At 37.9% G+C, this 58,423-nt stretch overlaps 2 protein-coding genes across 2 annotated transcripts; one reads left to right on the top strand and one right to left on the bottom strand.

Annotated features, from left to right (window-relative positions):
- The first annotated feature begins 1,788 nt into the window (after positions 1–1,788).
- On the top strand, positions 1,789–32,799 carry LOC140142577 (organic cation transporter protein-like). The gene is made up of 11 exons (XM_072164570.1): positions 1,789–3,631; positions 4,388–4,603; positions 6,138–6,241; positions 7,105–7,259; positions 8,821–8,989; positions 9,541–9,688; positions 10,617–10,714; positions 12,256–12,464; positions 13,158–13,266; positions 28,337–28,545; positions 31,653–32,799. The coding sequence occupies exons 1-11, from the start codon at positions 3,434–3,436 to the stop codon at positions 32,357–32,359; spliced, it is 2,322 nt and encodes a 773-aa protein (XP_072020671.1). The 5' UTR covers positions 1,789–3,433; the 3' UTR covers positions 32,360–32,799.
- Positions 32,800–40,979: 8,180 nt separating this feature from the next.
- On the bottom strand, positions 40,980–55,645 carry LOC140141891 (uncharacterized). Its single transcript, XM_072163761.1, has 4 exons — positions 55,441–55,645; positions 46,091–46,412; positions 45,444–45,521; positions 40,980–42,383 (listed from the first exon to the last, which is right to left on the bottom strand). Exons 1-4 carry the CDS (start codon positions 55,531–55,533, stop codon positions 41,713–41,715), a joined length of 1,164 nt encoding a protein of 387 aa, XP_072019862.1. The 5' UTR covers positions 55,534–55,645; the 3' UTR covers positions 40,980–41,712.
- Between the last annotated feature and the right edge of the window lie 2,778 nt (positions 55,646–58,423).

Genomic DNA, 58,423 nt, shown 5'->3' with positions numbered 1-58,423 from the left:
GTGTAGGGGGCGAATTTCCACACACCCCCCTCACAGTCGAGGTATCTACAATCTTTGCTTCCCCTACACATGCCAGATTTTTGGGAACCCAAATTTGTAACCTTAAAATTGATGCAAGGAGGAAAGTTTGCATTTAATTTTCAAAAAGTGGCCCCCAAAATATTTGCAAAAAATGAACTTGAATTGCTGCAGTGCACCTCACCTCCGTCTTCGCTACCAAACAATGCTTGACCACCCCCTCTTAAAAGCTGGCCGAAAAGTTGCACTGCGCGATGCCCGATATTCAAACTTTAAAATAGGGGTTTTTTTTACGGTTCGGGTTTGCAGTTGAATGGGGGGGGGGGGTACTCGCGTAATTCCACCGTACCCCTCCCCGTGTCTGAATTTGAAGTAAATTTGCCTCTTATACAATGAAATCCCGGAATGAAATCTTGCATCGATGTTAAATATGTGGATATTTTAATGCTTTGTGGGAGAGCTCAGTTGAATTCCTTCTGTGATGCAGAACCAAAAATATAGTGTGTTCAGACGAGTCTGAAAACACTCGAGTGGTAGTACGTGGAAACGGGCGTTTTTTCTCCATCACGTTCTGATTAATTTTGAAAGACGTTTTTCCTGATTTCTGATCCATAATTTTTTAACAGGTTTGAGGAATTGATTAAAAAGACGGCATCCACATGATCTATAAACCCGCGACTATTAAAACCTTCATAATTTATACAGGTTGAATCCCGGGGGTTGAATTTTAAAAAAGTGCAAAAGAGAAAAGAATCCATTTTTATTTAAGAACCGAGTTGAACCTTTTACGTTTTATAACATTTTATTATGATATATCCACCAGTGACCTTGTGTGAAAACACCAAGGAATTAGCATTTACCGTGTTGTTTTTATGTCACATTTTATAGCAATACCCAATTTTAATGTTTGTCCAAGAGACATCTAAAATTTGAATGTTAGCCCACTCTGTGTAAGGTAGATTTGGAAAAACTGCAATTTTCTTAAGGGTTGGGGTATGAACGTTTGGGCAGTATTTATTGTGGGACATTAGAGCACATCAGACATATCGAATTGCATTCTGAATACGAAGAATGTCATTCTGATATCAAATAATTTTGATTTTTTGAAATTCGCAATTTAATACACATTTTATGGCAAATCATTAAAATTGATATTTTTGATATTTAACAGTACTTGAAGTAAACTTTATAAATCTGATGATTTATACTTAAAGTGTATGTAGGTGGGATGAAAAGCCGACGATCAATTGAAAATTTTGACCTTTCGTATTGAAGATATGGATTTTTTCCCCAAAACACAAAAAAAAAATAGGTCTTTTTGGGAAAAAATCCATATCTTCAATATGAAAGGTCAAAATTTTCAATTGACCGTCGGCTTTTCCTCCTGCTACATACACTTTAAGAATATGTCATTAGATTTATATAATTTACTTCGAGGACTGTTATATATCAAAAATTTGAAAAATATCAAATTTTTATAATTTGTCATAAAATTTGTATTATATTGTGATTTTCAAAAATGAAAATTATTTGATATCAGAAAGACATGCTTCGTATTCAGAATGCAATTCGATAGGTCTGAGGTGCTCTCATGTCCCACAAAAAATACTGTCGAAACGCAATAAACGCTCATTTTAGATCCCTTAACCTCATTGGCATTGAAATAAAATGGAGCACCGAAAGTGTTATTGCCCTTGGTCATGTTTAACTTTTAAGGAGAAGAAACAGTTGTTGTTATTTTCATTTTACCTTTACTTTAAAGATGTTTATTCTCTATCAAAAGCATACAAATTTGTAGGCGGGTTTTTCAAATGTCAAAATGACATGCGCGCAAATTTACTGTGGCGTGAATCACAGAATATCCATAAAGTTTTGGAGTTGGAGTCGAGTGAGGTATGAAGGACTTAAATTAATGTTAGAAAGTTTGTTTGAACAGAAAAAAAGAAGAAATTAAAATAACGCAAAAATCAACCTAATTTAAGTTAAAGTCAGTTTCAGACCTGGTGCCATTACCATGCATTGTATGCGCTCATTCAAAATACATGGTACCTCGTGGACAAAATAACGAAATTGGGTATCGCAGCAAAAGGACTCATAAAAATTAAGCAGTAGTCGTGATTCACTTCATGTTTTCACAGAATGTGACTATTGAGTGTGGCATTTATAGAAACTTTCAATAATGGGAACGTTCGACTCGGTTCTTGCATAAATATCGATTCTTTGGTCTATTGCACTTTTTTGACTTGCCCTGTATGTATGTTCTGAATCTCGGAGTTTGGAACTTCATATGGACACATCTTTAGATTGAAAATACCAAATAAAAACTTTGAACCGTCAGTGACGTGATGTTATTTGGTATACAAACCAAAGGTCATCATCAATTCAAAGTTGAAATGATTGTATTATCATTGTGTCAAGTTTGTCGAGATGTAATAATGAATGGTTGAACGTAATAGTCAACCCAACTGTTGACTTTATTTTCTGATAATAGATATCTAAATATTTGAATTACAACTGGTTTGTAGTGCAGTGTACGTACGCATGGAAGTACGAGAAAGATGGGCCGGCCATGAGACTGAATAATGTTTTTCTACATTTTGAGCATTTTTGTGTAGATAAAATTATAATCGTGGAGTGTATAATCCGCTTGTTGACTTGTTATACAACAGTAATAATATAAACTTTTATCAAGATTTTGTTATACCAGAGAATTGTCTTCGCTCTACTGATTTTGAATGTATATCAAAAGGACGGAAGGAAGGACTGTTATTTAATGTGAGAAAAGGTCATTTTGTAGTTATTTTGACCCCTGTGCATGCAGTGAAGATATGTCCTATTCCATATTAATACCACGATACTACAAATAGGAGAAGGAAGATTAAAGCATCAGCAGTTTTCGTTGAACATGTTTAAGACATGACATTGAACATTACTTTTGGACATGCCAATACCATCTTCGCTGAGTCACTGAGAATCTAAAATTCAACCGATACAATCAATTCTTCATGCAATTTCTCGTGCTTTTTGTGACGACAACTAGATCATCTTTCACAGCTAAAACCATTTTATGTCAGACAGCAACCGATAAACCCCGTTCTCTCTTCAGACGTAGGAATCCAGGTCGGCCTCGACAAGGAAGTGGGAACTCTGGATCCGAGGAGTGGAAGATGCAGGGAGCTTCAGGGAAGATTGATCCACCAACCCCATCTATTTGATGAATGAGATTTCTTGCAAGAATATGGTTTTAGGTGAAATATTAATCTTGCCAATGGTTGCCATTACATTGATCATGACATGAGCAAGCAAATAAATCTGGACTCAGATAGCTAATGATCAACGTCAAAGAGTAAGATTTAGCCATAAGACAAATAATATCTTTTAGACTGTGAGACTATCCAATTTATGGTCAGTAAAAATGTTGTTCGATGAAGTTTTATCACTTCTTGGTGATTTTGACAGATATCAAAGAAGGACATATTTCTTAGTATGTCTTCTGGTTGTACCTGCTGCCTGGCATGTCTTGGCTCAGGTATTCACAGCAGCTGAGGTTGATCATTGGTGTATTGTACCTCAACTAGATGAAGATGACTGCAGCCGATGGAATTTGACACAGGTAGGTATGCAAAAACCGTGTTTAGCTGGCCCATAACCGCCCCCATCGCCAAAGGCCCGCCAAGTCCCCTTTTTGTTCCAAAAAGGCCCATAATAATAAAATGAGGATTTTTGTCCAAATTTTGAAAGAAAGTCCACTTTTTCAAAATCAGCCCCCAAAAAAAAAAAAAAAAAAAAGAAATCCTGGTTACGGGCTTGGTGTTTGGCAATTTAGATTTGAAAAGCACTTTTCTAGTTCTAAATACATTCTTGCTATTTTTATAAACCTGTTAAGGGGTTGTGCAATATGTGTGTGTACCCCGGGGTGGTGAATTCTCAACTTGACATTTTTACCCTTCCCCCAGGGTTCATTGCACAGCCCCTAACATGTTTACAAACTTTGATAAAAAGAATGTGTTTTTGCTTAACACAGTTTTGGATATGTTAAATCAATTTCTCTTGCATGCAGAAAATATAATTTGTTAACATGCATAGGCCCTATGTCCAATTAGATTATGCTATAAATATAGTCAGAAATTGGTTTTCTTTCAATAAAAATTCATTCTTTTGAAAGAAAATCAATTTCTTTAATTAGAAGTTGAACTTTTAAATTGTGACTCCCCAAAATTGCTAGCATGCCAAAGTTCAAAGTTGCCGCATTTTGTGCCTATTGCATGCTTTCTAATAATGATGGTTATTATTGATGAATTACTACGCGATTTAATTATGCAAATTAACTAAATTTCTGTAATTATGTTTTGATTTCATCGTGTCAAAGCGTGAATGCCAGCAAGCCAAAAAAGATGCAAGTATTCCAAAGGTATCAATCTCATCTTCGGGTAAGATTACATACGCCAGTTGTAATCGATATGACATGACCGGTATAGATTTCTACCCTGGGATCGAAACTGCTAATATTACCAACTCTACCACAGGATGTCACGATGGCTGGGTGTATGATACCTCTCAATATAAATCAACCATTGTTACCGAGGTAAGTGCTGGGTAAGAGTCTTAAAAATGTTTAAGGGTACACTCTAAATTTCAAGGATTTAAAATAAATCCTAAGGGATTGTGATTAGGGACCAATCAAGTATTAGATTTAAAATTAAATCTTACAGATTTAAAATTTAATCTTTAAGATTTAATATTTAAGATTTAAAATTCAAATCTATAAGATTAATTTTTAATCTAAAATTGACTGGTCCCTAATTAAAATCTTTGAAGATTTATTTTTAAACCGTAAGAAAACAGAAAAGGCATGAATTAGAAAGGGATTCTTTCTTTTATACCCATAATGATTACTAATTATGTAGACTTCTCCGTAGTCCACTTGCCCATCATTGTGCATACTCTGGCTATTATATACATTTAAGCTTAAAACTCTGATTTAATTAATTTGTGCACAATTGATAGATTTTCACATCTGATCTTTTTAGTCACCGTGCTCCCTCTGTTAGCTTCCCAAGTGATTTTTAACTCGGGCTTTCGCGATTAATAAACGGGTAGATTCTAAAATCAGAATTATAGTATTGAAGTGCCATTATAATTATGCCATTAAGATATGTTCAACGGCATTCAATAATATAAGCCTATACGTATACTTTACTTTTACTGTCACTAATATATTAAATTATATAATAATTATATTTTGATGTAATGTAATAATAAATATCAGTATAATTTTGAGTTCAACTGAATGCGTTCATCATGATTAATAGCATGTTTTTATTTATCAAAACTCGACAAAGGCATATTCTTCTAATTATGTAACACCCAACGTTTGTTTGAATACAAACTGTTGAAAGATGGTGGTAAAATGAATTGAATTCTTGTACCGTAATTATTCGCATTTAAGCATGTTAAGCGTAGCGCTCGGTTGCATGAATTGATATGAATCATTTTTCCGATCCAGCACGCATTTCCGAACAAGTATTTAAGCCGTATTCAGCTACTTTCAAGCGTTAGCTTTGCGACTGATTTGAGTCTTTGAAACCGATATTAACATACTAAAATTAGTCTGCCAGAACAATTATATCAATCTATATACTTCTCAGAAATATTGTGTTTATATACTCAATATGAACCCTCATTTTTTGGTAAGGGGGTTGATCCATACAATCACCCCCACCAATATTGACGGCTGTATGTGTCTGGTCAAATGAACCTCATTATTTGACCATTTTACTAGCCTTGAAAAGTGCCCAATTTTGCGCTCTTCGCACAAATTGTTTCACTTTTGCACCATATTTTCCCATTTTAGTTTCAATATAGCAAATTTTCGCGGGTATTTGTACCATAAACTTATTCTGTCGCCAAAAGGTGCTGGATTCACTACACACCATAAAATTTGTATAAGGCCCTTTTTGTTTTATTCCTCGTATTCAGAATGCAATTCAATATGTCTGATGTGCTCTCATGTCCCTCAAAAATACTGTGCAAACGTTGCTATCCGATTCCTTTTAAAAGTAATTCCAGATAATTTATTTGTACCACTTTGATTTGAAACTTAATTTCTATATTGATAGTTCAATCTTGTGTGCGGTAAGCAGAACACCGATGACTACGTACAGTCCGTATTCTTTGCCGGGTTTCTTGTTGGGAGCTTTTTCTTTGGCTCATTAGCGGACTGGTGAGTACCAAAAGTATATGGTTTAGGAACCGGTCATAAATTTTAGACCATAATAGTGGTCGTCATCTGTAACCAGAACCCTAATCTTAATCTCCTAACCCTAATCCTAGAACATAACAACAACCCTTATCGTAACCCTAAAACTGAAGTCTAATCCCAATTACCGGTACTTAAGTCCGCGCCCATTCAGTTATCCCATCGAAAGTGTAAAAAACAAAACACAATGTGTATAAATTGCTTAAAAGTGGAAGAGTCATTAAAATTGTATTTTGACTGTGACAAATTTATGCAAAACGAGGACTAAAACAGCAGTAGTGCAAAATTTGAAGCCTCGTTCAAATACACCGAGGACTTAGCAGTGGCGTGCGCAAAGGGGGAGGGGGCAAGGGGGGCACGCCCCCACATTTGTTGGTCATTCAATCCATTCAGGGGACCGACCCCCCCCCACACACACACACACACACACTTTCAATGTGTTGCGCACGCCACTGGGACTTAGTGCAGCAAAGGGCTATCTGCCTTTTTGGCGATATTGAGGCTTTGGTACCAAAATAACCCTGAGGACATTGGGGATATTCTGGACACAAAGGGCTATCTGTTTGTATTTAAATTAATGGATTTCAAATCAGGACCTGTTAACAAAATGAGCAAAAGTAGCAATTTGTTTAGTGCAAACCTTCCATAGAGTTAGTGTATACAACGCAGGGGGTCTCTAGTGTTTAGAGCAACAACAAAGAACAAAGGGCTATCTGCATCTGGAGCTATCTGGGCTATCTGCAGACCCTGAAAAATATCTGGGCAGAATCCCTCGGATCTGTCCTGGCTAGGCCACTGATCTCATGTATGTATTTTTACATCAACAGGATAGGACGTCAGAAGACACTGTTTATATGTCTATTACTGCAGAGTATTACGGGTCTTATTGTGGCATTCAGTCCAGCATTCTGGTTCTTCACTATGTTCAGGTTCTTTTTAGGTGGTGCTACCATTGGTGTATATTTCATAAGTTTTGTTTTAGGTAAGCAAGGTCTTGTTCTAATTTTTTTTAATTCAAATATTTCAACGAAAAAACAACAGCGAATGATAAGAAGAAGCTGCATCACCATCCTATAAAAACTTACAGCTCTGCAACATTATTATAAAGGCCCCGTGAGAATTAACGAGAAATTGCCCAAAATCGGCAATTGCTGGAAATTACAGTGAATTGCAGAAAATTGTGACCGATCACTAAGAATCGTGTTAAATTTTGATAAATCACAGCAAATTGAGGTAAATTTGACAAAATTGTTTCAAATTTTGATCAGTCGGCTAAAATCGTCAAAAAATCTGCTAAGAAAGCTTAAAATCTACAAAATTGCTGGAAATCACAGTAATTGACTAAATTATGCTAAATTGTGACTGATCACGTGTTTACGCAGAGGTAGACTACCCCGTAGTCCACTTGCCCATTGTGCATACTCTGGATATTGTATTTAAGCTTAAAACTCTGATTTAATTAATGTGTGCACAATTGATAGATTTTCACATCTGATCTTTTCAGTCACCCTACTCCCTCTCTTTGTTAGCTTCTCAAGTAGAATTTTCGGGGTTCGCTATCAATAAACTGGTAGATTCCAAAATTAGAATTGTTCAGTATTAAAGTGAGCCATTATAATTATGCAAGATAATGTTGCATTCAATTACTTTTATTGTCACTAATCATCTGATATTTTTAACTCTTTATGACCATTTTACTATTGAATACTTAAATTTTAATAAACATCAGTATAATTTTGAGTTCAACGAAATGGGTTCATCATGACTAATAATAACATATTTTTATTAAAATTCGACTATGGCATAGTCTAACGCAGAGGCCGTATGTCTCAATTTTGGCCCAGTGAAAATTATTTTTGGCGCACACAAATTTGCAATGATGTATAATTATCAATTTGGAGAATTACTGAGCCAAAATTGGGCCAATTTGGGAAGAAAATGTTTCATTTGGCGCACCAAATTTCCAGAGAGAATAAACACTGTATAAGACTACGAATCGTGCTAAATTTGGCTAAATCACAGCAAACTGAGGTAAATTTTATAAAATTGTTTCAAATTATGATCAATCTGGTAAAATCGCCGAAAGTTTTATTCCTGGAATTTACGCAGTATTTTCAGACAAATTTGAGCTTTTATAAAAGCATGATTTTGCGCTATTTGCCTTTTTACCTCATGGATTGGAATTGTAAAGGTTTTTATCGCCCAAATTGGGTCAATATACTGCAAATAATACAATGTCGGGTAAAATGTACCCAAATGTTGAATAAAATGTTTTACCCAAACGGTGTTTACGCAGAGTTCTAACAGGTTTTGCAACAAAGCTCATTGATCGACTTGTAAAGAGCAACTTATTTCAATAACGCCTCATTCGAGGAAAATAATGGGGCGGTAAAACAATAGCGCGACGTGATAGATGTGTATTAAAGTGGCAAGCGGCTCGGTCATTCTTATCCACGAATGTTCTAATCCTATTCCTAGGCCATTATCCCATACAGAAAGTTAGAAAATGATCACATTGTCATCACTAAAATTTCTTTTCTCAGCTACTGAATTTGTTCGTCCTTCAAAGCGCATCATCATCGGTGCTTTAATAGCAACTGCCTTTGCTGTTGGTTACATGGTCTTAGCGATATTTGCAGTAATGATTCGACAGTGGTGGGTCTTGCAGCTCGTCATTTCACTACCTATAATACTTCTGCTGCCGCTAGTTTTGTGAGTATTAAATATTCCAATGACAGCGAAATGTAACTTTTCACAAAAATGTCCTTTTAGTCCTGACAACAAAAGACTAACAAAATGACAAGGGGATTTTCCGATTAAAAAAAACTTTTTCATCATGAAATGTACGGTATAACTCATATTATTTGGCTAATTTAAATTTAAAATATATGTAAATAGCGCCCTCAATTTGCACACAAAATTACTGTACAGTTTATAGAATAAAAATCACCACAAAAAGCAGAAATTTGATATAGAAACGAAAATCTATGTTACAAATTTCTACAAAATATATGTGTAGGGCTATACAGTTTATTAGTGTGGCAGCTGTTGGTATTATTCAGGTCTAGAATTAAACATAACAGTGTTTTGTTAGAAAAATTAATAAATGATCACATCAAACAACCGGTCCTTTTCCACATTCGCCCCTGATCTTATTAGGTATGTTTATCATGTTTATGGAGACCGTCCCAAGAAACCCTATGATTAATGTCTAGTGACCATGGTGAATTCTATAACTATATTTTATGAACCTTTATCAACAGTATTTTACCAGAATCTGCTCGTTGGCTGATGGCACGTGGCAAATACAGGCAAGCTGAAAAAATCATCAGAAAAGTTGCCAAAGTCAACGGGACAAAGCTACCAGAAAACCTGTTTCTGGAAGAAATGACCGCCTTTGAGGAACTCGAGGTATGAATAAATTATTCACTGTAGCTTTATAATGACCGGGGAGGGGTAGTGTAGGGTTACCCTAGCCGTAACCATAATTATATACCTCATATAAAGATTCCTGTCATCTGATTGGTTGAAAGTGCAGTCATTGAATTAACTATGCCCGCAAAATGAACTATGGACCGGTCCATGGAAATGAACTATGGACCGGTCACGTGCGTCACGATCAAACTGCGCGTTTTTCCCAGCGTAAATGATATTACGCACGCGTTAATGTTTTCACGCGCTACTACGCAGAAAGCGCAGATTGTAATCTGTGTGCCGTTCGCATTGAAACTATTAATTTCTCTTCCCAAAATCGATGCTTTTAACCAAACAGATGACAAGAATCTTAAGATTTGGTATATAAAACAAATATTGACTGCTTTTTATTCGGGGCATGGTTAAAATTATAGGCCCGCAGTGATCTCAAAACCATGACTATGACCCTCCGCTACGCCTCGGGCATAGTCATGGTTTTGAGATCACCGCGGGCCTATAATTTTAACCATGCCCCTCATAGCAGTCAATACTATAACCCGTTTTGACATATTTCAGATGAGTTGATGGGCTATATAATGTATCCCCCTTTAAAACACAATTTAGCATAGTCATTGGCAAGATCAAAAGGCATTTGGTCGAGTTTTTTTACCCCTATGATGGAGACCAAAATTTGACATTTGAGCTTTATGCCTATAACTCGAGAACTGTACATCGGATTTTGAAATTTGAGGTCTGCATTAGCGGCCATTTTGGAAATATGCAAATTAACATTTCCCCTGTGTCCTTTTTTGCCCTTTTTTTAGAGTCACTTAGAGTCACTGCCAAGCAAAAACATTTTTGCGGGCATTTTTGTCCAGCTCATAGGTAAATTAACTCGTCTATTGTGTTATTTGTCTATACGTAGAGTGCAAATCATGAAGCAGCTCATCGCAGGACTTCTTTCCTCGATCTCTTTCGGACACCTAATATGAGAATCAAGACAATTAACGTCATGTTTAATTGGTTTGTATAACATTGGTTTATTTCATCATCCTTTCTGTGAAGTAAATGGCTACTTGTTAAAATACCGGGCCAGTATGTGCTTTTGTTTTCATAATACCGTAAAAACTCGATAGTTAGCATATGTGCTTAATATCGAGCGCTTTTGAAAACATGAAATTGTACCAAAGTCCGACGCTTAACCAACTGAGCTGATGGGGTTTAGACCCACATTTACATGTTTACTTGTTTATAATGTGTATCGATGATTTGCTCAAAACCCTTGACACTTTTGGTTGGGGCTCCTCATGTTTGCTTGTTTTAAAAACGTTCGATAGTAAGCACATATGCTAACAGACACTATCTTAAAGACACTAAATCTAAATTGCAAAATAAAGTAGTCGATAGATAAAGACCTTTGTTCTGCGTACTTACATAGATACCTTATTCGGCACTATGCGTTATTATTCCATCCACTAGGCTATACTCATTTGAATGACAAATATCGAGTTTCAAAATGTACAAATTGAACGATTTCTGCTACCTTTTGTTACGGGTTCAATAAAGCCTAAAGGATGAACGCTCACACCGCTGTGATCAATATATGCGTACTTCGAGGGAAAAGTGAATGCAAATTTTTTTCACTTTTGAAAAACCCTCTTTTTATTCAAATTGCTATAAGTTAGGAAAATAAAGTCCTATCGCATCGAATGAGGTATCAAAATACGCAGAACAAATTGTCTACCTATCGGCTACTTTATTTTGTTATTTACGTTTAGTGTCTTTAAGTTTTATTTCGTGTTCGGATACATTTTGGGCGCAGTATTGGTAATACGTGCGTTAGTAGTGATCAGGATGTAACGATGTCGACTTTCCACAATTTGCAACACCATGAAGGATATATCCACTTTGCTTGTGTAAGTAAAGGGTGGGGATTGGGTGGGGTATGTATGGAGTGGGTGGGATGGGTGTGATGGGGGGGTGCGGAATTGGGAATGTCTGTATGTGGGGGTGATCCTTGACATTGACATGTAGGCAAATGTCGACTTTCCACAATCTGCAGTAGTAAGAAAGCAACAAGAAAATATTCTACAACACTTCGTTGAGTTGAGGTGTATTTGTTTTATGGGTTTGATTAAAACCATATTATAACGTTTCCATAAAAAATAATATAAAATGTTAGTTTTCACTGTCAGATATGTCCTCTTTTAAGTTGGGCCCAAACAGACGAGGCAATACAAAGAAAATCGCTTTTTAATATCACCGCATATGTCGCCAATGGGAGCCACTCATTCGAACATGAGTCGTGTCGGCTCTTTTGATATGTCTCGATTGCCCGCACGCCATGTACGTACTGTGTTATGCACATCGTGTACGCGTTCGACTAATATCGACCATCGTAATTATAAAACGACGGTTCCTGCGTAAGCAAATGTTATAATAAAGCTCAGAATTTAGATTATGTATAATATTATAGTGTAAGGTAGGGTGTAAGGATCATAATTTGATGTTATTATAAAGACTCATGCGTATTAGTCTATTAAATGTCCATGATTGTTTTAAAGGTTTGTCAATAGTATGGTTTACCACGGGCTATCTTTAAGCACCTCTACCTTGGGTACCAATGATTATGCAGCATTCTTTATATCAGGAGCGGTGGAAATACCGTCATATATTCTCATGATATTCGTCGCCGAACGGTGGGGGAGACGTCCTGTCTTGACGACCTCGATGGTGATTGGTGGATTTGCGTGCTTCATTAGCATATTCTTACGTATGTAATTTTGATTTTGTGAAATTTTGATCAATGGTATGCAATGTTGCCATTTAGCCAACTGTTGACATACATATGGGGGCATCATAGACGAATCGAATGAGCAAGGTGATGGTTAGAATTTAGTCGGCCATTACTGGCTGTGACTGCCCAATTAAAATTCAATCTTATATTGTATTGCATTGAAAACTTCCATCATTTTGTTGTCTACGTGTAACATGGGCGATGGATTGCAGTTTAAAATCCCCGCCAAGCCTGCATTATTTCACATTTTAGGTGGACCCCGTCATGATGTCTGCCATTAAGGTGTAGGAAATGTAAATGCTTGAAATTGGATTCGCCCTAGCCTATAAATCGACAAAACGAATAAATAACCAACAAAAATCGGAGCAGAGTGACGTACTGACCGAGGGCAAGCCCCTTAGCTCAGTCATAATACCGGGACATATATAATTGGTCAAATTTTGCGATGTGCTTCTTTCTTTTGGCATGTTTTGGCCTAAAATTAAGCTTGTTGTGGCACTTTTCAGAATTAAAATAGCAACGTTTCGTGCGACCCTCGCGCATTTGTTCTGGTAAAGTAATTCTGGGGGCGAATTGGAAATTTCGGAAAGAGCAAGAGCGGAACAAACAGGGTTTGTAAGATTATACCGACCATGACCAAGCTATATATATTTTGTTTTCTTGTAACAGCGTCTGGTGCAGCAAGATTGACTTTCGCCATGATAGGTAAATTTTTTGTGGCGCTATCATTCGCACTGATCTACGTTTTTTCCGTCGAGTTATTTCCTACGCCAGTGAGGTAATTATAGAGTACGAATTCATTTTGTTTTCATTTTGACTTGCTACTGGAGTCAATAAACAAAAGATGTTTTTCTACATAGCTTATGGAGGGCATTCTTTTGGAAATTCTTTTGAAAAAAATCAAAGAGGACAGGCAGACTGAGGGAGACGAAGTGAGACAGGGAAAGGCACGATACCCGGGAGGGGGGGGGGGGGCACATCAGAATTTTCTGGTGGCTATGTTCCCCTGGAATTCTGAGGTGGTGGGTCTTTTGGAGCTGACGGCGTACCGGTAAAAGGGGGTCTCTTGGAGCTGCGAACAAGTCAAATGGGGTCTTTTGGACCTGCGAACAGTCAAAATCAAGGGTCTTTCTTGGCTTTTGGTTGAAAATCGCCTTAAAAAACCCAGAAATATGAGGAATGAGAAATTTTTGGCTCTTTTAGAGCTGAAATTATCAAATTCAATGGTCTTTCGGAGCTCTATTTTGGTCCAATATAGGGGGTCTTTCGGAGCTGCGAAATCCAAAAAGGTGGTCTTTCCGGGGGAACATACCCGTATAGTAATTTGTGTTGAGTGCACCCCCCGGGTACGATATAGAGAGATGAAGAGAGAAAGTAAGAGACAATAAATTGATAACGGAGAATCGGGACTCTATACCATAAACAAATTGAGTGGTAGAAAGAGGAGAGCCTGGAGGAAGGAGGAGAGGGAGAGAGAGAGGACGGATACATAAAGATAGCGAGTCACACACGAGAGGAGAGGCAGATGATATAGGCTATAATAGAGTCAGTGTACGAGAAAGAGTGACAGAGATTGAAGTGACTTGGGCCCCGTTCTTGAGTTATAGGCATCAAGACCAAATAACAAATTTTAGTCTCGAGTCCATGATTGTTCACAGGTGTAAAAAAGTCAACAATGCTCCGATTTTGATCAAAGTGGTCTCAAATTTAATTGTTCCTCTTGGAAAATCATTTGAACCAAATAATAGTTTGCTATATGCCTATCAGGTGTTTCGTTACTTGGGTAACAGGGCAAAAATTCAAAAGCCCATTGAATCATGTTAACCATTCTTTCTACAATCTATGCCCTGACCTATTTTGTGAAGTTATTCAGTTAACAAAACATCTGATATAGCAATCTATTCTTTGTTTTAAATGTTGAGACAACTTTGATCAAAATCGGTGCGGTGCATTTTTTTTTATACCCCTGTGGACAATGGTGCAGATCAAAATGAGACATTAATGACCTTGATTCCTTTGAACACTAATATTGAGAGGAATACAGTAAAATGTTTATTTAATAATCCATATTCGCCAAATTTTTAAGTTTAGAGTCACTAGCAAAGCAAAACATTATGTCCCAATTTTGTCTAGCTCAAACGCGAAATTGACTCGTCTATGGGTAAAGTGGAGGAAACGGGATTACGTAATACCATTTGCCAAAGACACAAAACCTTGGCTGCGATGCAACTCGCACCCGTGACCCTATGATTACGAATTTAATTGGTTTTCACTGTGACTTGTTACTGGAGTCAATAAATAAAAGATGTTTTTCTACATAATTTAAGCTTATGGAGGGCATTCTTTTGGAAATTCTTTTGAAAAAAAATCAAAGAGGACAGGCAGACTGAGGGAGACGAAGTGAGACAGGGAAAGGCACGATACCCGGGAGGGGGCACATCAGAATTTTTTGGGCGGGTATCTTCCCCTGGAATTCTGAGGTGGTGGGTCTTTGGGAGCTGACGGCGTACCGGTAAAAGGGGGTCTTTTGGAGTTGCGAACCGGGCTGCGAACAAGTAAAATGGGGTCTTTTGGAGCTGCGAACAGTCAACATCAAGGGTCTTTCTTGGCTTTTGGTTGAAAATCGCCTAAATGGAATGAGAAATGAGAAATTTTTAAGCTGAAATTATCAAATTCAAGGGTCTATTTTGGTCAAATATAGGGAGTCTTTCGGAACTGCGAAATCCAAAAAAAGGGGGTCTTTCCGGGGGAACATACCCGTATAGTAATTTGTGTTGAGTGCCCCCCGGGGGTACGATATAGAGAGATGAAGAGAGAAAGTAAGAGACAATAAATCCGGAAATCGGGACTCTATACCATAAACAAATTGAGTGGTAGAAAGAGGAGAGCCTGGAGGAAGGAGGAGAGGGAGAGAGAAGCTGAGAGACGGATATATAAAGATAGCGAGTCACAGACGAGGGGAGAGGCAGATGAAGATATGGGCTATATTAGAGTCAGTGTAAGAGAAAGGAGTGACAGAGATTTACATCTTTATAGAGAAGAGAGAACGAAGGCGAGTAAGAGTCCATGATTGTTCACAGGTGTAAAACAAAGTCAACAATCCTCCGATTTTGATCAAAGTGGTCTCAAATTATTCCTCTTGGAAAATCATTTGAACCAAATAACAGTTTGCTATATGCCTATCTCAGGTGTTTCTTTTCTTGGGTAACAGGGCAAAAATTCAAAAGCCCATTGAATCATGTTAACCATTCTTTCTACAGTCTATACCATGACCTCTTTTGTGAAGTTATTCAGGTAACAAAACATCTGATATAGCAATCTATTCTTTGTTTTAAATGTTGTTCCAAGCGGAACAATTTGAGACCACTTTGATCAAAATCGGTGCATTTTTTATTTTTTTATTTTTAATACCCCTGTGAACAATGGTGCAGATCAAAATTAGACATTAATGACCTTGATTCCTATAACTCAAGAACTGTACATCGTAGATAATTCAAACTATACTTTTTTGAACCCTAATAATGAGGGGAATACAGTAATATGTTTCTAAATCCATATTCGCCAAAATTTGAAGTTTAGAGTCACTAACAAAGCAAAAACATTATGTTCCAATTTTGTCTAGCTCAAACACGAAATTGACTTCTCTATGGGCGAAGTGGAGTAAACAGGATTACGGTATTGCCCCAAAACAAGAAACCTTGGCTGCGATGCGACTCGAACCCGTGACCCTATGATTACGAGTCCAACCACTAAACCACTCGTCATGGAATAATTGATAGGAAGAGGCACTCCCTAATTAGCATGAGGCCGCATTCTTATTTAAATTAGCCATTGTGTTATAAATTCATATTCATGTTTACCAGTAGCACTTTACACCACCAGGTAGGGTAAGCCATGAATAATTTAGTGTTGTAAAGTCAAATAAGCTTCATTCTTTCCAGTCTTGAACAAAATAGTAGGCGGAGGCGGGAATCGACCTCGGTACCTCTCGGTTGAAAGGCACAGCGTACGACCACTACGCCAAGTAACTATCTGCTGTGAGACGTGTGATTTTAATCCTTGATATTGCTCAATGGAATAAATCGTGAAATTAAATCAATAATAAAAGAAGCAGAGTTTTATTTTGGGCTCAAATTGGAGACAGCTCTACTAGAGAAAAGGAAAATATTTGTCTTTGCTCTAAAGAAAATATTTAAGTTAGAAAATAATCAAATAAATTTAAATAAATATTTTGAAACAGAATGTTATGCCTCTATTGGAAAAAAATATATTACAATAACTTGTGTGTACTATAATTTATTATTTATTTATTATTAATTACTTACTTACTTACTTACTTACTTACTTACTTACTTACTTACTTACTTACTTACTTACTTACTTACTTACTTACTTACTTACTTACTTACTTAATTAATTAATTAATTAATTAATTAATTAATTAATTTATTATTTAATCACTAACATTTATACTCACTTCATCACTCACTCACTTAAAATTAATCTCATTCTGATGACAAAACAACCCAATTAATTATATCATGAACAATATTATTTAAATTATTAAAATTGTGTAAATTTGACCAAATATTTTTATAATTGTCCCAGAAAGATTAATTTGATTGTAGGTGCATGCAGTAGAAAATAGTCTAAAGACAATAATATGCAAAGTTTAAGGCCTTTTATGGTGGGTATACTTTTGGAGCTACATTTTATTTCAGGTCGAAATATGGTGAAAAAATGAAATGTGTAAAAAACGCGTTTGAAAATTAAAAAAACGTTGTTTTTAAATTTTTTTATCCGATTTGCATAACTTTTGAAAGTTTGTTTAATGTATTATCAAAAGTGCATTATGTTAATGTGTCTAATAATGAAAAACACATTGATATAATGATGATTTTTTGATTTCTCTTGACACCTGTCCCCGGGCACCTGTCTCACTTTAATTTCAAAATGGCAATTTATTGCTCGCATTTATTTCAGAAAAATTAATTCATCCACCAATGCCAAGAAATCTGCCGTCACCACTGTCTATTTTACCTTAATACACACCTATGACGTCGCGCTATTGTTTTACCGCTCCATTATTTTCCACGAATGGAGCGATGATCACAATAACACGCCATTCGTAAATGCCTTTCTCTTTTCTCTGAAAAGCAAATACTTTTCAGGGAAAAAGTACTGGCATTTACGAATGTAGTGTTAATATCAATTGCACTTTTGAAAAGCAAGTATTTGCGAAAAGTGCGGTATTGTTATCACATCACTTCATTCATGCAAAACAATGATACGAAAAACAAGAAGAAAATGATTTTCATTAATACAATAAATTGAGGAAGCGGATAGCAACATTTGCACAGTATTGTCATGGGACCTGAGAGCACATCAGACATATCGAATTGCATGCTGAATACGAGGATTGTCCCTATATCTAATAATAATAATAATTTTGATTTTGTGAAATTCGCGATATAATACAAATTATTAAAATTTCATATTTTTTATATTTTTCCAAATGTAACAGTCCTCGAAGTAAACTTTATAAATCTAATGATATGTAATTAAACTATAGGCCTATGTAGCTGGGATGAAAAGACGACTCAATTGAAAATTTGACCTTTCATATAGAACTTAAACATTTGTTTCCAAAAAGACCTACATTTTTAGTGTTTTGAGGAAAAAATCTTTAATAATGAAGGTCACAATTTTCATATGATTGACGGCTGTTCAACCCAACTTCCTACTATTTACTGCATATCGTTAGATTTATACAATTTACTTTGAGGACTGTTAAATTTCAAAAATATCAATTTTTAATAATTTGCCTTAAAATGTGTATTGTAATCCGAATTTAATAAAAATCTAAATTATTTGATATCAGAAGGATGTGTCTGATTTGCTCTTAGGTGCCACAAACAAAATACGTAAAAACGTCGCTATCCGAGCCCTTACAATGCAATCTGTGAAAAGCAAGTCAAGATCAAAACGGGCAGGTTAAATTGTTGGCTAAGTACGTTGTACTTATTATGCAAGATGTGTTTTACCCTTACTTAGGCTTTACTTCGTAGGCCTTTACTTTTATTTATTTGGACCTTTCTTTCTACGCTTACTGTTTTTTATAACATTTTTTTTCTTCTTTATATTTTTATACGTTTTTAGTGGCTTAGGCCCTACATATAATTTGTCATATTTTGGGCAACATTGCTACATATACATAATACACATTCTGTATCAATGTATTTAGGCCTATGAATCTGTTTATTTTCAAATCGTTCTCTTCGGGCATGTTTAATAATGATAAAAGCCACAGTAGGTCTATTTTCTGTATAATTTTTATTTGTCATTAGTATATCTGATGTTTCATCTGATGGTATTTTGGCATGCTTGAATATTTACTTACATCGATCAGTAGGCCTATCCGATACCGTAAAACGGGTAACTTTGGGCACTTTTCAGAGTTTTTAAACCACTGCTTCCAAACAAAACCAAATATATTTCTAATTATCTCTTTTTTATGACGTTAGGGTTCCCTTCTACACCTTGAAGTTGAAAAAGATTTTTGAATAATTTTGAAAGGGTGCCCTAGGGGTTGAAAATAGCCTGACCAAAGTTACCCCGCATTTGGGGCAACTTTGGTCAGAGTATTACATTCCATGAAGAAAAGAAAATGAAAAAAATAGATCTTCGCTGTATATGGGCAAGGTTTTGTTTTTTGTGACATTTATCCCCATGCAAAATTAAGCAAGCACGCATCCTTGCTCACAAATATCGATTTTATTTTGTCTGAAAAAATGTAAAAAATGCTCATTTTTGGTCAAAATGCCAATATTTTCGCAACTTTCAAAGAAATTGGACATGAGCGACTTCTTCCAAATATATTTCTTAACAAATTGAGACCAAATATGACTAAAAACAATATTGCTGTACGGAAATATGACCATTTAAAAATATATTTGAACGACCAAAGTTACCCCGCTTACCGAAGTTACCCCATTTTACGGTAATTAAATATTACAATGTTAGGGACGCTCCATTTGATTTCGGAAGGGGACTGGAAGTTGAGGTGGCTTTTATTTCGCGTCGAAGGCGGCGAAGTTTGTTTTGTTTTTTGCCGACAAAGTTCAAGGACAATAATAGGCCTAGGTAAAATGTGTTGTAGTACATTTAAAATTTTCGTACCTTTTCGTACCTGATTTTGGTCCTTCTGCTGCGAATCAACGATATATATCCTCGGAATGATTCCATCACAAAATTATCCAAGATAAACAATATTGTCCATAATTGCATGGTTGTTCCAAAATCGTAAACTCGATTCACAGAGAAGAGTATCATTGCCATAGCGATAGGTGTAGTTTTCTTGAGGTTGACAACTGTAATGACCATTTCATATGAGCCTATACATGCTATATGACCTTTTTGCCAATTTTCCTTATTATGCAAAATAGAGACCTAAACGCAACATGACGCAACTACTTCAACAGTTAATACATTAGAAGTGGGCATAAAGAACTATTGATGGTCTAATCACTTTAATGATTTTACGAATCTACGTTTATTCAATTTGTGTAACAAACATTTTAAATCTTTATAATTCAAGAAGGTGGTTACGGATGATTTGAACTAAACACCTGGATCGTGATATGATGGGTATTTCTATAGAAATTTTACATAAAGCTGAGTCGGACTATTTTTGCACTCGCACCTAAAATTTAGTACGATCATTATATTAGTGTATTGTCCGGCATCAATGAGTAATTGATCAATTTGTAAAGAGCAACCTATTTCAATAACACTCCATTCGTGAAAAATAATGGAGCGGTAAAACAATAGCGCGACGTCATAGGTGTGTATTAAGTCGGTTAATGGCCGCGGATTAGAATGTGAGTGGGTAAGAATGGCTTCGCCGCTCCGCGGCTCAGCCATTCTTACCCACTCACGTTCTAATCTTGGCCATTATCCTATACTTATACACACCTATGACATCGTCGCTATTGTTTACCTGCTCCATTATTTTCCACGAATGGAGCGATGATCACATAACACGCCATTCGTAAATGCCTTTCTCTTTTCTCTGAAAAGCAAATACTTTTCAGGGAAAAAGTACTGGCATTTACGAATGTAGTGTTAATATCAATTGCACTTTTGAAAAGCAAGTATTTGCGAAAAGTGCGGTATTGTTATCACATCACTTCATTCATGCAAAACAATGATACGAAAAACAAGAAGAAAATGATTTTCATTAATACAATAAATTGAGGAAGCGGATAGCAACATTTGCACAGTATTGTCATGGGACCTGAGAGCACATCAGACATATCGAATTGCATGCTGAATACGAGGATTGTCCCTATATCTAATAATAATAATAATTTTGATTTTGTGAAATTCGCGATATAATACAAATTATTAAAATTTCATATTTTTTATATTTTTCCAAATGTAACAGTCCTCGAAGTAAACTTTATAAATCTAATGATATGTAATTAAACTATAGGCCTATGTAGCTGGGATGAAAAGACGACTCAATTGAAAATTTGACCTTTCATATAGAACTTAAACATTTGTTTCCAAAAAGACCTACATTTTTTAGTGTTTTGAGGAAAAAATCTTTAATAATGAAGGTCACAATTTTCATATGATTGACGGCTGTTCAACCCAACTTCCTACTATTTACTGCATATCGTTAGATTTATACAATTTACTTTGAGGACTGTTAAATTTCAAAAATATCAATTTTTAATAATTTGCCTTAAAATGTGTATTGTAATCCGAATTTAATAAAAATCTAAATTATTTGATATCAGAAGGATGTGTCTGATTTGCTCTTAGGTGCCACAAACAAAATACGTAAAAACGTCGCTATCCGAGCCCTTACAATGCAATCTGTGAAAAGCAAGTCAAGATCAAAACGGGCAGGTTAAATTGTTGGCTAAGTACGTTGTACTTATTATGCAAGATGTGTTTTACCCTCACTTAGGCTTTACTTCGTAGGCCTTTACTTTTATTTATTTGGACCTTTCTTTCTACGCTTACTGTTTTTTATAACATTTTTTTCCTTTTTTTATATTTTTATACGTTTTTAGTGGCTTAGGCCCTACATATAATTTGTCATATTTTGGGCAACATTGCTACATATACATAATACACATTCTGTATCAATGTATTTAGGCCTATGAATCTGTTTATTTTCAAATCGTTCTCTTCGGGCATGTTTAATAATGATAAAAGCCACAGTAGGTCTATTTTCTGTATAATTTTTATTTGTCATTAGTATATCTGATGTTTCATCTGATGGTATTTTGGCATGCTTGAATATTTACTTACATCGATCAGTAGGCCTATCCGATACCGTAAAACGGGTAACTTTGGGCACTTTTCAGAGTTTTTAAACCACTGCTTCCAAACAAAACCAAATATATTTCTAATTATCTCTTTTTTATGACGTTAGGGTTCCCTTCTACACCTTGAAGTTGAAAAAGATTTTTTATTTTTTTTTTAAAGGGTGCCCTAGGGGTTGAAAATAGCCTGACCAAAGTTACCCCGCATTTGGGGCAACTTTGGTCAGAGTATTACATTCCATGAAGAAAAGAAAATGAAAAAATTGATCTTCGCTGTATATGGGCAAGGTTTTGTTTTTGTGACATTTATCCCCATGCAAAATTAAGCAAGCACGCATCCTTGCTCACAAATATCGATTTTTATTTTGTCTGAAAAAATGTAAAAAATGCTCATTTTGGTCAAAATGCCAATATTTTCGCAACTTTCAAAGAAATTGGACATGAGCGACTTCTTCCAAATATATTTCTTAACAAATTGAGACCAAATATGACTAAAAACAATATTGCTGTACGGAAATATGACCATTTAAAAAATATATTTGAACGACCAAAGTTACCCCGCTTACCGAAGTTACCCCCCATTTTACGGTAATTAAATATTACAATGTTAGGGACGCTCCATTTGATTTCGGAAGGGGACTGGAAGTTGAGGTGGCTTTTATTTCGCGTCGAAGGCGGCGAAGTTTGTTTTGTTTTTTGTCGACAAAGTTCAAGGACAATAATAGGCCTAGGTAAAATGTGTTGTAGTACATTTAAAATTTTCGTACCTTTTCGTACCTGATTTTGGTCCTTCTGCTGCGAATCAACGATATATATCCTCGGAATGATTCCATCACAAAATTATCCAAGATAAACAATATTGTCCATAATTGCATGGTTGTTCCAAAATCGTAAACTCGATTCACAGAGAAGAGTATCATTGCCATAGCGATAGGTGTAGTTTTCTTGAGGTTGACAACTGTAATGACCATTTCATATGAGCCTATACATGCTATATGACCTTTTTGCCAATTTTCCTTATTATGCAAAATAGAGACCTAAACGCAACATGACGCAACTACTTCAACAGTTAATACATTAGAAGTGGGCATAAAGAACTATTGATGGTCTAATCACTTTAATGATTTTACGAATCTACGTTTATTCAATTTGTGTAACAAACATTTTAAATCTTTATAATTCAAGAAGGTGGTTACGGATGATTTGAACTAAACACCTGGATCGTGATATGATGGGTATTTCTATAGAAATTTTACATAAAGCTGAGTCGGACTATTTTTGCACTCGCACCTAAAATTTAGTACGATCATTATATTAGTGTATTGTCCGGCATCAATGAGTAATTGATCAATTTGTAAAGAGCAACCTATTTCAATAACACTCCATTCGTGAAAATAATGGAGCGGTAAAACAATAGCGCGACGTCATAGGTGTGTATTAAGTCGGTTAATGGCCGCGGATTAGAATGTGAGTGGGTAAGAATGGCTTCGCCGCTCCGCGGCTCAGCCATTCTTACCCACTCACGTTCTAATCCTTGGCCATTAACCGACTTAATACACACCTATGACGTCGCGCTATTGTTTTACCGCTCCATTATTTTCCACGAATGGATCGATGATCACAATAACACGCCATTCGTAAATGCCTTTCTCTTTTCTCTGAAAAGCAAATACTTTTCAGGGAAAAGTACTGGCATTTACGAATGTAGTGTTAATATCAATTGCACTTTTGAAAAGCAAGTATTTGCGAAAAGTGCGGTATTGTTATCACATCACTTCATTCATGCAAAACAATGATACGAAAAACAAGAAGAAAATGATTTTCATTAATACAATAAATTGAGGAAGCGGATAGCAACATTTGCACAGTATTGTCATGGGACCTGAGAGCACATCAGACATATCGAATTGCATGCTGAATACGAGGATTGTCCTATATCTAATAATAATAATAATTTTGATTTTGTGAAATTCGCGATATAATACAAATTATTAAAATTTCATATTTTTTATATTTTTCCAAATGTAACAGTCCTCGAAGTAAACTTTATAAATCTAATGATATGTAATTAAACTATAGGCCTATGTAGCTGGGATGAAAAGACGACTCAATTGAAAATTTGACCTTTCATATAGAACTTAAACATTTGTTTCCAAAAAGACCTACATTTTTTAGTGTTTTGAGGAAAAAATCTTTAATAATGAAGGTCACAATTTTCATATGATTGACGGCTGTTCAACCCAACTTCCTACTATTTACTGCATATCGTTAGATTTATACAATTTACTTTGAGGACTGTTAAATTTCAAAAATATCAATTTTTAATAATTTGCCTTAAAATGTGTATTGTAATCCGAATTTAATAAAAATCTAAATTATTTGATATCAGAAGGATGTGTCTGATTTGCTCTTAGGTGCCACAAACAAAATACGTAAAAACGTCGCTATCCGAGCCCTTACAATGCAATCTGTGAAAAGCAAGTCAAGATCAAAACGGGCAGGTTAAATTGTTGGCTAAGTACGTTGTACTTATTATGCAAGATGTGTTTTACCTCACTTAGGCTTTACTTCGTAGGCCTTTACTTTTATTTATTTGGACCTTTCTTTCTACGCTTACTGTTTTTATAACATTTTTTTCCTTCTTTATATTTTTATACGTTTTTAGTGGCTTAGGCCCTACATATAATTTGTCATATTTTGGGCAACATTGCTACATATACATAATACACATTCTGTATCAATGTATTTAGGCCTATGAATCTGTTTATTTTCAAATCGTTCTCTTCGGGCATGTTTAATAATGATAAAAGCCACAGTAGGTCTATTTTCTGTATAATTTTATTTGTCATTAGTATATCTGATGTTTCATCTGATGGTATTTTGGCATGCTTGAATATTTACTTACATCGATCAGTAGGCCTATCCGATACCGTAAAACGGGTAACTTTGGGCACTTTTCAGAGTTTTTAAACCACTGCTTCCAAACAAAACCAAATATATTTCTAATTATCTCTTTTTATGACGTTAGGGTTCCCTTCTACACCTTGAAGTTGAAAAAGATTTTGAATAATTTTGAAAGGGTGCCCTAGGGGTTGAAAATAGCCTGACCAAAGTTACCCCGCATTTGGGGCAACTTTGGTCAGAGTATTACATTCCATGAAGAAAAGAAAATGAAAAAATTGATCTTCGCTGTATATGGGCAAGGTTTTGTTTTTGTGACATTTATCCCCATGCAAAATTAAGCAAGCACGCATCCTTGCTCACAAATATCGATTTTATTTTGTCTGAAAAAATGTAAAAAATGCTCATTTTGGTCAAAATGCCAATATTTTCGCAACTTTCAAAGAAATTGGACATGAGCGACTTCTTCCAAATATATTTCTTAACAAATTGAGACCAAATATGACTAAAAACAATATTGCTGTACGGAAATATGACCATTTAAAAAATATATTTGAACGACCAAAGTTACCCCGCTTACCGAAGTTACCCCCATTTTACGGTAATTAAATATTACAATGTTAGGGACGCTCCATTTGATTTCGAAAGGGGGACTGGAAGTTGAGGTGGCTTTTATTTCGCGTCGAAGGCGGCGAAGTTTGTTTTGTTTTTTGCCGACAAAGTTCAAGGACAATAATAGGCCTAGGTAAAATGTGTTGTAGTACATTTAAAATTTTCGTACCTTTTCGTACCTGATTTTGGTCCTTCTGCTGCGAATCAACGATATATATCCTCGGAATGATTCCATCACAAAATTATCCAAGATAAACAATATTGTCCATAATTGCATGGTTGTTCCAAAATCGTAAACTCGATTCACAGAGAAGAGTATCATTGCCATAGCGATAGGTGTAGTTTTCTTGAGGTTGACAACTGTAATGACCATTTCATATGAGCCTATACATGCTATATGACCTTTTTGCCAATTTTCCTTATTATGCAAAATAGAGACCTAAACGCAACATGACGCAACTACTTCAACAGTTAATACATTAGAAGTGGGCATAAAGAACTATTGATGGTCTAATCACTTTAATGATTTTACGAATCTACGTTTATTCAATTTGTGTAACAAACATTTTAAATCTTTATAATTCAAGAAGGTGGTTACGGATGATTTGAACTAAACACCTGGATCGTGATATGATGGGTATTTCTATAGAAATTTTACATAAAGCTGAGTCGGACTATTTTTGCACTCGCACCTAAAATTTAGTACGATCATTATATTAGTGTATTGTCCGGCATCAATGAGTAATTGATCAATTTGTAAAGAGCAACCTATTTCAATAACACTCCATTCGTGAAAATAATGGAGCGGTAAAACAATAGCGCGACGTCATAGGTGTGTATTAAGTCGGTTAATGGCCGCGGATTAGAATGTGAGTGGGTAAGAATGGCTTCGCCGCTCCGCGGCTCAGCCATTCTTACCCACTCACGTTCTAATCCTTGGCCATTATCCTATACTTAATACACACCTATGACGTCGCGCTATTGTTTTACCGCTCCATTATTAAATTCGTAAAAAGATCAATTCATCAATTAATCAACCCATACATCAACATATCAATCAGTCAATCTGTCAGTCATTTAGTCTCACGTCATCACAAGTCATAAAATTAAAATTGATCGACAACTTGATTGGTCGATCAGTTCATTGTTTCATTGTTTGATAAGTCTATTGATCGAAATTGACTATTATATAATTATTAATATTGTTATTGTTTGATTGATTGATAACTTGAAGAATTGATGTATCAATTAATTCGTTGAGCCGTTGCAAGTGAGTACGTGAAATGTTTAAGAGCTGAGTTACTTCAATAGGCCTAAATTAAATAAATAAATAAACAAGCAAATAAATAAATAAATAAATGAATGAATAAATAAATAAAATAAATAAATAAATAAATAAATAAATAAATAAATAAATAAATTAATTAATTAATTAATTAATTAATTAATTAATTAATTTATTTATTAATTTATTTATTTATTTATTTATTTATTTATTTATTTATTTATTTATTTATTTATTTATTTATTAATTTATTAATTTATTAAGTAATTAATTCATACATTCATTCATTCATTAATTAACTAATTAATTATTAGATGAATAAATAAAAGTTGTGCAAGAAAAATAAATGCAATAGATGTCCCATTTCGTTTACGGCTATCTATCTGTATATTTGTTTTGTTTTCATAAAATTGCTGTAGGCCTATTTCTCTTTTGAAATCATTAGGGGCTGTGCAATAGTTATGATCCCTGGGGGAGGGTAAAATTGGGGGGGGGCAAGAAATTTTTTGGCGAGCCGCAAGGGGGGGCAAGCAATGTTTGGCCAGCCGAGAGGGGGGAAAGCGATTTTTGGCACACATCCATGGGTGCGTTTTAAATAAAACGCTCTAAAAGGCTTCGAAAAACAGTACGGAAACGCTTTAATATGCAAATTTTCCTGCTCGCCGCGCTCGCAACATAATAAGCATACCCGCAAATCATTGGCATGTGCAAGAGGGGGGGGGGCTAAGAATTTTTGGCGGACCGAGAGGGGGGTGCAAGCGATTTTTGGCAGGCTGAGAGGGGGGAACGATATTTGGCGGGCCATTCGGAAATTTTACCCCCGGTAACGTACTGTTATCCTAAGCCTTTTTAGAGCATTTTATTTAATAGGCGTAGGCCTACCATGAATAGGGCCTATGTGCAAAAAAAAACCCTTCCCCCCCGGCTCAGAATTACTTACACAGCCCTTGATAATCTCCGGGGATAATCTCCAAAATCATTCAATCATTCTTTTGATAGACCTAAACTCTTCTAGTAGGCCATAGATTTTAAATACTATGAGTAGGCCTATACGTATTCAGCAAGTGACATGTAGGCCCCTACAAGTGCTATAAACGCCGTGCATCAGTGTGTCACTTCATTAATATTACTAACCGGCTCACACGCTGTAGTGTATAAATCAAAATTCAAAACACTCGGGTGATTACATAATCAGTGGCCTCAGCTCAATTGAGGGCGTTTCAATTTATTACGTGATTTGGGAAATGCACAAGATCAAATAGAACGGCGAGTAATGATTATTTACTTGTTTTTAAAAACAAACTGCTTAGGGCGGTAATACAACGTGTACGTCCGATAACAATAGATTGAATGATATTTATCATCACACGAGGAAACAAAAACAAACGAGGTCAGTGGAGGTCAGTGGTCTCAGCTCTCAGAGGGGGCGCACTTTCAAGCTTGGTACTCGCATTGAACAGACAAAGTTCGCAAACTGAATGGCGGCTTTATTTGTCAACCGTAATTAACATAATCAAGGGGTCGAACATGCTAATATCCATAACCGATCGATAACTGGACTCATTTTCTACCAAGCAAACCAGCGGGATTTGTCATAGGTTTGCGTGTGTAATAGAATAACCGTGAATTTAGTGTCACCCCCGTGCACTCGTGTTCCCACCATTCCGTCATCAATCTTACTATCACAAGTTATATGTGGTCTATCCTTGCAGGAGTGTAGGAATGGGCGTGTCTAATGTTGCCTGTTTCGTAGGTGCTATGTTGACACCCATTCTACTTACACTTAGCAGTGTTTGGGAGCCGTTGCCATATTTCGTCTTTGGTCTACTTGAAATCGTCGCCGGTATTGCAGCTTTATTGTTGCCTGAAACGCTGGGCAAGAATTTGCCGGATACGTTAGATGAAGGAGAGAAATTCGGAAGTAAGTTCCTGGTACTATCGCAGCAGATAAACTAAGCCAAAAAAAACTTATAATTTTTCACAAGATCATATCTTAGAATTCTGTCCATCAAAACGAACCAAAATTACACACAGGATTACCTCAATACTCTACTCTAAGCACATGTCAGTAACCAAGCAGTTGTCCAACTGACAAAATGCACTGACATGGAACAGCTTCCTGGACCAAATTCACAGTCCAATTATTGGCACCCAGTTCAAGTAATCTGTGAGAATGTGAATAAGGTCCATGCACAGATGATAATTCCCAAAGAGTTCTTGTGCTGGGTGCCAATTATTGGGCTGTGAATGTGGTCCAGGAAGCTGTTCCATATCAGTGCATTTTGCTGTTGTTTCAGTTAGACAACTGCTTGGTTACTGACATGTGTTTAGAGTAGATTATTGAGGCAATCCTGTGTGTAATTTTGGTTAATTTTAATGGACAGGATTTTAAGATATGACCTTGTGACAAATTATAAGTTTCTTTTTTGGCTCAATGTATATTATAAACACAGTACAGTAGAAACTCTTTACTTTAAATCTAAACCTGCTCATGTTCTGATCAGTTGACTTGACGTGCTTGTGTGCAGCATCTTGTTAGCTCTAATTTGATATCGCATTTGCTACCAAAACCTCTAAGGGTGGTGCAATAATTATGTGTACCTGGGGGTGGGGGGGGTGAATTATAGGGGGGGGCAAAGATTTTTTGAGCAGGCCAGAAGGGGGGGCAAGCATTTTTTGGCAGGTCAAAAGGGGGGGTCAAGCGATTTTTGGCAAGCAAGCAATTTTGGCACAGATATTTTGGGTACCGTTTCTATATTACGCCCTAAAAAGGCGTAGGAAAACGTTAGGAACACATTCAAATATGCAACATTTCCTACTCGCTACGCTCGCATTATATGATAAGACAATTTCAGGTTTTAAATTCGGGTTCCCCAAAATCTTGCATGTGTAAGGGGGGGGCAAAGATTTTTGGCACGTCAAAGGGGGGCAAAGGTTTTTGCCACGTCGAAAGGGGGGCAAAGATTTTTGGCATGGCCAAAGGGGGGCAAGCGTTTTTGGCAGACCATTTTGAGAATTCACCCCAGGGTACACATAATTATTGCACCACCCTAAATTGGCAAAGATTGATAACAAAAATTTCCGGTAATGCCCGCGACGATCCCCTGTCGACTATCCCAAGTGCCCAATTTATTCAATTTGTTATTTGAAACGCACGGATTGTTACAATTATTTCTGTATTATGTGCAGATGATGCGATCGATTTTACCTAGCTAACGTTCCGGGTTATGTCATGGTCACACTCTGCAATACGCGGATTCAGGGGTTCTCTATAATTAAAGACAGAGATAAAAACAATTTATCGCGTCTGATGTCTCTGTCAATTACGATCCTTGATTGGTTTACAGGTTAATCAGCGCGTAAAAGGAAGACCGATCTATCTGGTGCTGATCGGAGAAAAGGAATAGCAGCAAATGGCGAAAAATTACGTACTTTTACAAGGCAAAAAGCAACTTTTCTAGGCATTGTGGACATGGTGCCTTCACCAAAGAAAGTTTCCTACTATAAATACCTAACTTTTGAGATGGTTTGCATGTCGAAAGGTGCAAAATTAACAATAAGGCGCCCGGTTATAAATCCGCGTTCAGCAAGTCATCATCACGACAATTGTAAACAAACCGTGCTCGAATTTGATTGACAGATGACGTCAGACGCGATAAATTGTTTTTATCTCTGTCTTTAATTATAGCGGAAGTCAATTTGTGCCGAAATTCCTCCCCACAATGCAATAAGCGTATTGCATAACAATAGATACAGTTCGGAGGTTAATCCATCTCCTTTGTTATGCAATACGCCTATTGCATTGTGGGAAGGAATTTCGGCACAAATTGACTTCCGGTAGAGAAACCCTAAATCCACGTATTTACTTCTACAGCTCTGCGTGCTCCTTTTTTAATTTGCAACTTTTACAAATGTACCACATTTCATAAACTGGTATCAATGTTTGTCAATTTAGAGCTTTTGGTAGTAAATGTGGTATCAAATTAGAGCCAACAAGATGATACACACGATTGTGTCAATCAAATCGCCGAAACATAAGCAGGTTTAGATTCATGATGGATGGGTTACATTAGTGAGGACTTTCTTTTTGTGTCGTGTTTATAAGCACATCACAAAAAGTAACTATCCACCATTTGGAGAACAACATAATGTGAAGATAGATTTGACATTATACCGTTTGCTAGATATATTTTAAGCTATGGTGTACTAAGGGATAGTTGTTTTTTTGTGTGATGTATTTACAACTCTACATATTGTTATGAGTTTGACAGACTGTCGAATCCGGATTCGTCTTTTGTTAATATTCGTGTTACGCATGAATTGGTTTTGAATAGAGGTTATAAATTGCATATCCTATCAGCGACTGCTATACCTTGTTTAGGACTTTCAAAAGAAGTACCTGCATGTGAAACCATGACTGCTTCAAAATAGCCCGCCAAAGTCATGCAGGTAACTCCAGGTCGTGCATTGAATTGGATTGAATGAGGAATACTACGGGAATCGGCGCCTTTTGTTAGAAGTCACGCATGAGTAAAGTGGATAACCTCTATTAGCGAACAGTGATTTAGCTCCAGAGGGCAGTATTTGTAACGGTGATCAGCATCCACCGCACTGTGCAACACCATTAGCTAACCTTGATTTATGCCGCCTTTTCGCTTACTTCAATATCAAACTGATCACCGTACAAAAATATATATGCTGCTCTCTGGAGCTAAAGCCCCTACTCCTTGTCCGGCGTCTTCAGCGGATGTTATTGCTCTGAAGATTGTTGTTGCTATAGTGATGTAGTACTAGGACACCTCCGATGACGTCACAGATCTTGATGACGTCACAGATCTTGATGACGACAAACTTGAAGATGTTGTGCCGCCCCTTGAGTTGTCCTAGTACTACATCACTAACAACAACAATCTTCAGAGCAATAACATCCGCTGAAGACGCCGGTTGACCCGGTGAAAGCGCTCCGGTGAGTATACCAAATTTGAGTAGCGTAAAAGTATAATTTTGCTTTAACTAAATTATTTGCAGGTAATCGGCTACGCAAGTTTTTCGGCAGATTACCAGCTGTACCGATACCGACAAGAGGACCTCAATCCAGACCATCTTCCCTATGGATGAATAGTCCTACCTATGAGAAAGTAGATGACAACGACAATAATACACACAATACGGATACCCCCGGGAAGGGTACAAGTCAACCCGACTCCCTATGGATTCCGAAACCGCCGCGTGGAGATATGTTTGCTGAAAAGGTAGATTCTGAAGATGACGATAAGCCTGTAATAGATGACACGTATGATGATGATGATGATATGTCATCAGCTGATGAGACTACCACCATGGAATTGTCAACTTTCAGAGAAGAAAATGAGAGTAATTTGAAAATTCCTGATGAAGAGAAGACTGATCAAATTTTAGAGGAAGAGGAGATGAAAATGGATGATGCAGAGGAGGGGGTAGTGGAAGAGGAGGAGAGGACGAAGGAGGAGAGGGAAGAGGAGAGGAAGGAGGAGGAGAGGGAGGAGGAGAGGACGGAGGAGGAGAGGGAGGGGGAGAGGAAGGAGGAGGATTTTAAGGCGGTGGGGCAGATGGATGGTGATGATAATCAAAATGATGGTGGTAGTGATGGTGATGACAATCCACCTTCAGAATCTAAAGAACATTCAGATGATGACATTACAGGGAAAACAGATGACATAACAGAGAAACTAGATGAATTGTCAGCAGGAGAATGAACAGTCTAATTATGTGACATTTGTCAACTTTCTGGTAGTATAGCATGTATAGGGGGTGCGCGTGTCATGAATGACTCGGCACGACATTCGTAGCGTGTAGCAATTCCACGAAAATCTAAGGTTCACAAGAAGACTAGTGCCTTAAAGAATATCATCACTATTTCACGGCTTTTTTCGTTCAGCAATCGATGGTATTTATAAATAACTATTTAATTCAGTTATAGAGGGTCAGTAGCATACCCCACATAGTGACTCAGCATATGACACCAAGGGCCGGTTTCTTGAAGTGTGGCTGGTGGTTTGGCTTCCTAAGCCATCAGGCTGTAAGCCCAGTTAGTCCTATATACCAGTGCTCACACTTTCATATCGTGCATCACCTAGAAATCAATGAAATGGATCCACATTGGAAGGGCTAGCCTGCTGATTTATGAAGCCTGACCACTTGCAGTAGCGTGTCCAGGGGGGAGCTTTGGGTGCTGAAGCCCCCCGCACTTTGTTAAAAATCATGTAAAATCAGCCGTTTTTTGGCGATTTTAGCCATAAAGCCCCCCGCATAAATCTGAAAAAGGGGCTTAGCCCCCCGCAGGAAAAGATCCTGGACACGCCGGTGCCTTGCCAAGCAAGCTTTGAGAAATCGGAACCAATTTTTATCAGGGAAGGCCACTTCTATTAATTCCAGGAACTAAACTCCTCGAAAATTTGGAAAGTTTTTTTACAAGCATCAATAGCTCAGATTATTTGTGATATGTTCATATCGTGTTGCATATGAATAGACAGCTAAATTCATTCCCCTTTACAATGACACCACATTGAAACAATCGCCTTTTTCACGGCTGGGTACATGTACACGTACATGCCTTGTGAATGCAATGGGGTCTCAAACAGAATGTGCCAAACCCGGGTGCCAAATTGACCATTATTCTGTACAGCAAGCTGCTATCCCATATCTTCACTATCTGCGACCTAAGGGGGCTAGCATTTTCTTCGGAAGGGGGGGGGGGTCCCAAATATGTCGGTGACCGGAGTCAATTTTTTTATGACCCCCCCTATCGCGGGCAAAATTTTTTTACGACCCCCCCTATCGCGGGTCGAAAAATTTTATGACCCCCCCCCCTTCCAACTACACAGACTCAAGAAAAATTATTCATTGCCGGAACTAAGGCGCGGAGCGCGTCAAAACTTAAAAGTGAAGAAAGTGTGTGGAGCGCGGTAAAATTTTTATTGTAAGTGTAAAGAAGGCGCGCGTGAGCATGTAAAAATTCGACTGCGAAGTTAAAGAATGCAAAGCACAGCGCGAAAATTTTAAGTCACCAGCCCTAAATAATTCTATAACCCCCCTATTTTGGGTGTTAAAAAAATTATAACCCCCCCTATTTTTGGTCTGAAAATTCTATGACCCCCCCCAGTATTTTTGGGACCCCCCCTTCCGAAGAAAATGCCAGCCCCTAATGCAATCCTCCAAGGTCACAACGCTCGCCCCCACAGAGCCAGAATAGACTACATAGATACAATGGGAGTAGAGAGAATGGAATGGCCTGCCATCAACCCAGACACCAACCCGATTGAACACTTGTGGGACCAGCTTGGCCGTGCTGTGCGTGCCAGAGTGGTTACGGTTCGCTATCTCTAAGGTTCGCTATCTCTAAGGTTCGCTATCTCTAAGGTTTGCTATCTCTAAGGTTCGTTATCACTAATTACGAAAAAGGTCCGCTATACCAAAGGTTCGATATCACCAATTTTGAAAAAGGTTCGGTATTTCTAAGGTTCGATATCACTAATTTTAAATAAGGTTCGCTATCTCTAATTTTAAAAAGGTCCGCTATCACTAATTTATTGAAGGTTCGCTATCTCTAAGGTTCGCTATCACTAATTTAAAATAAGGTCCGCTATCTCTAATTTTAACAATCCCGGTATCCCTAAGGTTCGCTATATCTAATTTTAAATAAGGTCCGCTATCTCTAAGGTTCGCTATATCTAAGGTTCGCTATCTCTAAGGTTCGCTATCACTAATTTCAAATAAGGTCCGCTATCTCTAATTTCAAATAAGGTCCGCCATCTCTAATTTTAGATAAGGTTCGCTATCTCTAATTTCAAATGAGGTTCGCTATAGCGGTCCTTTATTAAAATTAGAGATAGCGGACCTTATTTGAAATTAGAGATAGCGGACCTTATCTAAAATTAGAGATAGTGGACCTTATTTAAGATTAGTGATAACGAACCTTAGGTATAGCGAACCTTAATCGAAATTAGTGATAGCGAACCTTAGAGATAGCGAAGCATGATAAATTAGGGATAGCGAACCTTAAACAAAATTAGTGATAGCGAACCTTAGGTATAGCGGACCTTTATTGCAATTAGTGATAGCGAACCTTAGAGATAGCGAACCTTCAATAAATTAGTGATAGCGGACCTTATTCAAAATTAGTGATAGCGAACCTTATTTTAAATTAGTGATAGCGAACCTTATTTTAAATTAGTGATATCGAACCTTAGAACTAGCGAACCTTATTCTAAATTAGTGATATCGAACCTTAGAAGTAGCGGACGTTTTTTTAGGTATAGCGAACCTTTTTCTCTATTAGAGATAGCGGGATTCTGATCTCCATAGACTTTACACGTTAGTGATAGCGAACCTTAGAGATAGCGGACCTTAGAGATAGCGGGATGTCACTTGCCAATGCAATCAGTTTCCAAACTTTTGAAAGTTACCTTTATACTTAGTTTCCCCAAACTTGTGTTGAGTTTACACGACTCCTACATCTTCCACGGGAGAGTTTGGAATTCAAATGGATCCATTATCTTCAAAAGTAGGAAAGAATGAAGATTTACTCTTTTGAAAATAGGACGTAATAATAATATATAGATGTATCCAACTTCAATTTGTTGAGTCGTTTTGTTGGTTTATTCAATTTCCTGAAGTTCACAAGTATCCGTGTTGAACTTGATCTGGGCTGAAATTTTATAAATTAACTTGAAGAGCAGCAACGACACCACTTGCATTACATTCCAGATGTTAAATCTACCACATATGCAAATTTCGGGCAAAAATGATTCGGGCGTACTTATTTTAGGTTCGGTTTTCTATTACTGATCTGTACATGTAGTCTGCCAGGCACACCGACATCGCCCGGTTAATAATTACATTATACAGCCAAAGACACTGAAATGAATACCCGGGATCGATACACGTAAATGAGCTATGCACGATTGATATTCAGACGATAAATCTTTGGATTAAGGGTAGAAAATGATGAATATCTCCCGTAAATGATTTCGTATAAAGAAACCAGATCTGGTTCCTTGCACTTCAACATGTTCAACGGATATGATAGTCGTTAGCTTGTGTCTTGAGAAAGATATTCTAATTTTCTGATGTGAGCACTTACTCACATTGCGTATACATGTTGACTCACACACAAGAGGTCACACACACACCCCCACCAGTGTGAACACTCACTCTCATGGCGTATACAAGCTCACTTACACTAGAGAAGTAAATTACCCAGGTATTGACAGTAGCCTTAGTCGGGGATGTCCCTCGGCTCATGCGTCTTAAAGGTCGGAACAAAATGGCCATGCGTGGCTGTGGATTCAACCTACCATGGCGATTTCTGCCATGAAGATATCGGGGCGATGACACTGTGCCAGGCGGATGTTTTCCAACTCCACATGCCAAGAACTTTCATGTTCTGTAAAATCTCGTCAAGTTAGGCATTTAATACTTGAAGCAATAACACTATTCCACACAAATATTGCCCTCCCCATACTGGGGGGGGGGTCTCTCCCTGGTTGAATATATACGGGGATGTTCCACGGTTTGGGGGTAGCTTTTCAACGATTTTGGTGTATCGATGGGTGGGTTTTCAGTGAAGACCAATGCACTCAATTGGGCGCATTTTGGCAAAAGTGTCCTTAAAAGCGCCCGATTAGGGCACATTTGGGCGATGGGTGCTTTTTGTGGAAAATTGGTATACCGATTGGCAGCAAAAGTAGGTATTCGCTTACTTGCACGGTTCCGCCATTATGCACTATGTGCGGGAGAGCCTCGAACTGGCAGCATACATGAATGGGAATTGAACTAGTCATAACGTTCTGTGTAAGGTTACATAATTCTTCCTTTCATGTATGCTGCCAGTTTGAGGCTCTCCCCGCACATAGTGCATAATGGCGGAACCGTGCAAGTAGCGAATAGAGAAAGTCGGCATCATTTTTCTTCAACCTTATCCGGTTTGCCTCTTGAAAGTCAAAATATAATCGGACGTCTTGCGGACGTTTTGACCCAACGGTTAATTGTCCATAGACGAGTTGACCTCAATGTTTATCAACAAAGGCAAGGGACCGGTACGTCGATATGCTTGAGTGAACCCTATGCAACCTTTACACCGTTCAATAACCTTATTCTGATGTGGCGGGAGTTTTAAAAACAGGAGCCCTGAACAAAATATGATGCGTGCGCATACTGCCAGGCAAAATACAATGGAAACTGTTGATGCGTGCGAATACTGCCAGGTATTGACGTCAGAAGTCAACTCGTCTATAGTGTCTTGCGCATGGGTAAAATTTCCAGCAGCATCTTCCGCTATGGAAGACGAGCAGAGTCACATAGCTGATCACTTGAGTGGAAACGGATCATCGCGCACAACGTATAAACACGACGGGCAGCCGAAATGCGACGTCTTGGCACATCGAAAAACGCCCGAAGACCGACTACATTTAAAGGAAGTCTCCGGCAATCGCAACATTATGCCTTATAATGCAAGAAAAATAATTATCAAGCACGAATCGCGTGGTTTTATTTAAAACAAACTCATAGTGACCATGAAAACGAATAAAAACCTCAGTCTCTCAACACACGATATTCAAAATTCCCGGGCGCCAAAATGGTCGAGTTCAATAATGACGTCCGAGTAATACAATTACAAAGGTTGACGACAATCGAGCACAAATAACTATTACGGCATTGCACAGGAATTTTGAATATCGCGTGTTGAGCCAACAGTTTTTATGGTCTATGAGCTTATATGAATTTGTTTTAAATTAAACCATGTGATTCGTGCTTGATAATTATTTTTCTAACATACGAGGCATAATGTTATGATTGCCGGAGACCCTCTTTAAGCTTATGCTTTAAAGGCCAAAATAATGTCGGACTTCTTGCGGGAGTTTGCCGCTGCGTCAGACGTCACATGTTCTGTTCTCCACAACGTTTATTAGTTGTTCGCTGCCACCTTCCATTGTTTCTGCTCAAATGATTACCCCATTGTTCGAGTCTTATCAGGAGGGTGAAAGTGCATATAGGAACAATGCCAAAAACTACGTCACGCCGGTCACGCTATTGTTCGACTTAAACTACATCATTCGCCATTTTGTAAATATTAACGCATGATCGTTGCTTTGAAGTTTCCACCGGATAGTCTGTGGATAGCGCAAGAGCATGCTTTGACCATGCGCAAAAAATGAATATCATGAAGATGTTTAAGATTGATTCTTAGATGTTTCAAAAATTACCGTCATATTGCATAGATTCATCAAAGAATGGTTTGAAGTACTAACCTTATTTAAAAAAAAAAAAAAATCGGGAGAATTTTACAAAATCAATGTTTTTACCTGTCGGTATTACAACTCGTGAAACACATTAGTGATGTGCCTGGGTGACCTAATCTACTAACCTTTAACGTTTCCTCTATGAACTCTAACCCTCCTGCAATATGGCGCCTATTGTCTAGAGTTAAACTACATCATTCGGTGTGTTACGTAATAGCTACGATGCCTATCCCTTTATATCCCTGGTCTTATACAGCCATAGACGCTGGTGGAAAATTAGCCCTGCGTTTGTCGCAACGGCAAAACGCCCGCGAAGGCGTCGTACCATATTTTGACATGACATTAGGCAGTATTTTCGATTTCCACGACTGATGGTTCTGCGACGGTAAAACCCTGGGGTAAAACACCGAACATTGTCGACTTTGTTATGCGTCGTCCGAATTCTACAACACGCGAAGAGTCCGCCAACTGTAGTGTCGTCGACAATAACGTTTGGTGTTTTACTGTCGAAGAACCATGGTCATGGAAATCGAAAACTCCCGATTTTAACGCTGCGGAGAACGGAAAGCGCGACGTGTGACGAAACATGTACAAATCCAAAACTATAATTAATCAATAATTACTATAAAACTACGACATTTTTGTGGTCATCGGTTTATTCAAATTCATCCCCGTTGTATCCTATGAATATTCAAAATCAAAATGGTTGGGTATTATGTGGGAAAACATTGTCCAAGAAACCGTCATTAAAGCAATCAACTTTACGAAAATCTGCAGGCCGATGTTTGCTAACTGTACATGCCAAGAATTTTCATGTTCTGTAAAATCTTGTCAACTAAGGCATTTAATACTTTTATGAAGCAACTATACTATTCCAGGGTTTTTTGTCAACCTTTTTCGTAACTGACCACTTCGCTACCGTTTGGCTCTGCTAACTCCAATTATGCCATACCGGAGTTGGCTTAGCGGAAACCTGAAAGCGAGGCCCAAGATGTAAATTACAAACTCAATTAATATGCAATGGTAACTATAAGGACTATCTAGCCGAGATTTGGTACATATGTAGTACAAGTATAATAGAATATTTAATCTGCAATGTTATTATAGCTCATTTTAATTTGTCAAGAAATTAGCAAAATGCTAAACACAATATGTACTACATATGTGTACCAAGTCTCAACTAGATAGTCCCGATAGTTACTTGGCAAATTGCATAATTGGGCGTATGTGATTTACATCTTTGGCCTGGCTCACAGTTTTCAGTTCGCTAACTCCGTAATAAATTTGTGAATATTCTCAGTCATCCAGGTAGATAAACATAATAAAATGAATATTAAATCTTTAATCTGGAGTTACTATTTTTGATAACTCCGTAATAATTGATGTGCAGCCAAACGCCGCCAACGGCAACGAAGTGGTAAATTATGACAAAGGTGGATAGTTGTTGACGAAAAAACGCGGATATCCAAGGCAGAATTTTGAAAGCTGGATATTCCTTTGTTTTTTTAAATGTTGGTGGACTAAAGAATCTGGAATTCCAAACAAACAAGCTGGAATTCTAAAATCCACTATGGGGACGGGGAGGGCATTTTTTCTGAATAGCCCTGTGCCGTTTGAATAATGCATATTCCCCAGTTAGGGATGAAACCAAAACTCGTCCGGCGGTCAACCGGCGGTTCTGTCCGGTTTTCATTTTTTAGAACCGGACTGAACCGCCGGTTGACCGCCGATCGAGTTTTGATTTCGTCCCTTAATTACGGTCGTAGCGGGAAACGGCGTTGAAGGCCTTTGGATTGCCGAGGTAAAGCCTCGAACCATGTGCTAATCCAGTTGAATTCAATACACCCCCAATAGAAGACATGACGTCACCTTAATCTCCCACACAGGAAGTGTAGATTTCAAACGGAGTCGCCCATTCTTGTAATCGCATTTGAAATTCACACTCCCTGTGGGGAAATGAAGGCCATATCTTCCATAGGTGGTGTCTGTGTGTGGATTTAAAGAGGAAGCCCCGCCAGAGCAGTTCTTCTGGGGTGAACAAAACCTGCCTGGTAATCAAATTAATCATTGACAAGGTTATCTCTAAATTTGACATGTGTTAATTGATGTACTAACATTAAAACATCAATAAGCACCTATCAAAATGAGAAAATGTGATAACCAGGCAGGTTCGGATCACCTCAGAAGAACTGCTCTGGCGGGGCTTCCTCTTTAAGAGGAACAGCCCATTCTTCCTGAATTTAAAATGCAGATTATTAAAATATGGGTGGACACATGCAAGTTATGAATAAAGCTGAATTTATACTCGATCTCTGAGCGATTGGTATTCGACCATTGAGGTAGCATGCACACCAGTAGCGCAGCGCAACATAACAAAACAAATCGCTCGTCGCTACGCGATGGAGTACTATATAAATTCAGGTTCAATAATTATAATCTAGTAGTATTAATGAAGACCAATTCATAGTATAACAGCAAAATATAAATTTATATTTCTTATATTTTCGATATCAAAATCTCTATGGACGATACTGGCCAGTCATTTTCTATATTTATCGTAAAAAAACATTGATATACATTGTAACATCTTACAAAAATAAGTTTTGAAGTCTACCGAAGAGATGAGACCCAAGGAATACAGATTCAAAATGCATGTATGGTAATCCACCATCCTGGTTTGTCGCCTCATGGAGTGCAAGGTCACAAGGTCACCGGAGAAATTGTCCAAATTTTCCAAAAACGACTGACATTTCGCAACATTTTACAATGTTACGTTAAATTGCACAAAGATGACAACACAATATTAACTTTGAGCAATTTAACTCGGGGCGTCGCACCACAATGGCCTCATCCCAATGGCGTAATTCAATAACCTCAATGAAACAATCAACGTGCAAAATTTGACTTCAAGTTGCAGAGTATGAGTTTTTGTTTCTAAATTGTGAAAGGTCATCCAATGAGTGTGCAAATGTATTGGGGTTAATGAACCGTGCCCTGATAGATGAGCATGTTGTGGATCCTAGTGTTTGTCACAATACGTTACATCGGGACGTTACACCACTCAGACACGACAGAACGCAAACTACGTGCTTCAAATCGAATTTTGCCGAGCGCATGGCGAAATAATCCGAAGGTACACTATTTTGCCCTCCATGAGAGACTCGCAAACATGGCGAGTTGTACTCTTTGGTTTTGCCTCATTGGGGTATCCTCAAAATTGTATTACAAAGATTATGTATAGCCACTTAATTTTGTGTTCATCTGCTATGAAACAATTGAATACCCGAGTGGAAGAAGGGCCCAACCCGGGGGCCCAACTCCCAATTTTTTACAAAAGCGAGTTAGACCCAGCATTTTATTGACAGCTGACTATTCTTCCTTGTGTGTGTGTGAAAGAAGGGCCCAAATCCACACTCTCTAAATAGTCTTCCAAGTACACTTAATCATGGAAGTCGCATGGACTTGGGTCCTTCGTCCATAAATATTCGATTAAAAGAGGAGTTTTGTTTATCCATGAAATCTGCTTTTCACTACAATAAATTTTCTTGCTAACATCTTACATGCTTCTACCTGTTCATGTATTTAAAAAGTCCCCTGACGATGAACACATTCTGCCTATAAAACTTTTCCAAATATTTTTTTTAATACCTCAAAAACAGTTTTGATGGAGTTAGGGCCTTTCTTCTACTCGGGTATTCAATTAATGCAATCTTGCCCTAGTTCCCTAAATTAACCAAATTTGCAATATAATTTGGTCACGCGGGATAAAGATTTAGGGGCTTAGGAAAAGATGCCGGTTCCTGCACAATTTATGCCACACCGTTTGATCCGCGTTTTCCTGGTTTGTGATGGGTTGCCATAAATTCGCGTTTAGGATTTCGAGCAATATTGGCGCGTAATTGAGCGCGCATGCTTGCTTTCGTTTTTAACATCCGCATTTTTTTCTCTGGTATCTTTACGCCCTTCCTTTTACCTTCACCCATCTTTCCCATAAAATTGTCCTTAAATCGTCCATGATGCCTAAGTTTGCCCAGTCCACGCGCTTCCTCTTCTAGAGCCACATCAGCCGCAGCATCTTCTCCCTCCATCATGTCCTCTTCCTCATTTTTCTCCGCTGGAGCTATCGTGACTCCCTCATCTTCACCCTCCTCGCCTCCATTCCCCTGGCCTCCATTCCCCTGGCCTCCATTTCCCTCGCCCCCATTTCCCTCGCCCCCATTTCCCTCGCCTCCATTTTCGTCCTCTTCGGCAGCTTCCGTCAACGCTTTTTGCTCCGTTCTTTGTGGTAGTGTAGTCATCGCCTTCTGTGTTGTAGGCATCATCGTCTCTGTTGTCGGCATCATCTTCTGTGTTGTCGGCATCATCTTCTGTGTTGTCGGCATTATCGTAGGTGCCTCAAAAATAATTGCCACGGGTGCCTCACCATGATGATTATACACGGTGTCTTCCAAATCTCGGAGTCGGTCTGATAAATTTTCCTCTGTAAAAAATATAATTATAATAATCGACAATTATGACACTAAAAGTGGAAAGTTTCGTAATTTGGGGAATTTACGAGGGGGGGCGCATCGGGGAAATGTTTTGACGGGAAGCATCTCCCCGATTCCTTCAGCCTGACGTCGCCACCGAGTAAAGTAGCGTAATCGAGCGATTGCGATTCCCAAACGCCATGATCATGATGATCGTTCGTCCGTCTAGCTCCGTCTATCTATTCAAAGTCTCTCCTTTGACGAAGCGAGGTCGCTTATTTAGCCAGTATTGAAGATTCTTCACGTACGAAATGAACACTCAGACAACGTAGACAAAGCACAGTCCAATTTACAGTAGGGGCTTTATTAAAGACGGAGGCCCTGCATGCTTTTATCGATTGGCTCCAGATAAAGGATTTGAACCGGCGTCATTCACCATAATCATGGCGCAGTGCAGTCCAATCAAATGTCGCCATCGAAGTGACGTGATAATCGGATTAACTACCATATGAATGGGGTAAAACAATTTTTGAATGTATCGCGCTGTATTACAAGCAGGTTACTCATCACCTGTTTATGTCTGCAATCAGATTGAATAAAATACCGCTCCTTTCAAATATACTAATCTTACAGGTGCGAGTGATCAGTTTGATATGGTTCAATGCAGAGGAACCGCGTGAACGTACCAGTGCAGCGCGGTATTTCAAAAATTGTTTTACCCCATTTTTATGGTAGTTAATCCGATTTATTACGTCACTTTGATGGCGAATAGGTAGTATTTTGTTAACTACCTGTGTTTTCAATGATAAAGGTCTGAATCGTACGTAGTCATGGAAACAGATCACTTGACAAAAACTCCCTTAAAAGGCTATGTGTAGGCGCTTGTAGGCATTTTGATTTTGGTTCCTTGGACCATCTCAAAAGGTTGTCATGATGGGACAAGGTGTGGTTGGTTAAGGAGTGGGGTATTAGAGGGAGTGGGGTATTAGAGAGAGTGTGGTCCAGTCTGGTGGTGTTTTAGAGAGAGTGAGTGTCTGGTGGAGTATAAGAGAGTGACAACTTGTTGGGGTATTAGAGAGAGTATGGGCCAGCCTAGTGGTGTTTTAGAGCGAGTGTCTGTAGTATAAGAGCGAGTGAGGGTCTGGTGGGGTATAATTAGAGTGTGGTCTAGTGGTGGTGTTTTAGAGAGTCTGATGGGGTATCAGAGATGGTCTGATGGGGTATAAGAGAGAGTGAAAGCTTGATAGGGTATTAGAGAGTGTGGGCCAGTCTGGTGGTGTTTTAGAGCGAGTGAATATCTGGTGGCGTACAAGAGAGATTGAGGGTCTGGTGGAGTGTGGTCCAGTCTGGTGGTGTTTCAGAGTGATGGTCTGAGGGGGTATAAGAGAGAGTCAAAGCTTGGTAGGGTATTAGAGAGTGTGGACCAGTATGTGCCAGTATGGTGGTGTTTTAGAGCGAGTGAGTGTCTGGTGGAGTATAAGAGAGTGAGGGTCTGGTGGGGTATTAGAGAGAGAGAGTGTGTGGCCCAGTCTGGTGGTGTTTTAGAGAGAGAGTGATGGTCTAGTGGGATATAAGAGAGAGTGAAGGCTTGGTAGGGTATTATGAGTTATGAGCATTACATGTATATCAATTGAAAGCTTAAAACAAGGGTTTTCACATGGTGCTCACAGCTGCTCACCAAGTTTTCGTATGTGAATAGGGGAAGGGGGGTTAGGTGTGGTCACGGGCATTGATATTTGTGTTTGGTGAAACACAACTGTGCCATCTAGTATCTTGTTTGTCATCCTCATGTGGCCAGATGGTTAATTTAGTGCGGGTATTTTGATCCAGCTCATGAGTTTTATGCTTATTCCGGGCATCAGAGGTGTTGCCCTAGCACTCATGTTTATGATTTACATAATAGAAAGGACGGATTTATAATTCTTATTTGTGAGATTCGTGATCGTGTCAAAGTTTGAGATGACAAAAATAAATTTCCAATGGGGCGTCTCGCAAATCTACTCACAGAATGGGTTTGCCGAGATAAATGCGCGCGAAGGCTAAATGTTTCAAGCCGTCTTAATGTTTGTCTAAAATAGACCAAAAGGAAGATGCAAATCGTAAATTTTGTCACAACATTTCTGCCGACTGAGCAGGGGAGGGACTAACTTGCCACCATGCCCTATGGCCAGTGGCGTAGAATTCTTAACATTGGGAGATGATGGGGTTGAAAATATTTCTTGGAAGTATAGTGAATCCAGCACCTTTTGGTGACAAAATCAGATTATGCTACAAATGCGCGCCAACCGCGGGAAAAATGTACCATATTGAAGCTAAACCAGTGGTGAAGTGTGGTACTAAAGTGGAATTAATTCGCGCGAAGCGCGCAAAAATTACCACTTTTTAGGTTATATGGCCAAATGTGAGGGTAATTTGGTCATTGGGGTGATGGACCACCCTCCATCAATATATTGGGCGATTTATCCCTCATCACCCCGGGATTTACACCTATGCCTACGGCTAATCTTCATTGGTGCTGATGAAGGGCGCGACGCAGAAGGGTGATGAGATGCGCACATATTTTGTCGATCTTGCAAAATCATTAGTTCTATGTCCACATCTCAACGCGCCTGACCAATGATCATTGTAGGCCCATTATACCCGCTTAATAGGGCCTATATTGCCATGATTACGAACTGAATGAAGTTTTCCCTCCCTCTCCCCCTTTCCCCTCCCTCTCTTTTCTCTCTCCATCCCTCTCTCTTCCCCTTCTCTCTTTCCCTTTTTAGGGATCGCCATGGCGACGGCCCTGCACTAGACATTTATCCCCAAAATACAGAATTCAATATCGTTAATTCGAAATTATATTTTGCTCGTCTGTACATAAGACGAGTCGCCATGAAGTTGCAATACAATATAAACTTTGAAAGTTAATTACGTGCGCATCAATGTTTTAAGTTTAGGTGTTTTTTATAGTGTACTATTAATAGCTATGGTAGTATACACCCAAGTTGAAATATGGCGTACCACGGGGATCAGTCATTGGTCCAAAGACACGAGCATAATCCAAAAACACGATGAGTAATACTTACGTGTTAATGCCATGTCAATAAGGCGGGTTTGTATTGCTTGAACCAAGTCCCGTTGCTGTTTCAACTCTTCGTACAATTCTGAAAAATAGTAAGTTCGTATCTTATGATTTTAACTTCAAAATAGAATACAAAATTAGATAGAACCTTGGATACATTTTCATGCAAAAGACTTTATGCACTGGTCATTTGAACATTGGTCATTTGATTTACCAGCGCAAACAACTTCCATTTCCATTGATCGTCTCCATTGTCATAGCCTCCATTGGCGACCTCGCTTTGTCTCCCCTCTCACTCGGTTCAGTCAGTTTATCTTAACTAGGCTGTTACCCGTATTTCGCGGTTTTCGGCTATCATGGTTATTGGCTTTTTGCAGATCTCAAAATCAGGGCGTGTCCTTTGGCTGGGATCACTTTCCTCACAGATGAGCTCAATTGCAGCTTTTTGCAATTTGACCCGACTTTCGCCCTCAATTTTAAATTTGACGTGACCTTTGACCACGGATGACCCAACAAGCGCAAACCTGCGCTCTGAGCCTCCTTGGCCGAAGTTACACCTAACCGCAAAGTTTGAGCTGCATTATATGAGCAATTTGAAATTTTTGAGATTGATAATAAATGTTATCGATCCCCTCATATGCAAGTACTCACTTTTGTTATCCGGCATTTCAGTTTCTCCGTTCGCTTGGCCATCTGAGTCACTCAAATCTCTTTCCGTTTCCTCCGTTTCGCCGTTCGCTATACTATTCCCATCACTGCAACCTCTTTTCGTTTCTCCGTTCGCTATACCATCCCCACCACCGCAACCTCTTTTTTCCGTTTCTCCGTTCGCTTTGCCATCCGAGTTATCCATACCTCTTTCGGTTTTGTCCGTTTCTTCGTTCGATGTGTCCTCTGGGCCACTCAATAATGTTTCTGTTTTGTCAGCTGTTTCTCCATTGTTGCTATGATATTTTTTCAAAAACCTTTCAGCCTGGAATCAAATAGATTAAAATGAACATTTTGTGATCAAATTGAAATTTGCACTTTTCTCAAATTCATGCGTCAACATGATCCAGTTATTTTTCAAGTGATAATTGCCTAACATGTAATTTTGTTGGGCTCTTGTTGGCGCATAAATGTACAATAACTTTAAGTGCATGTTACTCCATGTGACAGCCTTTTTATACCAAATGCTGGCCTTCAGAGAAATTTCCAAAAACAATTTAAAATACTAATCACAGGGATCAAGTTTGTTTTAATTTCATTTATTTTATTTATTTCTTCTTTAACCTAGGACATGCAATCAGCAGGGGTGTGAGTGACCTCTATTGAAAAAAAGAGGAACTTTGTTCAAAAAAGAGTTAAAAAGAGGAAAAGCACTGAAATATGCTCAAACTATACCGGGTACATAAAAGTCATAAAATTAATATTATATAAATTATACACATACTAGCTACAAGAAATTAAAATAACATGATTATTACATTGATAATAATGCTGCATAAAAGAGATATTATTGCAAGTTAGTATTTATGTTCTTGAAGACATTTGCATTGACAGGATTTTTGATGTTTCGGGGAAACAAATTCATATTAGATGGTATCTCTCTACAATCTGGTGTCATTTTACCAGTTGCATGATAAGGCCAAAAAATAAACCTGTTTGTTTCCTGTAGCAGGTCAAAAAAGTCAAATGCGAACAGACTATGCGAAATGCGGTTGATCGCAATAGTTGGAGAAAGCTTGCAGTCACCTGCTCCGCAGCCGACTGATGATGATGATGATGATGTCAAGCAAAACCCAATTTCCAGTTTGTCAAATTCATGTCTCAGAATGTTTATATTTTGTAGACTGATAAATATTTCCATATATTGCACCCAAGTGTCAGTGCTAACCCCACATGTGGAGCAAATAATATTACAAGTCAATTTGACCAAACACATAATAGATTAGGCTACTCTACCCCCTCCATCATGTGTATTGAAGTAGGGATAACCATCAAAATTTCATGTTGCCCCTATTGCTACAAAATATTGTTTTCTGGATAGAACTCATCAATAGAAGTATTTTGGTGGTTAAATGGTCAAAATCGGTCAAAAACGTTTCGAATTATGAATTTTCAAAGTTTCCCATTCTGACCGGTCATTGGAACGAAATAAAATGACAAGGTCCAAAAATATCAATTGGGAGCAAAATTGGCATAAGCATATATTTACCTTTATATATTTCTTTATTTTAACATATATGCAAACATGAAACAAGCATATTGTGAAAGTATCAAAGAGGTTTCTTATGAAATGGCACTTTACTAGTCAATGGCATAAATTATTTTTTCAAACCGAGGCATTGAAATCATGCATTTAGAGAACATTTTGCCAAAAATCATCCAAGATGGCCGATATGGCACAAAATCAAGTCCAGGTAAACTTTTTTTTTTCACAACCAAAAATTTCAATGTTATTGGGTTTAATATGACCAATTAGTAGGTGTATGCAAATTAAATCTTAAGTGTCATTGAAGGTCATTGACTCATTCACAACAATAGAGGTTATCCACTTCACTCATCATACTCATGTGTGACTTCTAACAAAAGGTGCTTGTTCCCGTAGTATTCCTCATTCAAAACAATTCAATACATGACCTCGGAGTTACCTGCATGACTTTCGCGGGCTATTTTGAAACAGTTATGGTTGCACATTCAGGTACTTCTTTTGAAAGTTCTGAACAAGGTATAGCCAGCAGCAAGTTGTATATGGTTCAGGCCTAAATATAAGAAAACGTTTAGGGTTGAAATCAGGAATCAGGTGAAAAATACATCGAATGGGCACGAAACTTCACATTTATGATTCGAAAGGAGTATGGAAATTCCAAAGGGAAGCTGGTGATTTAATTTGTAACTCGAGATCTACTTGTTCAATTTTTTAACCTTTTTACAGAGGGTATGATAGAGGTATTACTGGCAACTCTGCCAAATTACAGCTCAGTAGGCCACGTTTTTCACCTGAAATTATTGACATGAATATTTTGTGCCATTCTTGAGCAGTGCTGAACTCAGCCACTGGCAATTAAGCGCACTGTGGCGATGGACCAATTTTGACTCGCACTTACAGGAAAATGAAATAAGTTATGTTGCTGTAATTTGCAAGATAGTTACAAAATATAATTGGCATTACCTTCCAATTTTTACAGAAAAATATTGAAAAATAAAAGAATGAGATTAATTTAGAAATGTCTGTGCAAGCAGTGCACAGTTGAGCTCCCTGCATGTCTATGGGGGTGTTCTATTCAAGTTGATGGTTCATTGGTCATCCCTAATTGAAGCTTGTCTTGGCAACATTCTTCCATCTGCTGCCAAGGCAAGGTGACAGCATGTCGTAATCTGATTGCCTAAAACCCAAACATTGTAGACCTAAAGCCAAGCTCTTTCAGCGATTATAGAAATTTCCATTACCTCAAAAAAGTAAAACTTTTTTTAAAGACTTGAAACCGACTATCAGGTTACATGATGTAGGTCTACTACACGGGGAGCTAGGGCCACTTTCTGTACACCCCCCACAGGACCAAACCAAATCAACATTTTTAGGTTCCTGAGATGACCCTAAAACATAATCAGGTTGTTCCCAAAAATATAAACTGGCCCCAAGGGGGGTAAAAGGTCATCGAACTTTACATAGGGTCAAAACATGCTTGTTTCCTGTAGCAGGTCTAAAAAGTCAAATGTGGTTTTTATTTTTTTTTTAATTCATGCCTTGAAATGAACAAAACTTTAAAAATTGCAATAGGAATTTACAGTGAGTTTCTCTGACACCCACACAAAACTTTTTATATCACTCATACATAAATTCTAGACAGTTCATTGGTTGATTACCATTTATCATTTTTACCATCACCCACTCCGTGTGATAGTCTTTACCATCATAGTGCTCTGCCCTAGTGCGCCTGCGCCAAGCCGTGCGTTGACTCTTGGACTCGCCGATTGAGTTATGGGGTGGACCCCAAAATGTGAAGCATATCACGGCAAAACATGGTGTTATGTTGATGAAAAAATGTATTTCCTACCTTAAATAGTATTTTAGTAATAGAATTTATGTGTGAGTGATATAAAACAAATATTAACTGTCTTAAATTTGTGTAATGGTCGAAATATAATCACTCGGTGAAAGATGTATTGTTCCATTCCACTCGCCGTTCCGGCTCGTGGAATGAAACAATCCATCTTTCACCGAGTGATTATATTTCGACCATCACACTCATAGACAGTTAATATTTGTATAATATCGCATTGGGCTATTACAGAAAGAAAAGGTACATAGGGGGCCTACCCTATAAAAGACAAATTTGACACATCTAACCTCGTAAATCAATTTTTTTTTATTTTGGGAATCCCAAGTCTTCTATAGGGTAGGTGCCGTTAATTTCTGTAATAGCCCATTATTTATTTATTTATTATACCCCCCCCCAAAATATTTCATAATGCAGAACCATTTCCCACCACGCTAGTAGATGCCATAGTTAAGTAGTGTTTGAGTTGGTGTGGGTGGGGGAGGAGATATAATTATAGACAGTCGATAATCAATGATCAATCAGTTATCAACGTTCAGTTAAATTCTAAACCGTAGCACGCAAATAATGAAAAAGACTACCATGTTCAAATGGCTAAGGATATCCTTGTGGATACGGGGGGTGTGAGGGGGTATTGATTATCGATAATCAATTATCGATTATAGATAATCAATAATCACTCATTTAACAATTATTCAATGTTGAAAAATTTATAGGCCTACGCAACCGACAAAATTGGGAATCGCTAAGGATGATTCCTTCTGGGTAGGGGGGGGGGGGGGTTTGTGCGGGGAATTAATTATGGCTAATTAATTATCGATTGTAGATAATCAATTATCGATAATCAATTATCAATTATCGATTATCGATCATCAATCATTAGTTTATCAATATCCAATGTTTAAACCTACGCAACCGACAAAACGGGATATCTGCATTAATTTGAAAATATGATTTTCTCCAAAGTGCTACAAAAGCACACTCTTTGACCATTTCTATGCACATCGTATCTCTTGCAACCCGAAGGAACGAAATTTGTTTCCGTTTTGGATTTCAACAGCTTAAAATTGACATTTTTCGTAAAATGCACATCAAATATTTTGTTCTGAATTGGAAAATCTCTCTTGGTATAAAATGAGAAATATTTCGGATTTTGGTTGTCAATTTCAAACTTTTTTATATCAATCATCATATCCGTGGGCATGTGGTACTCTATTTTGAAAGCCATCAGAGTCTCCATTTTGACAAACGGATAAAAACAAAAATAGTTTTAACATTGTCATCTATGGAAGAAAAATCACAAAACTGCCTTTTTCTCAAGAAAAAAAATTGGGACTTGAAGATAAATTTTCTTCAAACTCGTTTTTTAGAATCTTTATATATGCTTAATAACTTCAAAAAAAAAAACGAAAAAAAAACCCAAGTTGATACTCCATGTAAATGATTTCGTATATGCTAATCCGAACCCACACCCAACCATTATCCTTCTAATAACCCTAACCCTAATCCTAATTTCGTGTAAAATAAGGCCTGCATGATGAAGAAATAACCAAACTATATTAGAATATTGGAAACTAACTCAATAATAGCCTCATACCCCAACTCTGCCTGCTGCTTTAGCTTCACTCTTGAATCTGTTATGGAACTGTGACAGAAGATTGATATGCAGCCTCTCAGAGCGTCCGAAGTTTTGTGTCACGTGACCCTGCTCTGTAATTTGGTGACAAGCAAGATATGTATATTATAGGGGCAAGGACTACAACTATTGCACTGGAAATTTTATTTCAGCACAGACAACAGATGTGGAGTTACAGTCAAAATGGGGAATGGTTAGGTGGCGAGTTATGTGGCGGCGAGTTATGTGGCGGCGAGTTAAGGGCGAGTTACTGTTAGCTACTGTTAGACCATTGGGCGAGTTACTGTTAGACCATTGGGCGAGTTACTGTTAGACCATTTGGCGAGTTACTGTTAGACCAATGGGCGAGTTACTGTTAGACCATTTGGCGAGTTACTGTTAGACCAATGGGCGAGTTACTGTTAGACCATTGGGCGAGTTACTGTTAGACCATTTGGCGAGTTACTGTTAGACCATTTGGCGAGTTACTGTTAGACCAATGGGCGAGTTACTGTTAGACCATTTGGCGAGTTCTGGTTAGACCATTTGGCGAATTTAGTTTGTAATACAAATTTAAATTTACAAATGGGAACTTTTTTTTAAAAGTTACATTTCTACTTTTTGCATGATTGTAATACTCAATGGTGTACAGCATGTGAACTTTAGACTAACCTGGAAGCGCTTTAATTACAGTAAAAGCTAAGTTTTTGTAATAAAACCAGAGATCTCCAGTTTTATTCAGATTTCACTGATCGAGTGGTGGCTAAACACATTGCGTGCATTAATGAGTCATTGAATCAGTGTGCATATCGCTATTAGTCTTACACACATTGTATAGGTGCTGGAATGAAATGGTAATATTTTCTTCGTTTTGCCTCACTTGTTTGGCAATTAAAAGAGGACAATGTGGTCAGTAAAAACTAACATTTTAAAAAATAGGAATCTATTCTTTATGCAAATCCTGTTATTGATCTCTGTGCCATGATGAAAACACAAGAAACTATTTGCGTTTAGTGAATCCTACCCCCCACACAAAAACAAAGTAATTTTTGGAGTCCTGATACTTAGTTTAGTCATATAGTCGGAATGACCCCAAAATGACCATGCCATTTTGTCTTTGTTCTGTAATCATTCCCACCAAATTTCATGAACATACAACGACCTATGGCGATTTGAGCTTGGATGGTCCCAAAATGACCTTGACATTTTTTGTCTCACTCAGTGTTCGTTCCCACCAAATTTCATAAACCTACGACAATCTAGTGATTTGACCGCAGATGACCCTGAATGACCCCAAAATTACCTTAACCAAACTCCCACGCTCTATCCTACCCACCACACCTTAACCCACCCCAAGCTACAGTATACCCACCCAATGGTCTAACCGTAACTCGCCAATTGGCCTAACAGTAACTCGCTCAATGGTCTAACAGTAACTCGCCCATTGGTCTAACAGTAACTCGCCCATTGGTCTAACAGTAACTCGCCCATTGGTCTAACAGTAACTCACCCAATGGTCTAACAGCAACTCACCCAATGGTCTAACAGTAACTCCACAATGGTCTAACAGTACATTAACTCGCCTAATGGTCTAACAGTAACTCACTCAATGGTCTACTGTCTGTTCAATTAGCTTAGATTCTTGAATTTTTAAGATATTTGTGTAAGAAAAGTGTTAGCACAGCCTTAGACCTAACATGATTTATACTTTTCAAATTCTTAAGTTCAATTTAAAACCCCATTTCTTTTCAATTGTGGTCTTTTCCCGCGATATTTTTTATAAAAAGCCGTAGAACGTCGGGTACCATAAACTTTTTTGAATCAATCCATTTAGAACAATGGGGATGAATGTCATAATGCGCTGAGATAGTATTTATTCGACTAGCCCGAGGTACTCGCACCTCCGTCGCTACGATTTCCACTGGCCTTCTGTGAGGAAGGAGCAACGTAGGGCCATGATGTGTCGGGCTATTATTCGACCATCCGCATCAGGAAGTATTGTCCAGTAAAATAGCTATATTTGCCACTACAATGTATGCCTAATTCGTGTTGAAACCCTAAAAATAGGCCCAGCTTATATAAATACATTCCTTGCGTATTTATTTATTTATTTATATTTATTTATATTTATTTATTTATTTATTGTGCAAATTGGTCTGAGAAGGTGTAGCCTATAGGCCTATTATAAAACTACACTAATTTTCAATTTGTTATTTCGTTTTTGTTTGTTGAATACAAACTATGAGAAGGACATTTGGAAACAAAATGAATTTTTATACAAGAAAATATTATTTAAAACAATCTGGTTACAGAAAGCATTTCTTGTAAAGTCACTGTATCTGAAAAAGTCAAGCGAACGTTGATATTCTTGGGAAGGAATGATGGTATTAAACAAAACTAAATTTACATTGTAAACCAGTTGAAATAAGAACGAAATCCAAAATTTTAATGTCATTGTTTAGGAAAAAAATTGCTCAGAATAATGTTATGCATAAAACGTAATCGCGCCATTCGCCATCTAATTTCGTGTAACAAAAACCGGTGGACCATCATCACCCTATAGAACCTATCCAATAACCGGAACGGTATAACAATTGAAATGGCAGGGCAGATTGGTGGACAGATTGTTTTGCTAAATTGGATAGGGTCTATGCCCTAAGTTGAGAATGGACCGTCCCACTCGATTTGTATAAAGGTCGCGAACCCTTTTGGTGGACCCAAGTAACTGCCAAAAATTAGGCAAAATTGAAAAGAAATGGGGGTTTAAATTGAATTTTGGAATCACGTTAGGTCTAAGGTTGTGCTAACACTTTTCTTTGATGACTTTGGCCACAATTTTTTATTTTTTCAAATATCTTAAAAATTCAAGAATCTGAGCTAATTGAACAGACAGTAACAGTAACTCGCCCAATGGTCTAACAGTAACTCGCCCAACGGTCTAACAGTAACTCGCCCATAACTTACCGTCACTTAACTCGCCATTTATCCATCCCCTCACCAATGCGCTATAGCAAGGGGGCGACACTAAATTCACGGTTGTTCTATTAGCAACGCAAAACCTATGAAAAATTCCGCTGGTTTACTAGCTAGAAAGTGAGGCCAGTTATCGATCCGTTATGAATAATTCATGTTCGACCCTTGGATCATGTTAATTGCTATTGGCAAATAACAACGTTGTTAGTTTTGCGAACTTTGCCTGTTCAATGAGAGTATAGCGCGCCCTCAATACATCTGGGCGCAAACCAGGCGAAAACGATCCAGTTTAATGAAATGGCGGACGGATATTCCCATCAGGCACCAGTGATATGTTTGTTTCAAAGAAAGTCTACTAATTTGATATGAAATGACATTTTGCAATAGCAAAGTCAAAATTAGGACTTGAGGTCAATAACATGAAGGAAATACGTGACAGAGGCAAGGTGTGAAACACAAGTAGTATTTGAAGTTAAAATAACCTTTGATACCCGACCTGACCTTCCATAGCTTTCCATCATGGCGCCTTATTCGTCTTTATGTATTTCTATACGCTCTCAAGTAAAATAAAATACCAATATGCACTAAGCAGACAGAATGTTACTTGGCTCCCAGCATGAATTATTGATTTTATACGGAGGTAAAGAAATACACAGTTGCCTGCAAGCCGTGCACCATACTCCAAATACTTCGGTAAATCTCAATAATGGTCACATGTAGACATATCATGTGTTCGGGAAATCACGTGGCAACATTTTAAGATTTCAGACTTGTTTACTAGTTAAATTGTCATTTGTACTGTTGATTATTTATCTTTGTTAATTAATATATCTTTTAAATGCTGATAAATCGTGGTTGGCTGCCCATATTATATGTTAAATTCAATGTTTTATGAATATAATTCTACCACGCAGACGGGGTCACACAGCATAATTTCACACTACGATTTAGCTAGATTTGGAGCTCTGCACTTCAAATTCACGTCAATTTCAAAGTTTATACACTTAATATATTTAATATAATACTTATTTTTTGTTATAACAAACTGGAACACGAAATGTACTAGCTTATTATCTATACAGAAAGGGGATTTATACACATTCACTCAGCAATTTGACAATTTGCCTGGCGCATCAAGACATTCTCGGTCTGGATAACATGACTGTCGCCCTCAATACGTCTGGGCGCAAATTTAAATAACAATACGCTATTTACATATGAATGCGGCTTCATGCTAATGTCTAGTGCCGCTTCCAGGCCTATTCCGTGGCTATAGTTTTTGAGAAAATGCAAAAATAGGCACAAAATTGGCCAGGGGTGTAGTACCCCTTAAGCGTGTCAGAATGTTCGAATGAAAGAATATTACTTACGCGAGTCTTGCCGGCTTGATGAGGTAAAGACAGACAAACTTCTACGGCACACATAATTGCCAACAAACGAAAAACAAACTTGTAACTAGCCATCTTGATATCTGGAGCTGCGGCTTGGTCCGTCAATACAAGAATGGATGAACACCACACGAAAACACCTTGGCAAAATTACTGGTCCAATGAACACGAACTAACACAAATAGTAACGTCACAAATGACATTGTGAAGGTGCGTTCGCTTTTCATATTCAAATTGACCGCCATATCGATCTTGAAAAGGTGAACAGGTGATAAAGTATTCAGTCTGACAAAGGCAGAGTGTTGCTGGCTGAGCACTTTTCTCGCCCAATTTCACATTTTTGCTGTCATTCGTGCAGTGCACTGACCTCTATACCGTCAGTGGGCAGGGAGTGAGGGACAGGATTTCAATAAAAGAACTTTTTGCACTTAAAGGGCGTGGTCACCCACCTTTGTGTAGTATTTTTGTGGAACAGAGAACATCAGGCACACCAAATTGCATTCTAAATACGATAAAATTTTGATACCAAATAATTTAGATTTTTTTTCGAAATTCGAGATAAAATACAAATTTGATGGCAAATGATTAAAATCGACATTTTTGACATTTAACAGTCCTCGAATAACCTTTATAAATCTAATGATATGTAGGCCTACTTAAAGCAAATTATATGTATCTGGGATGAAAAGCCGACCATTATATGAAAAATGTGGCCTTTCGTATTGCAGATATACATGAAGCCGGGAGGTGACCATGGTGACATAGGATCATAGCTCATATGGTGGTTATACTGGTTGACCTTTGACTTGCAGTTACCATACATTTTAGATATGACAACCTATAATATTTTGTTCCTTGTGTCACATTTTTCATATGATGGTCGGATTTTCCTCCCAGATTATATTTTAAGTACATATCATTAGATTTGAGACCATTTTCGCTTCAATCAGGGTATATACTGAAAGCTTGACCACTGAAAAGGTCGTTGACCTTTTGCATATTTTACCATCTAACTCAGCATCCTGTAAATAATTATGTGATATTGACTTTTTTGTTCTTTATGATTAGAGGAAGAATAGCCGCCATCTTGGATTTGACCCCCTAAACGCCATCAAAAAATTGGCAGCATGGTTCATTTGATTCAGTGGTCCATGTTGTGTGGGTCCATGTAGATTGGATTTCAGTTCAAACAACAAAATGACGTAAGGCCCAGTCTAATTTTACCATCACTAGCGGGAGACCCGCGCTTCGCGCGGGTCCCCGCTAGTTGAGTAAACGGGAGCGGTTAGTAAACGGGAGCGGTCCCTCGGGCATAAACGACCGTTCCCCTCGGGCATAAACAACCGTTTAGTCATGAAAATATATGAATGAACCCCTAAGTTTTGCAAAAATGAACGTCAGATGGTTTAATGGCAATATGTACCCGATTAATGTACGAATAAATCAGAGCTGAAAGTGAAAGCATCTCGGAGCCTGCTTCTGGACAAGATTTAGCGACTTCCTTTTATTTATATAGATATCAATTTCTAAGCGCTCTTTTAGCAAACGCTGGTTCATTGAATTTACAAGGCAATTTTTGGCAAATAATTTACTATTTAAAGATAAGTGGTCATTGCTCATTATTTTGACGCTAGTATATAGACAATATGAATATGCTCTTTCAATTAATGATATAAAATTCGAAAAATGATGTAAGGATCAACCGTCAAATCGCCTGTTAAAACCCTCATTTTGGTCAAAAATCGTGCATGAATGGCTCGTATTCGCCACATCATTAACCGTTGTCATGATGGCATAACATAAAATAGCGCCATATAACGTACCATCTCCCTTCCCTCTCTCTCTCTCTCTCTCCTCCCTCCATCACTCTCTCACCCTTCCCCCTCTCTCTTTCTCTCTCTTTCTGTGGTCTTCCCCGCCCGCCATCTCACTCGATCTGATGCCAACGTTGCACCTTACATTCCTTGGTTAGAACTCAGCTTCACGTCATTAGTCCAAGATGTTTGTTGCTTTCCTTGTCGGTCTTCCATAGCCCCTTGCAAAATTTGTTTTTCTACACCTCCATGTTCCCTGACAATATGGACAAAGCAGCTTTCTCTTCACTATGCCATTTCGGATGGTTAGACTTGTACCAATCTTATCTAGGATCCAGGAATTTGTTCCCCTGTCTTTCCATGTTCCTTAACACCATCACTCAAAAGCATCAACTCTTTTCCTGCCATTCTTGGTCATAGATCAAGACTCGCATCCGTAAGTAGCAATGGAAAACAAAGTTGCACGAAGTAGGCGTACCTTGAGGTCAATGGTAGGCCCAGACTTTTCCATAATTATGCTCGACATGCTTTGCACAGTTGTCCTTGCAATAACCAGCTTTCTCCTAATTTCAGTTGTGCTGTCACCGATGTTGTTAATCATTGAACCCAAGTACTCCAAGTAATCAAATTGCTTCACCTCCTGAATCGGCTGTCCATACATCACAAGTCATCACTTCTTCGCTCTCTGTCTACAAACATTATTTTTGTCTTTATTTGTGTTCAGGAGAAGGCTTTTTTCTTCACTGCGCACTGGCCTCTTTGATGCGCGCTGGCCTCTTTGATGCGCTTCAAAAGATCAATCAGTTCTACTCTGCTACTACAAATAAGAGTGGTATCATCGGCGTACCTCAGGTTAGTAATCCTTGTACCGCCAAATTTCACTCCACCTTCAAACCCCCTCCAAAGCTGAATTAAAGTTTTAAAGTCATAATGTACGATCTTATAATATGAATTTGGTTGATTTTTTTCCAAACCTGATTTTTTGGCATATTTGTAATGTTTACACATGTCACAACTTGCACCTAAATGGAATCAGCCAGATTTGTTGTGTTTGTAGGTAAACAGAGCAAAGTTCGACATAAAGTCATAATTCAAGAAATTATGACTTTATGTCAGCCCATAGAACTGCGTGATAAACGGCCAAAATAACA

Source organism: Amphiura filiformis, chromosome 20, assembly GCF_039555335.1.
Source record: "Amphiura filiformis chromosome 20, Afil_fr2py, whole genome shotgun sequence".
In the NCBI taxonomy this organism is placed as follows: Eukaryota; Metazoa; Echinodermata; class Ophiuroidea; order Amphilepidida; family Amphiuridae; genus Amphiura; species Amphiura filiformis.
The sequence above is the reverse complement of the archived record's forward strand: the minus strand, read 5'-3'. Positions and strand labels throughout refer to the sequence as shown.

Coding starts and splice junctions, on each gene's coding strand:
- LOC140142577 (XM_072164570.1), top strand. CDS start 3,434: ATGTTGTTCGATGAAGTTTTATCACTTCTTGGTGATTTTGACAGATAT. Junction 7,260..8,820: donor TTTCATAAGTTTTGTTTTAG/GTAAGCAAGGTC, acceptor TTCTTTTCTCAG/CTACTGAATTTGTTCGTCCT. Junction 12,465..13,157: donor CTTCATTAGCATATTCTTAC/GTATGTAATTTT, acceptor TTCTTGTAACAG/CGTCTGGTGCAGCAAGATTG.
- LOC140141891 (XM_072163761.1), bottom strand. CDS start 55,533: ATGGCTAGTTACAAGTTTGTTTTTCGTTTGTTGGCAATTATGTGTGCC. Junction 45,522..46,090: donor TGAAATGCCGGATAACAAAA/GTGAGTACTTGC, acceptor ACTATTTTTCAG/AATTGTACGAAGAGTTGAAA. Junction 42,384..45,443: donor TATTGACATGGCATTAACAC/GTAAGTATTACT, acceptor TATTTTTTACAG/AGGAAAATTTATCAGACCGA.